At 43.9% G+C, this 71745-nt stretch overlaps 4 protein-coding genes and 1 long non-coding RNA gene across 5 annotated transcripts in view; 4 read left to right on the plus strand and 1 right to left on the minus strand.

Moving 5' to 3' along the window:
• The first annotated feature begins 2063 nt into the window (after positions 1-2063).
• On the plus strand, positions 2064-5081 carry LOC143296006 (uncharacterized). The gene is made up of 3 exons (XM_076607744.1): positions 2064-3099; positions 3420-3573; positions 4054-5081. The coding sequence occupies exons 1-3, from the start codon at positions 2696-2698 to the stop codon at positions 4609-4611; spliced, it is 1116 nt and encodes a 371-aa protein (XP_076463859.1). The 5' UTR covers positions 2064-2695; the 3' UTR covers positions 4612-5081.
• Positions 5082-9062: 3981 nt separating this feature from the next.
• LOC143296280 (uncharacterized) lies at positions 9063-14066 on the minus strand. The gene is made up of 2 exons (XM_076608126.1): positions 13905-14066; positions 9063-12071 (listed from the first exon to the last, which is right to left on the minus strand). Exons 1-2 carry the CDS (start codon positions 14005-14007, stop codon positions 10612-10614), a joined length of 1563 nt encoding a protein of 520 aa, XP_076464241.1. The 5' UTR covers positions 14008-14066; the 3' UTR covers positions 9063-10611.
• Positions 14067-16470: 2404 nt separating this feature from the next.
• On the plus strand, positions 16471-40221 carry LOC143296216 (zinc finger FYVE domain-containing protein 21-like). Its single transcript, XM_076608035.1, has 7 exons — positions 16471-16594; positions 17378-17434; positions 17809-17977; positions 21813-21894; positions 22554-22651; positions 38689-38828; positions 39748-40221. Exons 1-7 carry the CDS (start codon positions 16472-16474, stop codon positions 39781-39783), a joined length of 705 nt encoding a protein of 234 aa, XP_076464150.1. The 5' UTR covers position 16471; the 3' UTR covers positions 39784-40221.
• A 6609-nt stretch (positions 40222-46830) lies between these two features.
• On the plus strand, positions 46831-53998 carry LOC143295943 (uncharacterized). The gene is made up of 2 exons (XR_013057093.1): positions 46831-51576; positions 51621-53998. It is a non-coding gene; the product is annotated as an uncharacterized LOC143295943 (long non-coding RNA).
• A 6929-nt stretch (positions 53999-60927) lies between these two features.
• The window catches only part of LOC143295925 (retinol dehydrogenase 13-like), a 14274-nt gene continuing 3456 nt past the window's right edge, over positions 60928-71745 (plus strand). The window contains exons 1-6 of the mRNA XM_076607611.1: positions 60928-61044; positions 62178-62296; positions 62677-62832; positions 64407-64511; positions 65589-65798; positions 68674-68881. Coding sequence (XP_076463726.1) covers positions 60974-61044; positions 62178-62296; positions 62677-62832; positions 64407-64511; positions 65589-65798; positions 68674-68881 — 869 coding nt within the window. The 5' untranslated portion in view covers positions 60928-60973. The remainder of the gene's footprint in view (positions 61045-62177; positions 62297-62676; positions 62833-64406; positions 64512-65588; positions 65799-68673; positions 68882-71745) is intronic.

Genomic DNA, 71745 nt, shown 5'->3' on the forward strand with positions numbered 1-71745 from the left:
TCACTGAACGATCAGCAGTGATCAGCAGGTGACACTGCCCACCCTCCCTTAATCCCCTGTGTTGACCATCACTGCAGTGAAGATACCAACAGTGACAGTGATTACCTGAAACAAACAAGAGATTAGCAATCTCGCTTTCTGTGGGAAAGCTCTGAGCCTCCAAATATGGTTTGCTTCAAACTGGCTGGTCTTTACTTTAAACACAGTTTTATACAATCTGCTCCTCAGATCGCTGGCCGGGTTGCTGTCCATGAAGACAAAGGGCAAGTTCCATCAGTGTCACACAGACAACACAGGTGTCGTATCACATGCAGACTGTGATCAATTAAGATCTGTTTGTAGAACTTTCTGATGCTCCTATCCACTCCCTTACACACACACACACACACACACACACACACACACACACACACACACACACACACCACTTATATATACACACGCACGGGCGAGCGCGTATGCACAGACATACAAGCACACACTGAAGCGCTCGCGGGCGCACAAGTTACGCACACGCACGTAAATAAACACAAACACAAACACCCGACCATACACTCACATGTGTACGCTCACACACACACACACACACACACACACACACACACACACAGTGTACACAATAGCGGTAACTATACAATCATGGAAGAACTGTCCTACCACTGACAACCTTCACTAAACGATCAGCAGTGATCAGCAGGTAACCCTCCTTTAATCCCCTGTATTGACTATCACTGCAGTGAAGATACCAACAGTGACAGTGATTACCTGAAACAAACAAGAGATTAGCAATCTCGCTTTCTGTATTAAAGCTCTGAGCCACCAACTATAGTTTGCTTCCAACTGGCTGGTTATTTTTAGGCGTCTTTGGACACAGTTTTGATTGGACAAAAAACTTGACCAATTCCCGACAAGCTTACTGTAGCGGTCAGATGTTGCTATAAAAAGAGCCTCTTGTAAACTTTTTCACAAATTCAGTTGCGTTGTGATTGCGGTCGATCATCAGCAAACGGTAAGCAAGAATTGATTTTCATTTCATGTCTCTCAACATACAGAACGTGCATTTGTGTGTGTGTGTGTGTGTGTGTGTGTGTGTGTGTGTGTGTGTGTGTGTGTGTGTGTGTGTGTGTGTGTGTTTAGCATAGGGTGTCCTGAACTGAATGTTTTTTTCTGTTTCTACACGTTGTTCGTGTTTGAACGTGTGTTTTTCTGTTCTACGCATTGTTCGTGTCTGCACATGTGTTTTTTCTGTTCAGTTCTACGTGTTGGTTCGTGTTTGCACGTGTTTTGTTTTTTTGTTTTTTGTTTTGTTTTTTGTTTGTTTTTGACTCTATGCGTTGTTGGTGATTGCACGTGTGTTTTTCTGTCTCTACGCAATGTTCGTGTTTGCGGCACGAGTGTTCTTTTCTGTTTCCGAACGTGTATGGACAGGTGTTATGTTTTCTTTTATGTCTGTACGCGTTGTTCGTGTTTACACATGTGTTTTTTCTGTTTCCATGAGTCGCTCGTATTTGCACATGTATGGTTACATATTTTTCTACGCATTGTCTGTGTTTACACGTTTTTTTTGTTTGTTTGTGTGTGTGTGTGTGTGTGTGTGTGTGTGTGTGTGTGTGTGTGTGTGTGTGTTTGTGTTTATCGGTTTCTATGTCACGTATTTGTACATGTGTTTCTAAATGTTCCTATGCGTTGTTTTTGGGTTGCCTTTGTCATTGTATAGACCTTTGTTACTGCCATGTTCATGTTGTGCGTTTTACCACTTGTCTGTCTGACTTCCCTCATGGCTGTGATCTTTTTTTCTTTTTTCTCCTGTGCAGGCATTAGGTTTCGTGTCCTTCATTTATGGAGCTGCACATGCTTTTCACTGTTTGTGAACGTTTGTCTTCTTGCCTGTTTTTTTTCCCAACGTGTTTCTGGTGTAATGTGTATGGATTTGTCCGAACGCAGTGACGCTCCGTTGAGCAACTGAACAGTAGAAAACACACATCTATACTAGTTCACTCGTTTGCTGTAAAAAGTCATTTTATTTTGGAGTGACGTACCTTGGTTCACTGGGCTTCCGGTACATTGCAAGGGTCTGTTCATTGTTGTGAAGAGGACTGTTACTTGTGCGTCTTGTTCAATCCCCGTGTTTACCAACAGCAGAGGATAGACAGAGAAATAGTCAAGGATAGCCTCCCAGAGTCGTTCGCTCAGCAGTTTCATTTGTGGTAAGACTTAAGAGACCATTTGTGACGACTCAAACTTTCACCGTACCTCCGTCCTCGTGGGTTTTGTACTGTTGTACTTGTAGACCCATTATTTTTTTTTTTTTTTCTTGGTGGCTCACACGTGTGTTCGTTTGTGTTCACACGTGAGATTGCGTTGCAGTGTCCACATTTCTTCCCCTGTGTTCTTCCCATTTAGTTTCGTTCCAAAGAAGGAAAAAGATGTAAATTGGGGTAATCCTGCAGTTTAGAATACTAAACTCAGGGGCCGTTAAAATGAAAAAGTAGGTGTTTTAGACTGACTTCGATGCGCTGAGTCGAATGCAACCCTCAGCTAAGCTCTAAGACCACTCCTTTTGCCACGAAACTGGATCAACTGCACGGTAAGTAGTACTCCTTCTCGACCTGCACGTCATTTTGACTGCTGATCATGTGGGTGAACGCGTCATCACTCTGTGTGTTTTCATTGGAAACCGAAAGTAGGTAGTAGTATGTTTTTATTGGAAACTGAAAGTAGGAGTGATAAGAAGAAGAAAGTAGTATGTTTTCACTGGAAACGGAAAGTAGGGTACGCGTGCGACGAATTAAGTAAATCCGCGGAAAATATAAAAATGGCAGGCGGACGACCAAGAAACCCGGTAAACTTGGTTCCTGTTGATCAGGTTTTACAACCACAACAGGTTCTAGAGGAGCAGTGGACACTGCTGGAATTGATTCCAGCAGTGGATACCACTGACAAGGCCATCCAGTGGTTGGCCAGAAGAGGGATGCTCAGAAACCATTTGCTTTGCCACGTGTGTGGGAATGGTATGACGGTTTCTGGCTACAACGGACACATTGACGGCAAGCGATGGAAGTGTCCGACCCAGTGCCGAGGTGGCACAAAAAGCATCAGGTATGTTTTCTTTTCTTCGAGAAAGCAAAAATCATTTGTCCGTGTGTGATTGTGGGTGCATTATGTATGGTTGAGTTTGTTTGGGTAAGAATTGCAGCATTTGTCAGTTGCAAAAAGCCTGTGTACCTCATGCATGTGATTTACTATAGTTTTGACCCAATTCTGTAATGTACCGTGTGTGTGTGTGTGTGCTCTTTCTTGTGTGTGTGTGTGTGTGTGTGTGTGTGTGTGTGTGTGCTCTCTTTGTGTGTGTGTGTGTGTGTGTGTTCTGCCTCATATGCTAAGTTAAGCTGTAAACATTTCAATCCCTGTCATTGCAGATTTGACAGCTGGTTCCAGCGGTCACACCTCCCCCTGACAAAGTGCATCCTGCTCTTGTACTTTTGGGTAGAAGACCTCCCCCAGGACAAGATCTGCAGAGAGCTGGGGATAGGCTGCCACACGGCTATTGACTGGTGCAACTTCATCCGTGAGGTAAGCATGATATACCATATGATGTATACTTTCTTTGTGATTAGTTTCCTAAGGAATGGCATATGCTTCTTACTGAAGTTGAGTTTGTGTGTGTGTGCATGTCTGTGTGTGGTTTTTTTTTGTGTTTTTTTTTTTGTGTGTGTGTGTGTGTGTGTGTGAATTTTCAAACCCCAATTTTCAAACCGAAATGATTTAGCCTAAGCTCTAATTATCTTTATGTAGCAGCACAATGATATTTCACAAATTTTTTTTTAACAAACAGAAAATGCAACTTGGGTGTGTGTCATCCTCCCTCCTCTGATAGTTTCCATGTAACCAAATATAAATAACTATTTGTTCAAAAATGGCCAAAGTGAGAGCTGCTCCTTCTGGTATAGTTTCCTATGGATTTCATGTGATTGTTTCTGAAATTGAGTTTGTGTGTGTGTGTGTGTGTGTGTGTGCTCTTTCTTGTGTGTGTGTGTGTGTGTGTGTGTGCAGGTGTGTGATGAAGACCTGCGCCGCCACCCGCAGCAGATCGGCGGCCTCGATCCCCAGACCTGGGAGCCCGTCGTCGTCGAGATCGACGAGACGAAGTACTTCCACCGTAAGTACCACCGGGGCCAGTGGCGGGAAGGGCACTGGGTGTTTGGTGGTATAGAGCGAGACTCGGGGAAGTGCTTCATGGTTGAAGTGCAGGACAGAACCAGAGCTACGCTTGAGGCGCTGATCCAGGAGTGGATCCTCCCTGGATCCCACATAATATCGGACGGGTGGCGATCCTACCACCATGTGGAGCAGATTGGCGGAGGGGGGTTGTACACCCACGATGTGATCGTGCACGAGAACCATTTCGTCGACCCCAAAAACCCCGCCATTCATACACAGAACATAGGAAACACCTGGATGAGGGCCAAGAGGAAGCTGAAGCGACAGTTCGGTACGTCCGAGGCCCTCTTGCAATCGTACCTGTACGAGTTCGTGTGGAGGAACAAGTACAAGGATGGGCAACGTTCGTACTTCTCACGTCTGCTGACATGCATACGGGAGCAGTACTAATGTTGCCCATGTGCCTGGTACGATTGGATGAGGGTTGAGGACTACCAGCTGTCGTCAGCTTCGTCTTCTGGATTTTCCATGTTTTAATTGGATCCTTGGTTTGTTTTTTGTTTTTTTCAGAATGTGACATTGACAGCTAGTCAAATTTGAAGCAGCATTACTTAAGTTACCTTTTCCTATTAATCTGTTGCTTGTATGAATATAATAATATGGTTTAATTGTGATGTTTACTGAAATTTGAATGCATTTAATGAAACAATATATATGTATGTGCCATTGCATGATCATGAAAGCAACATTTTTGTGAATAGTATTACAAAGACACTTCTCCTTTTTGGTCTTTTGATTTGTATCACAGTTTAATGTATGTGAGTTTGCTTACAATTTATGAGTATTTGATTCATGTGTTCATACATTATTACTCAGTTTTTCCAAAATACTCGTTATGAGATATGATTTTTTTTTTTTTTTGGGGGGGGGGGGGGGGGGGGGGGCTTTGCATTGCTGGACTAAGCAGTATGACTTTCTGTTACTGTTAGTAACTGATAGATATACGCTGTACAATGTATGAAATATGACCATACAGATTTTTACTTCATCTTTTCAGTCTATCATAATCTTCATGGATTTTACTGACCTGTTTTTTTTTTCGCATGTTTTTGTATCATTATTATGTTCAGTACTGCATTTGTTGAGCCGTTAGTAGATGGTTATGTTCAATTTTTTTTAATTGGTAAAGGTGTGTGTGTGTGTGTGGAGGGGGGGGGGAGTTAAGATAAATATCATCATTTTGAGTTCATTTTCAAGTGTATTGGAATTTGAAAATCGATTAATGAATCAATATATGTCCATTGTATGATCATGAAAGCAACTTTTTGTGAACCAGTATTACTAGTGAACAAAGACACCTTTCTCCTTTTTTATCTTTGGATTTATATCATAATCAAAGTTGAATATATTGTAGTTCAATTACAATTTAAGAATGTTTGGTGCATGTGTATTGTGTGATGGCAAAAACCAATATGAAAGGGTATTACAAGTGAACCAAGCAAAACTTTTTTTAATTATTGATCTTTGTTCTTAAAGGGAATGGCTTTATTTCATTGTTGAAAGTACTGCAGTTTGCATTCAGTTTATGAAAGTTGGGTATATAAATGCATGAATCCATTGTGTGGTGGTGGCAGCCAACAGGCAAATAGCAAGTATGTAGGATTCATGGGTATGTCCATTGTGTGATGGTAACAATTACCAACAATGAGAATAAGTGACTATGTTGAAATCAAGAAAAGATTTCTTGTCAATATTGTACCTAGTAATAGAAATTACTTGGGTGATTACATGAATGGTAAAACCAGTCATTGCTGCAGAAGTGTAAATGAATAAATACATGTAACAACAGCAACCACTAGTTTGTTTTTCAATGGAGTACTTGAATGCTTGTGGCTGGTTGAGCATGATCCCTCAGTTGAAAAAGAAAATACACAAAATCAATAGTCAAAATGGCTCATATTTACCTTCAATCAAAGTGGGTTTGGCAGCTTTGCATGCTTTTGTTTTCAGGTGGCCTACGACTAAGAGCGAGCTTGCACACTCGTAACTTGCACACTTGTCTGCAACCACACAGCTGTAAGCGAGAGCTGTCATTGGTTAAAAATACTCCATGACCCTTCACCATACACGGCCTTCACCTTCCAAGGCAAAACGTAAACGACTCAGTTGAAAACACACACACACACACACAAAATCAACTCGGTGCATCAAGGTGAGCCTAAGACAGTAGTCCGAAGATCATGCAGACTGGACGTGGGCCACACACTACCCTGAAAACACCAGAACGCAACGAAAAAGCCTTAATCTTGGGTGGCAAAGGGGTTCAAAACTGAGCCTAAGACACGCTTTGCTGTCCGTAGGGGCAAATACGCCCTAACATCGGGGCCAACCTTAATGTCCCATATGGCCCTCTCTGGGGGCCGGAGGACATAAATTTAACTTCTCCTCTCTCTCGCTGTCCGTCTTAAACCCACAGATTTCTACTTTCAGTTTCTACTGAAAACACACAGAAGTTGATGACGTAAACACCACGTCACCAGCAATCAAAATGGCTCGCCGATAGTTGCTCGGGAAGTGACCGACTGAGTTTACTATTTATTATGTCTCTGTTTCATTGACAAGGAGTGGCCGTAGAGCTTAGCTGAGGGTTGCATTCGACTCAGCGCATCAAGGTCAGTCTAAAACAACCTCTATTTTTTCATTTGAACGGCCCCCCTGAGTTTAGTATTCTAAACTGCAGGATTACCCTGGACTCTGAATCCAGCGATCCGAGTTCAAATCTCGGTGGAACCTATTTATTTTTTCGCGTTGGATCTATTCATAGATCGGGTTTGTGCCCCGGTTTTTTTTCTTATTTTTCTCCCCCCCCCCCCCCCTTACCCTTCTGTTTATTTGCGTTTTAAGCTTTGTTTATTTGCGTTTGAAGCAAATTCTGTGTCGTGTATTTTTGATAGTCCTCACACTTTGCCAGAGATCTGTCCTGTCATTACCCACCTGTCTCTGAGGATTTATGTCTCGTGAACGAAAAAAGTAATGCAGCCTAATGTGCATTGCCACCCCCAACCCTCCACTCCACCCCACCTTTTTTTTTTTTTTTCAGTTTGCTTGCAAGTGTGTTTTACTATTCGTATTTGTTTTCCTCTCAAAGTGGATTTTTCTACTGACATAATTCTTCCAGGGACATCCCTTTTGTTGCCATCTGTTCTTTTACGTACACTAAGCACATGCTACACACGGGACCATGGCTAATCGTCTAATCCGAATGATTGCATCCAGACCACCACTTAAGGTCTAGTGGAGGAGGAGAAAATAATGACGAGAGTGGGATTCAATTCCATACGCTGTGCAGATTCTCTCGCTTTCTAGGCCGATGCATTACCACTGGGCCACCACTCCACTCAAATGATGGAGAACAGGAAACAATATTATAAAAAAACTGACATAGATATAGACAATAAACTTCCCTTCATGTGTGTACTGTATGACTGCAGTGTTTGGTATTTATAAAAAAAAAAAAAAAGAAAAAAAAAGATAACTCATACAAAAATTAACAGTCCAATCGAAAGCTCTTGAGTAAACGGTGCTGTGGCATTTTGTGAACGAAGCCTTCCAGTTCAGTGTGTCATGGACACACACACACCATACACCTTTACTACATACAATCTACAGAAGAAAAAACAACAACCAGGCAGACAGACACACACTGGAAGTTACTGAATGCACAACTGACACACCTTTACTACATACAATCTACAGAAGAAAAAACAACAAGCAGGCAGACAGACAGACACTGGAAGTTACTGAATGCACAACTGACACACCTTTACTACATACAATCTACAGAAGAAAAAACAACAAGCAGGCAGACAGACAGACACTGGAAGTTACTGAATGCACAACTGACACACCTTTACTACATACAATCTACAGAAGAAAAAACAACAACCAGGCAGACAGACAGACAGACACTGAAAGGTACTGAATGCACAACTGACACACCTTTACTGCATACAATCTACAGAAGAAAAAACAACAACCAGGCAGACAGACAGACACTGGAAGTTACTGAATGCACAACTGACACACCTTTACTGCATACAATCTACAGAAGAAAAAACAACAACCAGGCAGACAGACAGACACTGGAAGTTACTGAATGCACAACTGACACACCTTTACTGCATACAATCTGGCCCCAAGTATCTTTCTGAACTCATCCATATCTATACCCCGTCTCGCCAGCTCCGTTCTTCCTCTGATACTCGACTTCTCAGGATACCTCACGTCAGAAGTAAGACCTATGGACACAGATCGTTTTCTTTTCAATCGCCAAAGACGTGGAACAAGCTCCCTGATAACCTCCGTCATTCTGATTCCCTCGCATCTTTTAAATCTCGTCTCAAAACTCACCTTTTCCCTCAGCAATAAGTTCAATTGTGGCAGGTCCACAACTACATGCATGTATATGAATGTGTATTGTGTGTGCGTGTGTTTATGTAAGTTTGTGCCTGCCTCTGTGTGCGTATTTGTTAGGGTAGCTGTTAGATACACATGTATGTTAAAATGTATGTATGCAGTGTGTGTGTGCGCGTGCGTGCGTGCGTGTGTGTGTGCGCATGCGTGCGTGCGTGCGTGTGTGTGTGTGTGTGTGTGGTCACATTTTGGTGTGTGTATGTAACATAGATATAATGTTTTATGTTATCAAAAGCGTTTTTGTAAAGCACCTAGAGCAGATTTCTGGACAGTGTGCTATATAAGTATCCATTATTATTATTATTATTACAATCTACAGAAGAAAAAACAACAACCAGGCAGACAGACAGACACTGGAAGTTACTGAATGCACAACTGACACACTCTTATTAAAAAATCAAAAACAAAGAAACAAGTGCAAGATCATAAAGATATCATTTCTTTTAATAAGCACTTCACAAACTAATGAAAATTGTTAGTCTCAAATATAAAAACAACAACAACAACAAAACCCCAAAAAACACAAATAATCTGGGAAAATATGACCAATTCAGTACTAACTCTGCTGAGCACAAGGGGAAAATAGTATGAGTTTTCTATAGGAATAGATCCAGAGTCTGCAGGATGCTACTTGCTAGCTATTTCTGAACAAAAGTGATATGCAGTCAATAAAGAAAATTCCATGCTCTGTGACAACATCATATAATTCTCCTCTACTCCTCCCCAGTGGTGAAAAAGGAAACTTTCAGAGCGGTTGGTGTTTCACCAGATTTCATCAACACCACCACCACCCAACACACACACACACATTTTTATCCAGATACACTCACAACAAATTAATACTGAAAAAATATATATATAAGAAAGGAAAATGTATCATTTTACTCCATGAAATAAAACAGAGCTGTTAAACAAAACAAAAAAACTAGTTAAATAGTGTAAGATACTATTTAAGATGACACCTATCAAATGAAGTTTACACTGTAAAAATCACAAATTACACCCAGTGAAATAAAATGTACAAAATTACAAATTGAACATCTGGATTGATGAACATTAATAAACACCATATAAAGTAGTTCTTACACACATGCTTATGTAATTTATGTAAGCACATAATCATACATGTACACAGAGAGATATGTGCCCATATATGTAAAATTTCAAACCAAATTTTACGTTCTCATCACATACAAGTTTACATAGTCTATGTCTCTGTGACATAAAGTGATAAACACATTTTCTCCCTTTCTGTCTGAATCTCTTTCAAAGTCACAGGTCTCTCTCTCTCTCTCTCTCTCTCAAGGAGGGGCCAATTGGTTCACAGACATTCATCAGTCTGTGATCTACTTCAACATAACATTGCCTCACTGACTTCTCAACACTATACAGCACCACCATTAAGCATTGCACATCACTGAACAAATAAAAAGGAGTGATTTCTTTCTCTTTTTTCGGGGTGGGGGGGAGGGGGTCAACCAGAAAAGGGTAGACCTTCAGGAAAAGAACACAAAAAGCAACTGTGACTAGTATTACTAGTATGAGCTTAAAAAAAAATTGAAAAAAGAAGCTGTAAACATAGAATAAGATGCCAAGCAAAAACTGCAGATCTAGTTTCCTGGGGTCTTTTTTTCTTTCTCTGATTTTACTCAACACTGTAGACAACAGTAAACACTATGGCTGAAACAGACTGGCTTAAGAAATCTGAAATTCCTTATCAATCGGTTAACAAAAGTCAATAATATTTCCTCTATGAAAGACATGCTGTGTGCATTTTGTCACGGCAGAACAGAAATTTTGCAAAGTCCAGAACAGAAGTCAACCACCTGACACTGAAAGTGCAGTAAACAAGCAGACAACCAGGCATGTGTTCACAATTTGTCAATCAAAACAAGCAGACAGCCGGGTAGGTATTCACAATGTATCACTCACTCACAAGACTGTTGGCACTGCTGGAAAGGAAGGACCAGGCCTTTTCTATGTGTCACTGTCATGCAACTGACTGTACCTTGTGCTGGCCCCTCCTCTCCTCCACTGCGGAGATTTGCTGCGGTCCCGAGCGTACAGTGCCACAACACACAAACACAACAGAAGGCCTATGCCAGCAAAAATGATAGCAAAGCCGTAGACAGCTGCAACGTAGAACCCATAGTGGAGGGTCTTGCCGATGTTGATTTTCCACATGTCACTGAGGTAACCGTCACGCTGATTCCCGTCGTGCCCTAACCCTCCGAATAGGAACAACCATTCACTGTCTGGGGTTCTCCACGAGGCAGCGTCCAACCTCCCTCCTGCTACAGCTTTGTGCGCCACTCTTCCTATGTCTTTGAAGACGGCCGGGGCATCTCCCTTCTGGCATCCCTTCATCCACACCCACTGTCCAGTGTTGGGCAGAAAGCGCCACAAGTCTGACAGCAGTTTTGCCGAGCGAACGCTGGATGGCACTTCCGAGTCTGCCCCCTCTCCACCAAACAGCCAGAGGATGTTGTTGGTGTCCGTCCAAGTGGCCCCTCCCCGGCGGCATCCAGGGACGTTACTCGGGCTGGACTCATGCTTGTATCCATACTGTGCCGGAATTCCTGGCTGGGTGTTACCAGTGACAAACTTCCATGAATCAGTGCCAACCGAGTACTGCCACATGTCGGATGTGTAGCCAACGGCAATGTGACGGTCACGGGGATATTTGCTCAAAACGTTGCCACCAAACAGAAACAATGATGCATTTGTTTCCATGTCGGGGGAAACAGTCCACGTCATGGCTCCGTTCCTGCCTTCCGGATAGTCCGCTGTTTTGTGGTCCCTCAGAGACGCTGGAGCTTCTTTGGAGCTGTTCAGTTCTTCCCACGTGAAGTCTTCCAGGCTGAGCCGCCACATGTCACTGAAGATGTGGTTGGAGCCATTCACGCCCCCAAACACATACAGGTGAGTTCTGGTGCACCAGTGAGCAGAGTCCCCTCTGGGGCTGGGTCCCACATCACGCTCCCTGCCCTGCAGAGTCTGATTGGAGCCTCCCCCTAAGTAGCTCTGCACCAGCATGCGCCACACCCTCTTCCCCAGATCCAGCACCCACAGGTCTCCCAGCGCTTCCTCCCGGTCTGTCAGCCCACCAAACAGGACCATCACATGACCTGTGCCACACACTGATGACAGCTGCCGGGGTCGTGGAATCTGAGGAGACCGTGAGGTAGCAACCGTCAAGTTGGAGACAGTGCCGGGATGAATCTGCTGCCATGTCAAGTTGGTGACAGTGAAGCGCCAAACGTCGTTCAGCAAGGTGGGACCTCCTGAGGGGCTGGGGTCGCTGGAGATGCCCATGCCCCCAAACATCCACACTATGCTGTTGCTGTCCTGCCACACACCCATGCCGCTGCGACCCCCCGGGGCGTCCAGCGTGGACACTCTGCCCGCCAGTTTGTTGCCACTCACCCAGCCCATGTCTGCAACAGCACAAAACGTCAGCACATTTTATCAGCCCATCAGGTAAATTGATAGAAACTGGACCAATGTTTTCTAGAATATATGATCTTACATCATTTGGGTTGAAACAGACAGTTTTGGAGGCAAGGAAAGCTGGACACCATGATTCATGTAATAGCCACAGTTACATGCCCATAAATTACATTAATTTTTTTCTCTCCTTTTTTTTGTTTCATATATTCAAATATTCATTAAGTTCTTCCTTTGTTTTTGTTTTTTTTCATATTTAAATATTTATTTACTTCTTTATTTGTTTAATCATCTATCCTTTTTTCCTTTCTCTCAAGGCCTAAGCACGCTGGGTTATGCTGCTGGTCAGGCATCTGCATGGCAGATGTGTTGTAGCGTTATCTATATAGATTTGTCTAAACGCAGTGATGCCTCCTTAAGCTACTGATACTGATACTGATACAAGTGTGGTGAGCCTCATAACACAGAAGTGTGCGTCTCTTTATAGATACCTTAGTCACATCTGTTACCAGTATGCAAGCTGAAGGGTAGTGTCCAGAAGCAGTGGTACGAAGTTGAAGCTGAGTGCCTTCAAGTTCAACAGAGTACAAGTCATTGTACTCTTGTTTTCCATTTCTGTCAAGCTCAGCATGCTCTTTCAAGTCGTAACAAAATGCATTCCAAGACAAAGACAAAAAAAATTGTATATATATATATATATGTATGTATGTATGTATATATGTATGTATGTATATATTTTAAGAGAGAGACCAGACAAGACAAGCCAAGCCAAGACAACTTACAAGACAAGACAAAATTCTTTATTTTGAGGATAATAGATAAGCATTGGTGTGCTTTTTTTACATCCAGTCCCCACCCTGAATAGGGTCTACACTACACAATACTAAATAAAAAATAAAGCATGATGCTAGTAGAAATACATAACAGAGGGGAAAAAATTAAACGATTATATGAATTGATTAAAAAATCTATAAAAAATAAAAAATTAAACACACACACACACACACACATATGCACAAGCATGCTGTTAGTAAAATGCATAGGGAAAAAAATGAACAAAATGAAAGAAACAAACACACACAACACTCACCACACCACAGACCAGAATGGGGAACGGAGGGTGAGGATCAATGTTCTCAGTCAACCATACACAAGTGACAAACATTATAAGAAATCTGAGACAGAGACACAGAGAGAGGGACACCACACCCACACACACACACACACACACATACATACACACAGATATGTATACATGCATACAGTTTTGGTGATGAGAATCTTACAACTGAAATTCATACCATTCAAATTTCAATTCAAAGCAAAGTACAGAAAGAAATGATGATACACAGTTCAAAGTCAAACATATAAGTTATAAGTGATACTACTATTCACAAAGTACAGAAAGAAACGATGATACAGTTCAAAGTCAAAACATATAAGTTATAAGTGATACTACAATTCAAAGCACTTATCAGACCAGTATTGGTATTTAATCATATTACAGTCTCTGAGGGGTGTATACTTTATTCAGCCTCCCATTGTTCTCTCTGCACACTGTCCCCAAATATTTATTTCATTCCTCTTTGTACATCTTTGCAGAGTTATTTTGTAATGACAGGGGTTGTTCATTGTCACTGTCATGCGCACACACACACACACACACTCTCTCTCTCTCTCTCACACACACACACACACACACACACACACACTTTTATATGGCATGATGTTATCAGATGATATAATACATCAAAAAGTAGTTACAAAGTGTTTTTAAAAATTTGCTGTGTAGACATTCGACCAAACAAACAAAAATCACCGACCTTGGGCTTGCACAACGAATGAGCTGAAAAAACAAAGTACTGGGAGCAGCCGTACATGTATAAGAACGGGCAGGCCGAACCGATAATAAAAATTCTCCGTCATGATTCTTTTGTGTGCTTCTCTTCGACCATAACAAAAGCACCGTTTACGTCTGGTACAAAACCGGCTATGTGTATGGCAGGGTGCCCAGAACGAGACAACAACAGTGAAAGTATTTATGTACACAGCGATTAGGAAAGCGCAGCATGTCGTGAATTTTTCCAAACTTTCCTCTTTTCTTTGAACTGAGTTAGGGAATGACAAGCATGTAACAGAATAATTATGTCACGTATACTTGCGTTCATAAAATTGTGTCAAGGTGCTTGGGAGGTGTGCTTGTATATAATTATTGTGGCAAAACACTGTATGAGGTATAGCATTTTCCAGCCGGACTAATGGAACACTGTGTCCCAGCTCATCTCCCACTCAGTCTGAGTCTGTGGACTGAGGTCTTGCTATAGCTGTACATGGTCCTGGGGCGCTAGTGCTACAACCTGGTTGTACACTGCCGTATCTGCAAATAGACGTGCTTTGGGGATGCCAGCTACACACACACACACACACACACACACACACACACACACACACACACACACACACACACACACACACACACACACACACACACACACACACACCGCCGAGGCACAAACGCGCACACGCACGCAGTTGAAGTACATGCACACTTACGCCACTCTGGTCCACTCTCAACAGCGACGTCAAACGGCAAGACTGTCCATGATGTACAAACTGCAGCATGACAAAGTCAACATGCCCTCCCTGAAGCAGAAGCTGCGACACCGATTGACGGACGAACCGAGCCCACCCAGAACAGCTTTTCCCATACTTACTGTTAGTTTGACATTCATGACAGCCTGGACAGTGCTTGACTTAATGGTGATATCTCATTCTGCAGTGCGTCTGTGTCAGGAGATACTCAAGGTAAGCCTCTGATCAAAAGTGCATGCTTGCAAGTTGATGTGCATTCCGTTGGACTGACAGGTAAAATATGTCACAGGCAGTATTTTCTTTTCTTTCTTTTTAAAAAGAAATTTTCACCGGATTATGCTTCTGGTTGTGATTCCATTGTAAAATTCGTTTACTGCATGTCGAGAGCTTTCCAACGAGATGCTACATGACTATATTCGGGTGATTCGGAAAAACAAGGTGGAAACCGGGTATGTGATGACGTCACAAAATGAGTTTAAGTACCCGAGGGACATTCCTATCGTTCTACTTTTTTGATATGTTAGAGAGGAACCGTGTTCTGACTTATTCCACCCAAAATAATTTCTGTTGCAATTTGTTCCTTTCTTCACATTTTTTTTAGCGTCTACAGACTCGGCTAGTAGGACACTGACAGACACGCAGGATTCCCCCCAAGAAAACATTGGGACGGGACTGGATTGCTGCTGCCCCTGACAGCTGTGGAGGCCAATACACTATACTGGCACCTTTCTGTCTAGGGTGTCACACTGGCTGCCATGCCAAATGGCTAACAACTTACTTTTTTTTCCCCTGTGAACCACCACCAAAGCAAGAAAGAGATAGAAAAAGAGGGATGGGGGTGGAAAGAAAAAAAGGAAAATAGATGAGTTAAGTAAGATTGTTTATTCTCAGTCAGTAGTGTAGGGATCAAGGATCAAAGTCAGTAGCGGTAAATCATGGGACAAAGAAAAGTGAAGGAAAATAGATGAGTTAAGTAAGATTGTTTGTTCTTAGTCAGTAGTGTAGGGATCAAGGATCAAAGTCAGTAGCGGTAAATCATGGGACTGGACGGGCCGGAGCCGCTGTGTCGGTCAGGGTTTATCCCCGAGGAACGCCTCGCTAGCCGGAGTGGTCTGGCCTAGATACTGAGTGCGAAATAAGGTCCGTTCTCAGATTTTTTTGGTTTTTGTTTTTGTTTTCGAACTGCCAGGAACAGAAGGAAGTATTTGTATTTGTGTGTGTGTGTGTGTGTGTGTGTGTGTGTGTGTGTGTGTGTGTGTGTGTGTGTGTGTGTGTTCATTGACTTTTCCCCCTCTCAGTCGATCATCCGATTTACTGTTCCCGTGGCTGCAGAGTCAAGGCCTGATTAACACGTCGGGACGATGCGTGAATCAGGCATCTGATCCCAACTTTTTTTCTTTTTTTTTTCTTCTTCATTTTTTTTTTTTTTTTTTTTTTTTGGTGTTAAGCCGGCGGCAGATGTGATGTAGCTTATATGAAGCTAGCTGTCTCAGTACACATACATCACCATTCTCCTACCCCACACCACCACCCTCCTCTTCTTTTATCTTCTTAATTGACAAAGGCTCAGGATATCATTTGAGGTACTTTTTTTTCGCCATTTATAGCTCCACACCTTTTTATCTGTTTTAGTAAATGGTGCACGTTGAGGTGGTGAGGTCATTAAAAAAAATTTTGGGTGTCGTCCGGGAAGTTGAGAGCTTCCTGAATTGTGCGGCCGCTGTACGTATAGGCTCTCGCATATTTTGACGGAAACACCCGACCTTTTTTTTTTTAACGTCAAACCACAACAGGAAATATGGCGTCAACAGGGGAAAAGAAACTGGTGCGGTCAAAAAGTGGCCTCAGAATGGTCACTGTTGATGAAAAAATACAAAGTCCTTTCACCATGGCAGAGCCAGAATGGACACCAGATGTTTCTGTAAGTTTTTGCACAACCAAGCATCATCGTTTTCTCTGATTTCGACCCTTTGCTTTCTGGCATCCAGCTTTCGTTTCAGGAGGCGTTGCCACTTTCCAGCGGTCTGGAAGTGGCGCAGTTCAGTCTAGCCTGGACAGTCTTGAGTGCTCGACTGCATTAAAACTTCAGACGGTGTCCTAAAGGAGAGTTGGCTCTGAATTTTACATCTGTCACTGCCGGTTTCAGCAATTTAAGAAAAGTTTCAAAGTTTGTTTCACTTTGCTGTATTTAGTATGAATCTGGTTCGTAAGATCTGATACGACGGCTGGAGCAGCGCTCCAGAAGTCATTGCTGTTTCTGTATTTGTTGCTTAAATTTTTGGGGAAAAACCGCCACAAGGATCTTGTGTGGCGGAACAAGAAGGATTAGATACTGTCACTGTTAAAGAAGAAAAAAAATCAAGATTTTGGCACCCAGGAAAACAACGTTCATATATCCTTCTTCAGCTCTTGGTCGTCATGATGATGATGGACTGCCATCTGTGAATGTCGATGCCTCTGGATTATGGACTAAGTCTAAATGCAGATATCTTTTGCACTGATATGATTGTATGTAATTAAATAAACTGTAATAGTATGAAGGAAACTTGCTGTGGTGCATAATTGGTTGAGTAGATCAATTCAACAGGCTGCAACATATATGCGTGTTCAAAACAAAGTTGACTTTGAAGTGTCAATCTATTCAAGTCTTGATTTCATTATTATCCAGCGATATTAACTTTAATCTGTATTGTTTTTCTTCCAGTGCAAAGTCTGCCAGAATGTAGAGTGCCAAGCCAAGTTTGATCTTTTCAACAGAAAGGTAAGTATTTTCTTGTGCTTTGACCACTTTCAATAACACAGCTGATGATACTAATCTTATCAGTATTAGCTTAGCTTGTCAAGGGACAGATGTTAGAATAGTCAGCAATGGTGTTCAGGTTTTTTTTTCCCCTTCCTTCAGTCAGTTCTGTAAGACTAGACAGCAAGAATAGATTACACAGAATTATGCTTAATCAGTTAATGTTTTTCTTCCTTTATAAACCTAACGTATGATTATATTATGTTGACCAATAAATTTATAGGTTTTGACAGTAATACTCAGCACCTGAGACAGCAACAACAACAACAAATTGTTGTGTAGCGTGTTATATAGCATTCGGCGATCACATTGTGGGTGTTTGCTGGTGGCTGTAGCACCACTGTCGCAGGTGTGGCAAGTGTTTCTGCAACAAGTGCACCTCGTGCCAGGTGACACTGCCCCGCATGTGCTTTGTGGACCCTGTGCGCCACTGCGACTTTTGCCTCAACATCACCAAGAAGGAGAACGAGTTCTTCGACAGACACCTCAAAGTGCTCTTAAATGGTGAGAAAGAGAGAGAATGCAGCATTAGTTAATGTGTGTCACTGTGTGGGTGTTTGTGTGCGTGTGTCTTCAACCTCTGCAACATCAAGAAAGAGAATAAGTTTTTTGACAGACACCTCAAAGTGCTCTTAAATGGTGAGAAAGAGAGAATGCAGCTTAAGTTAATGAGGGTGTTTGTGTGTCTTCAACCTCTGCAACATCAGGAAAGAGAACAAGTTTTTTGACAGACACCTCAAAGTGCTCTTAAATGGTGAGAGAGAGAGAATGCAGCATTAGTTAATGTGTGTGGGTGTTTGTGTGCATGTGTCTTCAACCTCTGCAACATCAAGAAAGAGAATAAGTTTTTTGACAGACACCTCAAAGTGCTCTTAAATGGTGAGAAAGAGAGAGGGGGGACAGCTTAAGTTTGTGTGTGTGTGTGTGTGCGTGTTCGTGTACATGTCTTCTGCCTCAACATCACCAAGAAGAAGAATGAGTATTTGACAGACACCCCAAGAGAGAGAGAGAGAGAGAGCAGCTTAAATGTGTGTGTGTGTGTGTGTGTGTGTGTGTTCTGCTTCAAAAACATCAAGAAGAATGAGTATTTGACAGACACCCCAAGAGAGAGAGAGAGAGAGAGAGAGCAGCTTAAATGTGTGTGTGTGTGTGTGTGTGTGTGTGTGTGTGTGTGTTCTGCTTCAAAAACATCAAAGAGAATGAGTTATTTGACAGATACTTCAAAGTGCTCATAAATGGTGAGAGAGAGATAGCAGCTTAATTTTGTGCAGATGTGGAAATGTCTCATTTATTTTGTGTGTCATTCCGTTAATGGTTTGGTTGTGTATAATGATTATACAATGTTTAAAAGAAAAATTGATCATGAAATTTTGATAATGATGAAAGTAATAATAATGCTAATGTTGTAGTACTAATAATGATGATAATGACAAAGATTTGTCAAGTACTGGCTTGTGGTTTCCTGTAATTGGGACTTCTATTACAAATAAATTCTAATACAAATGTGGAATGCTCAAGTGATGCCCATGTAGGGCAAGTCTTGTCCACTTCCTCTGTAATACTTGCTGCTTGCGTCTGCCGCCTGTCAGGCTCATGTGCTTTTTGGACACTCGGCTAGGTTTTATTTTTTGTTGGAAGTTTCAAGGCATTTAAAGGCTCTTAAATTAGATTAATTTATGTGGGACAGTGTATGCATTCTTTAAATTTTAATGTTTTTTATGTGTCTGAGGTGTCTGGGGGGTTTTCTGTCCATCGTAACGATAACATACAGACACAGTGTGTGTGTGTGTGTGTGTGTGTGTGTGTGTGTGTGTGTGCGGGAGAGAGGGTAGTGGAGTCCAGAGGAGGGTCAGGCAAGTGTTTTGTGTATCTTCTGTCTCGGCCTTTTTTTCTGGATGTGTGTTTTTCGCTTTTTTTTTTTTTTTTTTTCTTTCATCTTCTTTTTTTTTTTTTTTTTTTTTTTCCAATGGAGAAAGTCTCACGTTGAGCACTTAAAAAAAGAGCGAGATAAACTATGTGCTTCATGGACTTGCATGCAATTGAGGCCACCCACCCCCCAAAAAAAAGAAGAAAAAAAAGAAAAGATTAGTCTGTCATTTAACCAGCCAACAATCCACTGTGGATCCATGTGATAAAACTTGCACATTCAGCCAGTTGCAACGTGCAACAGTTTGAGGTCAAGATCAAAATCTGAGCTGAACAATTTTCATTGGCCAGTCGACACTTGTATTGTGGCTTCAGTTCCTTTGAATCAGTCTTGTGAGTCAGCGTACTTTTCAACACTACCTATAGATGTCTGTCTTACATATGCTTCTGGGCAAAGCCATCTACAACTAAGAATAACTGGGTAAATTACTAATGCAGATCGTCAGATTGATGGGAAAAGCCTGAAGCCATGAGACATGACTTCTGGCAAATGACAGTGATGGGCCAAAAAGCAAAGGTCATTTGCCAGTCAGCTGTCAAAGTACATGCACTGAGCGACGAGATGTTTTGTTTGTTTTGTTTTTGGCTTGTTTTGTTGTTTTTTGTTGTTGATCTTTTTGTGGGAGGGGGTGTGTGCTCTGTGTGTGTGGGTGGGGGGGAGGGAGGAGGGAGGGTTGTGTGTGTGTTTTGTTGTTGTTTTATTCACTGTGCACACATGGTGTGTCTGCAGAAAGGCCAGCTGCACACATTAGAGGAAATTATGCATCAATTTTGTGGGCTCTCCTCTGGTCTGAAGCGCAGACAGGGAGAGTGTGTACATGTGTCTTTGTGTTTGCATGCATTATACAAGGGTGTGTCTTGACATGTCGATGGTTATTTGGAATGTGATAGATGTACTGTGTAGTCCTGGGCTGATGATGTTGACAAGTGTGATGGTGTAGGGATGCCTGTTAGTACTGTGCTGATGATGTTGACATGAAGTGTGATGGTGTGGGGATGCCTGTTAGTACTGTGCTGATGATGTTGACATGAAGTGTGATGGTGTGGGGATGCCTGTTAGTACTGTGCTGATGATGTTGACATGAAGTGTGATGGTGTAGGGATGCCTGTTAGTACTGTGCTGATGATGTTGACATGAAGTGTGATGGTGTGGGGATGCCTGTTAGTACTGTGCTGATGATGGTGACATGAAGTGTGATGGTGTTGACAAGTGTGATGGTGTGGGGATGTGTGTTGGTACTGTGCTGATGATGTTGACATGAAGTGTGATGGTGTTGACAAGTGTGATGGTGTGGGGATGCCTGTTAGTACTGTGCTGATGATGTTGACATGAAGTGTGATGGTGTGGGGATGCCTGTTAGTACTGTGCTGATGATGTTGACATGAAGTGTGATGGTGTAGGGATGCCTGTTAGTACTGTGCTGATGATGTTGACATGAAGTGTGATGGTGTGGGGATGCCTGTTAGTACTGTGCTGATGATGTTGACAAGAAGTGTGATGGTGTGGGGATGCCTGTTAGTACTGTGCTGATGATGTTGACAAGAAGTGTGATGTGGTGTTATTGTTGTGGTGATGGTGTTGACAAGAAGTGTTGTGTTATTATTGTTGTGGTGATGGTGGTGACAAGAAGTGTGGTGTTGTTATTGTTGTGGTGATGGTGTTGACAAGAAGTGTGGTGTTGTTATTGTTGTGATGGTGTTGGCAAGAAGTGTGGTGTTGTTATTGTTGTGGTGATGGTGGTGACAAGAAGTGCGGTGTTGTAATTGCTGTGGTGATGGTGGTGACAAGAAGTGTGGTGTGGTGTTGTTATTGTTGTGGTGATGGTGTTGACAAGAAGTGTGGTGTTGTTATTGTTGTGGTGATGGTGGTGACAAGAAGTGCGGTGTTGTTATTGTTGTGGTGATGGTGGTGACAAGAAGTGTGGTGTGGTGTTGTTATTGTTGTGGTGATGGTGGTGACAAGAAGTGTGGTGTGGTGTTGTTATTGTTGTGGTGATGGTGTTGACAAGAGGTGTGGTGTGGTGTTGTTATTGTTGTGGTGATGGTGTTGACAAGAAGTGTGGTGTTGTGTTGTTATTGTTGTGGTGATGGTGGTGACAAGAGGTGTGGTGTGGTGTTGTTATTGTTGTGGTGATGGTGGTGACAAGAAGTGTGGTGTTGTTATTGTTGTGGTGATGGTGGTGACAAGAAGTGTGGTGTGGTGTTGTTATTGTTGTGGTGATGGTGTTGACAAGAAGTGTGGTGTTGTTATTGTTGTGGTGATGGTGTTGACAAGAAGTGTGGTGTTGTTATTGTTGTGGTGATGGTGTTGACAAGCAGTGTGGTGTTGTTATTGTTGTGATGGTGTTGGCAAGAAGTGTGGTGTTGTTATTGTTGTTTGGATGGTGTTGACAAGAAGTGTGGTGTTGTGCAGGCAGTGTGTTCAGCATCCTGGACAACAACAGCAACCCAGAGGAGGAGGAGGTGTTCACCTGCCGCCTCTCACAGGACCACAGGTAGGTGGGAGGGAAGTTAGGCACACGCATACGCATGCGCGCAAGCACAGACATGCATGCACGCTCGCACATAACGCACGCACAATCATATACGCATACAGACATGCATGCATGCCAGCATGCGTACGAGTGCACACACACAGACACATATACACTTGTACACATGCCCAGTTACATACACATACACATAAGAGGCACGTGCACATTTGCATGCACACAAAGATGTTCATGCTCTTACTCATTCCCTCTCTCCCTTTCTCTCTCTCTCTCTCTCTCACACACACACACACACACACACACACACACACACACACTCTCTTAATGATCTACAGATTTGTTTCCTTAAGACTGATCCATGCATTGTTTTGAAAGAATTATGGGAACCACAAATGAAAATTTTTTTTAAGGAAGTTGTGCAGGAATTCATTGTACACTGACTTGTTGAAATCATCATAAAGTTGTTTCTGATGTCATTTTTTAGAATAAAAATAGAAACTGGTTTATAATGCAGATTGATTTCTTGTTCGTTTGTTTTGCATCTCATCTTTGAAGATTGATTTTCATCTGAACATTTTGTGTTCAAAACTTATTTCTCAGTCCAGTATTGCCTTTTTTTTAGAGATTGGCTCGATTCTTGTGTGTGTGTATGTGTTTTACAGAAAGCTGGAATTTCTGGGTGAACAGTCCAAAAGAGAATCGATTCCTGTGGACAAGATTGAGAGCGTGCAGATCATGGCATCGGAATCAGATCAGCAAGGTGAGCAGTCTGAGTCATCATGTTTTTGTTGGTGGGGAAACTGGGCAGTGGATGCGGGAAATGGCAGCAGTGGGGTTTACATGTTGTTGTCGTTACAAGTTTCATCTGGCAGGTACCTGCAGGATGTGGTCTGCATTGGAAAGAGTGTAGCTGTCTCTCTGTACAGTCTACGGTACTGTGGTATGCGTTCAAAAATGTAATTTACAGGTTAGTCAGTGCGAGTGTTGAGATGCCTCTGGAAGATCCTTAGCATCACATACAGGGACCACATCACAAACGATGAAGTGTGTAGAAGAGTCAAGCACATCACATACAGGGACCACATCACAAACGATGAAGTGTGTAGAAGAGTCAAGCACATCACATACAGGGACCACATCACAAACGATGAAGTGTGTAGAAGAGTCAAGCACATCACATACAGGGACCACATCACAAACGATGAAGTGTGTAGAAGAGTCAAGCACATCACATACAGGGACCACATCACAAACGATGAAGTGTGTAGAAGAGTCAAGCACATCACATACAGGGACCACATCACAAATGATGAAGTGTGTAGAAGAGTCAAGCACATCACATACAGGCACCACATCACAAACGATGAAGTGTGTAGAAGAGTCAAGCACATCACATACAGGGACCACATCACAAACGATGAAGTGTGTAGAAGAGTCAAGCACATCACATACAGGGACCACATCACAAACGATGAAGTGTGTAGAAGAGTCAAGCACATCACATACAGGCACCACATCACAAACGATGAAGTGTGTAGAAGAGTCAAGCACATCACATACAGGGACCACATCACAAACGATGAAGTGTGTAGAAGAGTCAAGCACATCACATACAGGGACCACATCACAAACGATGAAGTGTGTAGAAGAGTCAAGCACATCACATACAGGGACCACATCACAAACGATGAAGTGTGTAGAAGAGTCAAGCACATCACATACAGGGACCACATCACAAACGATGAAGTGTGTAGAAGAGTCAAGCACATCACATACAGGGACCACATCACAAACGATGAAGTGTGTAGAAGAGTCAAGCACATCACATACAGGCACCACATCACAAACGATGAAGTGTGTAGAAGAGTCAAGCACATCACATACAGGGACCACATCACAAACGATGAAGTGTGTAGAAGAGTCAAGCACATCACATACAGGGACCACATCACAAACGATGAAGTGTGTAGAAGAGTCAAGCACATCACATACAGGGACCACATCACAAACGATGAAGTGTGTAGAAGAGTCAAGCACATCACATACAGGGACCACATCACAAACGATGAAGTGTGTAGAAGAGTCAAGCACATCACATACAGGGACCACATCACAAACGATGAAGTGTGTAGAAGAGTCAAGCACATCACATACAGGGACCACATCACAAACGATGAAGTGTGTAGAAGAGTCAAGCACATCACATACAGGGACCACATCACAAACGATAAAGTGTGTAGAAGAGTCAAGCACATCACATACAGGGACCACATCACAAACGATGAAGTGTGTAGAAGAGTCAAGCACATCACATACAGGGACCACATCACAAACGATGAAGTGTGTAGAAGAGTCAAGCACATCACATACAGGGACCACATCACAAACGATGAAGTGTGTAGAAGAGTCAAGCACATCACATACAGGGACCACATCACAAACGATGAAGTGTGTAGAAGAGTCAAGCACATCACATACAGGGACCACATCACAAACGATGAAGTGTGTAGAAGAGTCAAGCACATCACATACAGGGACCACATCACAAACGAAGTGTGTAGAAGAGTCAAGCACATCACATACAGGGACCACATCACAAACGATGAAGTGTGTAGAAGAGTCAAGCACATCACATACAGGGACCACATCACAAACGATGAAGTGTGTAGAAGAGTCAAGCAAGCTGTTGGGCCACATGATGATCTACTGACCACTGTCAAGAAAAGGAAATTGAAGTGGTATGGCCACGTCTGACGTTCATCAGGACTGGCCAAGACCTTCCTGCAGGGAACAGTGCAGGGAGCAAGGAGGAGAGACAGGCAGAAGAAGAGATGTCAGGCCAGCATCTCACAGTGGACAGGTCTAACCCTGAGGGAGACAGGAGGAGAGACAGGCAGAAGAAGAGATGTCAGGCCAGCATCTCACAGTGGACAGGTCTAACCCTGAGGGAGACAGGAGGAGAGACAGGCAGAAGAAGAGATGTCAGGCCAGCATCTCACAGTGGACAGGTCTAACCCTGAGGGAGACAGGAGAGACAGGCAGAAGAAGAGATGTCAGGCCAACATCTCACAGTGGACAGGTCTAACCCTGAGGGAGACAGGAGGAGAGACAGGCAGAAGAAGAGATGTCAGGCCAGCATCTCACAGTGGACAGGTCTAACCCTGAGTGAGCAAGGAGGAGAGACAGGCAGAAGAAGAGATGTCAGGCCAGCATCTCACAGTGGACAGGTCTAACCCTGAGGGAGACAGGAGGAGAGACAGGCAGAAGAAGAGATGTCAGGCCAGCATCTCACAGTGGACAGGTCTAACCCTGAGGGAGACAGGAGGAGAGACAGGCAGAAGAAGAGATGTCAGGCCAGCATCTCACAGTGGACAGGTCTAACCCTGAGGGAGACAGGAGAGACAGGCAGAAGAAGAGATGTCAGGCCAGCATCTCACAGTGGACAGGTCTAACCCTGAGGGAGACAGGAGAGACAGGCAGAAGAAGAGATGTCAGGCCAGCATCTCACAGTGGACAGGTCTAACCCTGAGTGAGACAGGAGGAGAGACAGGCAGAAGAAGAGATGTCAGGCCAACATCTCACAGTGGACAGGTCTAACCCTGAGTGAGACAGGAGAGACAGGCAGAAGAAGAGATGTCAGGCCAGCATCTCACAGTGGACAGGTCTAACCCTGAGTGAGACAGGAGGAGAGACAGGCAGAAGAAGAGATGTCAGGCCAGCATCTCACAGTGGACAGGTCTAACCCTGAGGGAGACAGGAGGAGAGACAGGCAGAAGAAGAGATGTCAGGCCAGCATCTCACAGTGGACAGGTCTAACCCTGAGGGAGACAGGAGGAGAGACAGGCAGAAGAAGAGATGTCAGGCCAGCATCTCACAGTGGACAGGTCTAACCCTGAGGGAGACAGGAGGAGAGACAGGCAGAAGAAGAGATGTCAGGCCAGCATCTCACAGTGGACAGGTCTAACCCTGAGGGAGACAGGAGGAGAGACAGGCAGAAGAGATGTCAGGCCAACATCTCACAGTGGACAGGTCTAACCCTGAGGGAGACAGGAGGAGAGACAGGCAGAAGAAGAGATGTCAGGCCAGCATCTCACAGTGGACAGGTCTAACCCTGAGTGAGACAGGAGAGACAGGCAGAAGCAGAGATGTCAGGCCAGCATCTCACAGTGGACAGGTGTAACCCTGAGGGAGACAGGAGAGACAGGCAGAAGAAGAGATTTCAGGCCAGCATCTCACAGTGGACAGGTCTAACCCTGAGTGAGACAGGAGGAGAGACAGGCAGAAGAGATGTCAGGCCAGCATCTCACAGTGGACAGGTCTAACCCTGAGTGAGACAGGAGGAGAGACAGGCAGAAGAAGAGATGTCAGGCCAGCATCTCACAGTGGACAGGTCTAACCCTGAGTGAGACAGGAGGAGAGACAGGCAGAAGAAGAGATGTCAGGCCATCTCACAGTGGACAGGTCTAACCCTGAGGGAGACAGGAGAGACAGACAGCGGCAAGGGATGGAGGAGGCTGGTGACCAGATGTGTGGTGCACTCACAGTCTGTGAGACTATGGGATAGACAGTCAGGACAGACAGCGGTGAGGGATGGAGGAGGCTGGTGGCCAGATGTGTGATGCACTCACTGTGAGACTATGGGATAGACAGTCAGGACAGACAGCGGTGAGGGATGGAGGAGGCTGGTGACCAGATGTGTGGTGCACTCACTGTGAGACTATGGGATAGACAGTCAGGACAGACAGCGGTGAGGGATGGAGGAGGCTGGTGGCCAGATGTGTGGTGCACTCACTGTGAGACTGTGGGATAGACAGTCAGGACAGACAGCGGTGAGGGATGGAGGAGGCTGGTGACCAGATGTGTAGTGCACTCACAGTCTGTGAGACTATGGGATAGACAGTCAGGACAGACAGCGGTGAGGGATGGAGGAGGCTGGTGACCAGATGTGTGATGCACTCACTGTGAGACTATGGGATAGACAGTCAGGACAGACAGCGGTGAGGGATGGAGGAGGCTGGTGGCCAGATGTGTGGTGCACTCACTGTGAGACTATGGGATAGACAGTCAGGACAGACAGCGGTGAGGGATGGAGGAGGCTGGTGGCCAGATGTGTGGTGCACTCACTGTGAGACTATGGGATAGACAGCATTGATTTATTGATAGATAGCTTCTTCCTTTTCTTGTTTCTTCATTTTTTTCCTATGCAAAACACTGTTATTTTATCAAAAGGTAGCTTTGAAGTAACAGATAAATTGGTTGTATGCTTTCTTAATCATTTTTGTTTATATTCTTACTGTTGAATTTTTTTTTCTTTTTTCCACCAAAATCAATTTTGATTTCTGCATCTGTTTTTCAAACTTGTCTTTCTCAAATATTTCAGGGGGTTTTTTACTTCTTTTTTTAAAATTTTTTTTTAAAGAGGTGTGTTTCAGTATTTGAAACCTTTTCACTTTTTGTGTGTGTGTTTTTGTAAATCATTCTTCAACATGCTTTCTTCATTGGTGTTTTTGTTGTTGTTTTTCCCAGCACCTACTACAGTGAACATGTCTGTTAAATGAAAGAAAGTTAAATGTCAGAGTCAAAATTACTTTTTAGAAGGTATTAAGGTATTCTAAAAACCAGCACACATTGTGATGCTTTGGCAGGGTCTTGCTTGGTCCTGTTGACATGATTATGAAGATGCTGAAGGCTGATAGAGTGGCAGTGATATAATGCATGAGGGACTGATATAGAGTGACAGTGATATAATGCTGAGGGACTGATATAGAGTGACAGTGATATAATGCTGAGGGACTGATATAGAGTGACAGTGATATAATGCTGAGGGACTGATATAGAGTGGCAGTGATATAATACATGAGGGACAGATATAGAGTGACAGTGATATAATGCTGAGGGACTGATATAGAGTGACAGTGATATAATGCATGAGGGACTGATATAGAGTGGCAGTGATATAATGCTGAGGGACTGATATAGAGTGACAGTGATATAATGCATGATGGACTGATATAGAGTGACAGTGATATAATGCATGATGGACTGATATAGAGTGACAGTGATATAATGCTGAGGGACTGATATAGAGTGGCAGTGATATAATGCATGATGGACTGATATAGAGTGGCAGTGATATAATGCTGAGGGACTGATGAGTGGCAGTGATATAATACTGAGGGACTGATATAGAGTGGCAGTGATATAATACATGAGGGACAGATATAGAGTGACAGTGATATAATGCTGAGGGACTGATATAGAGTGACAGTGATATAATGCATGATGGACTGATATAGAGTGGCAGTGATATAATGCATGATGGACTGATATAGAGTGACAGTGATATAATGCTGAGGGACTGATATAGAGTGACAGTGATATAATGCTGAGGGACTGATATAGAGTGACAGTGATATAATGCTGAGGGACTGATATAGAGTGGCAGTGATATAATGCTGAGGGACTGATATAGAGTGGCAGTGATATAATGCATGATGGACTGATATAGAGTGGCAGTGATATAATGCTGAGGGACTGATATAGAGTGACAGTGATATAATGCTGAGGGACTGATATAGAGTGACAGTGATATAATGCTGAGGGACTGATATAGAGTGACAGTGATATAATGCTGAGGGACTGATATAGAGTGACAGTGATATAATGCTGAGGGACTGATATCAGACCTTGTATGTTCTGGCAGCGCTGGATCCAGGTTTGTTCTATGTACAAGAATCTGTTGCTTTCACTGGAGAAGTTCGTTTCCTGTCAAATAGCTTTGTAGCTTTCATAAGTTATAGTTTCTCAATTTTTTATTATCCTTTATGAATATTTGTAATTATTTGTTGATAGTTTGTTTTTAATCAGCATTAGCTTTTTGTATATATGTGTGTTTTGGAAGACTTTTGGAAGAATCTTTTCTTTTTCTTTGTGTGTTTTTTGTGTTGTTTTTTTCTTTCAGTTTATGCTTTAAATGTTTTGGACAGTTGTGTGACACCATATTTCATTTGTAGTATTTCAGTTACACATTATTCAGTTCATTCATTGCACATCCACACACCGACATGCACGCTTATATGCACTCACATACACACGCACGCACGCACACACACACACACACACACACACATACACACACATACAAAGTGGATTTTTCTGCAAAATTTTGCAAGGGACATCTGTATTGTTGCCGTGCGTTCATTTAACGTGCGCTGCTGCACACAAGACGTCGTTTTATTGTCTCATGTGAATGACTAGCGTCCAGACCACCACTCAGGCTCTTGTGGAGAGGGAGAAGACACTGGCAAGTATGGATTCGAACCTTTGTGCTTAGATTCCCTCATTTCCAAGGCGGATGTGTTACAACTAGTACTTGGCCACCACTCAGGGGGGTGAGGGGTGATTGTTGTGGGGAAGGGGGTTTGAGGTGGGAGGGGAAACATACTGGGAGCCAGAAAAAAATGGTCAGTTTATCAGGTTCCAGGGGCCTCCTGTCTGCTGCCCTGCCCGTATCTCCTGAAGAATACTGCTGCTACTACTAAGAATGATAATGATGTATTATACAGTGCTGAATAGATCTGGACCTCATTATTCCTTCAAAACGCTGCATGGGTCAATCTCAAGGAAATAGATTTGCAGATCATGAAGAGCATGAGTGTTTTACTGTGTGTGTGAGAGAGAGAGTGTGTGTGCATGCGCGCAAACAAGCACATGTGCCAAGACAAATCAAAGGGTTTACTCACTAACACGTCACATGCGTGCACATCTGTGATGCAGAGGAAAGACAGACAAAAGATGTAAATACATGTAAGTGGAAAGCTAGAGACAGCAGAGGGAAGACAGACAGATGTAAATACATGTAAGTGGAAAGCTAGAGACAGCAGAGGGAAGACAGACAGATGTAAATACATGTAAGTGGAAAGCTAGAGACAGCAGAGGAAAGACAGACAGATGTAAATACATGTAAGTGGAAAGCTAGAGACAGCAGAGGGAAGACAGACAGATGTAAATACATGTAAGTGGAAAGCTAGAGACAGCAGAGGAAAGACAGACAGATGTAAATACATGTAAGTGCAAAGCTAGAGACAGCAGAGGAAAGACAGACAGATGTAAATACATGTAAGTGGAAAGCTAGAGACAGCAGAGGAAAGACAGACAGATGTAAATACATGTAAGTGCAAAGCTAGAGACAGCAGAGGAAAGACAGACAGATGTAAAGAGGGAGTGTGGGGGTGGGGGTGGAGGTCTGTTTTGGAAAGAGGGAGGTTTTAAGGCCAGTCTTGAAAGAGCTGAGGGCAGTTTTGACAGAGTGAAAGAGGGAGGTAATTCTGTATGTAAGGTCCAGAGACAGATAACAACAAAAAACCAGAAACAAAAAAGCAGCAGCTGTTTTTACAGTGTTTTAACAGCTGTTTTTACAGCAGCTGTTTTTACAGCCAAATTGCCTTACTTTTTAAAAGACCCACTCATTATGTCACTCAAGTTAAACCACTCACCTGCATTGGGTTTGAATGAAACCAGCCTATGCAGGCATTGTGTGTGTGCGCGCACGCACGCACACACACACACACACACACACACACACACACACACACACACACACATACATACATACATGCTTGCATGCACACAGGCATACACACTCACACTTGTACATACCTCTTCTTCCCTCCCCCCATCCCACACATACGTACACATGCACACACATGCAGACACACACACACACGTATGTACATGCGTGCATGTTCTGCTTTTCAGTAATTGAGAGATTTTTTATTGTTGTTCATTGGCTGGTGGAATGTATTCTCTTCCCATATTTTGTTTGTTCTTGTGAGATATTTGTTTTGAATATCTGAACAGTTAGTTGTCTGTTATGTCTTATATTACTCAAGTGTGTAGTATATGTGTGTTTTAAGATATCTGACCAGTTCTCTTGTGTCTGTATTCCTAAAGTCTGATATAATAACTTAATATAATGTACCAGCCGCCATTGCGAATTGGTTAGCGTCGCGGACGGACGGCTGGGAGGATGCGGGTTGGAATCCCAGCAGAGGTGGGTTTTTTGGCTGCGGCCGGCCCCTACCCAGAGTTGAGTGTGCTATGGGCTTAAATGGGGAGACTGGGACCACACAGTCAAGTGTCTTGCACTTCAAGGATGCGTCTTTGGGTGTGTTGCTCTAATGACCTGACCAACACTGCAGGTGTCTGTATCTCTCGGGCCTGGTTAACGCCGGGATATCATTATAACAGGAAGCATAGAGTACAGCCTTGTCACGCAGTCCCAAACCAAAATGGACCTCCATAGCAACATCGTCATCATCATCGTCATCCTCCTCCTTCTTCGCCTTCATCAGCATCAATATAAACATTATAGTCCCAAAGCCTGTGACCTTTCATGTCCTGCTCTCATGGTGACCTCAGTTTCGATACCCCTCCATTTGAAGTCCTGTCAATGTCTTCGGTGTCAGCAGATTCATAGGGGGCTGTTGTTGGAGGGACATGGTAGTGTCTCCACTCTGGGAGAGATGCTCACTCAGTCTGGCTCCATGACTAAGCCATTATTGTCGTTAGTAGGGAGCTTAGTAGGTGGTGTCCTAAGTACGTTAAATCAGAACAGGCACCACTGAACACCATTGAAGTGACTCAGCAACAGTGCAGGGTCTCCTCTGATGTGTGGTCTCCTGGCGACCTAACATCGATAGTTCCCTGCGGACTGCTGATGGTGGGACTGTGACAGACGAACCCGGGTGTGGCTGTGTGTAGGGGACTGGGAATGAGCGGTGTGGGAGCAATGCCACTGAAATGCTGCAGTTGATGGGACAGCAAAAAAACACACCAAAAAACCCCCTAATATAATGTACTGGTACACTTTTTTTTCCTTTAGTGTTTCAGTAGGCTGAAGCATCTTTTCGTTTCTTTTCCTTTCTTTTATATTGGCTGTGAAGACATTCTCACTACAGCATCAACTTGAAAGACATGGATAAAATGTATGTGGAAAAATGAGGAGAAAGCGGAGTCTTAACAGGGTTGGTAAAACATATTTTTGTGTACAACTTTGTTGGTGTATTTTGTTCAGTGAACTAGAGGGATTTGGGTGTTGTTTCTGATGTTACATTATTTAAACAGCTTTGTGTAGATTTTTCCTGTGTGTGTTTGTACTGTTTGGCCACATGGTTTAGTCCGTCTATGTGTCTCCGTATTTGTGGAGTTCATAGATGAGCACTGAGCTTGTATCAGTTGAGAGTGATGTAAGCTAACAGTTGGGCCAACAGCAGAGTGAGAGGTGTGTGACCAATGGTTCCCCCACTGCAGTGGGGAATTGTCTCCAAGTGAATGTTTTGTGAATGACTGGGACTGGAAGGCAAGACTGCACTGGCTCTTTTGCTGGAGCCCTGGGGGCTAGTTGACCAACTGTCCTAAAGCCTCCTTGAGACAAAACAAGTGGGCTGGTAACTTGGGCAAGACATTCTCATTCACGCCCAGTTTGTTTGTAACTTGGGCAAGACATTCTCCTTCACGCCCAGTTTGCTTGTAACTTGGGCAAGACATTCTCATTCACGCCCAGTTTGTTGGTAACTTGGGCAAGACATTCTCATTCACGCCCAGTTTGTTGTAACTTGGGCAAGACATTCTCATTCATGCCCAGTTTGTTGGTAACTTGGGCAAGACATTCTCATTCACGCCCAGTTTGTTTGTAACTTGTGCAAGACATTCTCATTCACGCCCAGTTTGTTGGTAACTTGGGCAAGACATTCTCATTCACGCCCAGTTTGTTGGTAACTTGGGCAAGACATTCTCATTCACACCCAGCTTGTTTGTAACTTGGGCAAGACATTCTCATTCACACCCAGTTTGTTGTAACTTGGGCAAGACATTCTCATTCACGCCCAGTTTGTTTGTAACTTGGGCAAGACATTCTCATTCACGCCCAGTTTGTTTGTAACTTGGGCAAGACATTCTCACTCACGCCCAGTTTGTTTGTAACTTGGGCAAGACATTCTCATTCACGCCCAGTTTGTCAGGACAGCAGTTGCCTCCTCTGCTGTTCTGATAGCCGTAGTATGACACAGTTGACAATCAGAGAAAGATTTGACATTGGATTTGACAATACACTTTTTCCCAGAGGTGGCAGCAGTCTGATTTCCACCACACAGAGAAATCTGCTGTGGCTGAGGGACGATACAGCACAACACAGGGCAGGACAATACAATACAATACAATACAATACAATACAGTACAATACATTACAATACAATACAATACAGTACAATACAATACAATACAGTACAATACAATACAATACAAGACAGCAGATCACAGTGTGTTACACTACCATGCATTGCAATACAATGCAGCACAATTACAGCACACTTACCATGTGCACAGATCCCCATGTTTGTGTTAATGCACCAGCCCACATCAGTGCATATACACGTGCTCACACACACACACACACACACACACACACACACGCACGCACAGAGCCCATGTGAGTACACACACACACACACACACACACACACACACACACACACACACACACAGGTTGTTTTTTAGTTTCTGAAAAACTGAATGATAAAACTAAGGTGTCATGAGTGTATGCAGTAAAATTGTGGGAGTGAAACAAGCTAGTATGCAAGAGCTGTATGAAAGTCGAGTGGTTAAAAAAAGCATGCAGATAGCAACTGACGACACCCATATTTTAGCAAAGTATTATGAGCTGTTGCCATCAGGACGACGCTACAGAACTTTTAAGTTGAAACCCAGAGCTCTGAAGACTTTTATTCCACGTTCAATCCACCTTTTAAATTCTTGAGAACTGTGTGTGTGTGTGTGTGTGTGTGTGTGCGCGCACGCACTCTCATATGAGACGTGTGAAAGTCCGTGCATGATAGGTTGTACCTTGTTCTAGTTGTGGGGTGTGTGTGTGTGTGTGTGTGTGTGTGTGTGTGTGTGTGTGTGTGTTTACTGAGCTTAAAACGTGACAATTGGTTATAATGAATGTGCAATATGTAGGAAGAATAATGTGCAATATGCAGGATGAATGTACAGTGGAATATGTCTAATGTTAACGTCCATATTCTGAATGTATTTCTGTTTAATAGTTGCGATGTAATGGTTAATTGCAATGTTTTTAAAAGCGAATGTGTGAAATGCTTTTATTTGAGAACATATGTTTATTACTCTTGTTTAATCAAGTTATCAGCGTGTGTGTGTGTGGGGGGTGGGGGGGTGGGGGGGGCTGGGGGGGTGCAGGTGTGTGCTGATTGTCTGATTGTGGTTTTCCGCAATTCATCTTTATTCTTATCTTATCTATTACAATCAATGTGCAGTATAGTAGGCTATGTTTATAATTATATTCAAATAATGTTTCTAAATTCTTTCTGTTTTTACATTAAGAATACTAGTTATTACCTGAAGTGTGTGGATGTATGTATGAAACGATGTATGTGATATTTTTTTACATTTGTATCTTCGTAATATTTGTAGGGGCTGTTGTTGCCTTTTACAGTTATGGTCCCCATGTTGTTTACTTGTCTATGTTGTGATAATGCACCTGACCAAATTTCTCCAGTTGGAGATAATAAAGTTATTCTTATCTTATCTTATCTTATCTTATCTTATCTTATCTTACTGCCTGCCAGTCATGTTACCCATTGTGTGCTGTACTGCCTGCCTGTCATGTTACCCATTGTGTGCTGTACTGCCTGTCATGTTACCCATTGTGTGCTGTACTGCCTGTCATGTTACCCATTGTGTGCTGTACTGCCTGCCTGTCATGTTACCCATTGTGTGCAGTACTGCCTGTCATGTTACCCATTGTGTGCAGTACTGCCTGTCATGTTACCCATTGTGTGCTGTACTGCCTGTCATGTTACCCATTGTGTGCTGTACTGCCTGCCTGTCATGTTACCCATTGTGTGCTGTACTGCCTGTCATGTTACCCATTGTGTGCAGTACTGCCTGTCATGTTACCCATTGTGTGCAGTACTGCCTGTCATGTTACCCATTGTGTGCTGTACTGCCTGCCTGTCATGTTACCCATTGTGTGCTGTACTGCCTGTCATGTTACCCATTGTGTGCTGTACTGCCTGTCATGTTACCCATTGTGTGCTGTACTGCCTGTCATGTTACCCATTGTGTGCAGTACTGCCTGTCATGTTACCCATTGTGTGCTGTACTGCCTGCCTGTCATGTTACCCATTGTGTGCAGTACTGCCTGTCATGTTACCCATTGTGTGCAGTACTGCCTGTCATGTTACCCATTGTGTGCAGTACTGCCTGTCATGTTACCCATTGTGTGCTGTACTGCCTGTCATGTTACCCATTGTGTGCAGTACTGCCTGTCATGTTACCCATTGTGTGCTGTACTGCCTGCCTGTCATGTTACCCATTGTGTGCAGTACTGCCTGTCATGTTACCCATTGTGTGCTGTACTGCCTGTCATGTTACCCATTGTGTGCTGTACTGCCTGTCATGTTACCCATTGTGTGCTGTACTGCCTGCCTGTCATGTTACCCATTGTGTGCTGTACTGCCTGTCATGTTACCCATTGTGTGCTGTACTGCCTGTCATGTTACCCATTGTGTGCTGTACTGCCTGTCATGTTACCCATTGTGTGCAGTACTGCCTGCCTGTCATGTTACCCATTGTGTGCAGTACTGCCTGTCATGTTACCCATTGTGTGCAGTACTGCCTGTCATGTTACCCATTGTGTGCTGTACTGCCTGCCTGTCATGTTACCCATTGTGTGCAGTACTGCCTGTCATGTTACCCATTGTGTGCTGTACTGCCTGCCTGTCATGTTACCCATTGTGTGCAGTACTGCCTGTCATGTTACCCATTGTGTGCAGTACTGCCTGTCATGTTACCCATTGTGTGCAGTACTGCCTGTCATGTTACCCATTGTGTGCAGTACTGCCTGTCATGTTACCCATTGTGTGCTGTACTGCCTGCCTGTCATGTTACCCATTGTGTGCTGTACTGCCTGCCTGTCATGTTACCCATTGTGTGCTGTACTGCCTGTCATGTTACCCATTGTGTGCAGTACTGCCTGTCATGTTACCCATTGTGTGCTGTACTGCCTGCCTGTCATGTTACCCATTGTGTGCAGTACTGCCTGTCATGTTACCCATTGTGTGCAGTACTGCCTGCCTGTCATGTTACCCATTGTGTGCAGTACTGCCTGCCTGTCATGTTACCCATTGTGTGCAGTACTGCCTGTCATGTTACCCATTGTGTGCTGTACTGCCTGTCATGTTACCCATTGTGTGCTGTACTGCCTGTCATGTTACCATTGTGTGCAGTACTGCCTGCCTGTCATGTTACCCATTGTGTGCAGTACTGCCTGTCATGTTACCCATTGTGTGCTGTACTGCCTGTCATGTTACCCATTGTGTGCAGTACTGCCTGTCATGTTACCCATTGTGTGCTGTACTGCCTGTCATGTTACCCATTGTGTGCTGTACTGCCTGTCATGTTACCCATTGTGTGCTGTACTGCCTGTCATGTTACCCATTGTGTGCTGTACTGCCTGTGATGTTACCATTGTGTGCAGTACTGCCTGCCTGTCATGTTACCCATTGTGTGCTGTACTGCCTGTCATGTTACCCATTGTGTGCTGTACTGCCTGTCATGTTACCCATTGTGTGCTGTACTGCCTGCCTGTCATGTTACCCATTGTGTGCAGTACTGCCTGCCTGTCATGTTACCCATTGTGTGCAGTACTGCCTGTCATGTTACCCATTGTGTGCTGTACTGCCTGCCTGTCATGTTACCCATTGTGTGCTGTACTGCCTGCCTGTCATGTTACCCATTGTGTGCTGTACTGCCTGTCATGTTACCCATTGTGTGCTGTACTGCCTGTCATGTTACCCATTGTGTGCTGTACTGCCTGTCATGTTACCCATTGTGTGCTGTACTGCCTGTCATGTTACCCATTGTGTGCTGTACTGCCTGTCATGTTACCCATTGTGTGCTGTACTGCCTGTCATGTTACCCATTGTGTGCTGTACTGCCTGCCTGTCATGTTACCCATTGTGTGCTGTACTGCCTGTCATGTTACCCATTGTGTGCTGTACTGCCTGCCTGTCATGTTACCCATTGTGTGCAGTACTGCCTGTCATGTTACCCATTGTGTGCTGTACTGCCTGTCATGTTACCCATTGTGTGCTGTACTGCCTGCCTGTCATGTTACCCATTGTGTGCAGTACTGCCTGTCATGTTACCCATTGTGTGCAGTACTGCCTGTCATGTTACCCATTGTGTGCAGTACTGCCTGCCTGTCATGTTACCCATTGTGTGCTGTACTGCCTGTCATGTTACCCATTGTGTGCTGTACTGCCTCAGCCCCCAGTGCTTCATGCATTGCTGTGGTTGAGGAGGTGGAGGAGGAATGTGGCAGAATGGTCATGATGCTCACCTGCCAGTGTCTGTGAGGGTCTGGGGTTGAATCCAGGTCTTGCCCCTTTTTCCTGAGTTTGACTGGACAATCACAGTTTCAAACTGAGCATCTTCAGTCTTTTTGATGAGACAATAAACCAAGGTCCCGTGTGCAGCATGTGCTTGGTACTTTGAAAAAGAACCCATGGCAACATTAAGCGTTGTCCTCTTACAAATTTTCTGTAAAATCAAACTGAGCACCTTAGTCATTCCAGTGAGACGATAAACCGAGGTCCCGTATGCATCATGCACTTGGTACATTGATAAAGAACACATGGAAACATAAGTGTTGACCTCTGGCGAAATTTGTTCCACAGGAATCTACTCTGATAGGTACACAAATTATTTGACAAGACAAGACAAGACAAAACCTTTGTTATCGAGGGTTATACTAACAGATAAACAAGTGACATGCTTTTTTTAGATCCAGCCCTGGCACACAAGACCTGACCAAGCACATTGGGTAAAGCTTGCTGGTCAAGCATCAGATGTGGTGTAGCGTATCTGGCTTTGTGAAGAAGGCAGCGGTGCCTCCTGGAGAAAGTGAAGCTGATGACTGCTGTGTGCTGCATGGCAGGGAACCGCCTTGTGATGACTGTGCTGTGTGCTGCATGGCAGGGAACCGCCTTGTGATGACTGTGCTGTGTGGTGCCTGGCAGGGAACCGCCTTGTGATGACTGTGCTGTGTGGTGCGTGGCAGGGAACCGCCTTGTGATGACTGTGCTGTGTGCTGCGTGGCAGGGAACCGCCTTGTGATGACTGTGCTGTGTGGTGCATGACAGGGAACCGCCTTGTGATGACTGTGCTGTGTGGTGCGTGGCAGGGAACCGCCTTGTGATGACTGTGCTGTGTGCTGTATGGCAGGGAACCGCCTTGTGATGACTGTGCTGTGTGCTGTATGGCAGGGAACCGCCTTGTGATGACTGTGCTGTGTGCTGTATGGCAGGGAACCGCCTTGTGATGACTGTGCTGTGTGGTGCGTGGCAGGGAACCGCCTTGTGATGACTGTGCTGTGTGCTGCATGGCAGGGAACCGCCTTGTGATGACTGTGCTGTGTGGTGCATGGCAGGGAACCGCCTTGTGATGACTGTGCTGTGTGCTGCATGGCAGGGAACCGCCTTGTGATGACTGTGCTGTGTGGTACATGGCAGGGAACCGCCTTGTGATGACTGTGCTGTGTGGTGCATGGCAGGGAACCGCCTTGTGATGACTGTGCTGTGTGCTGCATGGCAGGGAACCGCCTTGTGATGACTGTGCTGTGTGGTGCATGGCAGGGAACCGCCTTGTGATGACTGTGCTGTGTGCTGCATGGCAGGGAACCGCCTTGTGATGACTGTGCTGTGTGGTGCATGGCAGGGAACCGCCTTGGCACGGGGATCGCTATCCGCTACACGGTGGGAACGGGCCCCTGCATGGAGGTGGAGATGGTGAAGATGACGGTGGAGGAGGGTGCCGGGAAGAAGAATGGCATGGCCTGGATCGCTGCCATGCAGAAGGTGAGTGGGGCGGACCCCCCCTGTCTTGGTGCTTTTCTCTCTTTCAATTATTTAACTAAGAAAGTTACGCTGTGCAGGTCTTTGAAAGGAATCTCTCTTTCAAGTATTTAACTAAGAAACTAACGCTGTGCAGGTCTTTGAAACGAATCTCTTTCAAGTATTTAACTAAGAAAGTTACGCTGTGCAGGTCTTTGAAACGAATCACTTTTCAAGTATTTCAGCTAAGAAAGTTACGCTGTGCAGGTCTTTGAAAGGAATCTCTCTTTCAAGTATTTAACTAAGAAAGTTATGCTGTGCAGGTCTTTGAAAGGAATCTCTCTTTCAAGTATTTAACTAAGAAACTTACGCTGTGCAGGTCTTTGAAAGGAATCTCTCTTTCAAGTATTTAACTAAGAAAGTTATGCTGTGCAGGTCTTTGAAAGGAATCTCTCTTTCAAGTATTTAACTAAGAAAGTTACGCTGTGCAGGTCTTTGAAAGGAATCTCTCTTTCAAGTATTTAACTAAGAAACTTACGCTGTGCAGGTCTTTGAAAGGAATCTCTCTTTCAAGTATTTAACTAAGAAACTTACGCTGTGCAGGTCTTTGAAAGGAATCTCTCTTTCAAGTATTTAACTAAGAAAGTTACGCTGTGCAGGTCTTTGAAAGGAATCTCTTTCAAGTATTTAACTAAGAAACTTATGCTGTGCAGGTCTTTGAAAGGAATCTCTTTCAAGTATTTAACTAAGAAAGTTACGCTGTGCAGGTCTTTGAAAGGAATCTCTTTCAAGTATTTAACTAAGAAAGTTACGCTGTGCAGGTCTTTGAAACGAATCTCTTTCTTTCTCTGCCTCTTTCTCATCTTTTTTTTTTTTTTTTTTTTTTTTTTACGGTTTTTTTTTTCTTTTGTTTAAAACTTTTTCTTGTATCAATGTGTTGCAGGCCTTCAAGATGATTTACGAGTCCAAGAATCCTTGAAAGCAGACTATTTCAATCTTTGAAAACTGCAAGAACCCTCCACCTCACCTCCCACTCTACAGCCCTTACAGCTGTTAAATCAACCATCTTTTCTGGGGCAGTTTTCTTTTTAATCAGTTTTTTCAGATTATTTCTCTTTCATGTCGATTAACTAATTTGAAACTGAATTTAAACCCTTAAGTTTGTTATCTCATTATCTTTTGGGGCCGTGGTTATGATAACACAGCTGCCATCTTTAAGTAAACATTGAGTTGCAGGCTACGGATTTAAACTGTCTCATTCATTTTGGGCCTCATTCAAATGTTTGAGTGTTTATTGAAGATTGCTAGTCACTGCTGTACAAATGTAAAGAAAAGAAAAGAACTAATTTTGAAAACCCAGAACCAGAACAGAATGGCATCACTGATAGTTTTCTGATGGGGAGCAGCAAAAGTGGGATGAAACATCAGGATTATGTGTTGGGTGGGAAGGGGGAGGGGGTGAGGGGTGGGTTAAAAAAATCATCCTGGGTTGATTATTTCTGTTTCTGTTGCCTTTTCTTGTGCTTTTTTTCTTTAAAAAAAAAAAAAAAAAAAAAAAAAAATTATATATATATATATATATATATATATATAGTTAAAAGAAATTGAAACTCTTCCGCAAAATTTTACAAATCTTGTAATGTGTCAAGATCTGCATTTCATAACCATGGTCTGCTGAACAATTACTCAAAAGCAGCTGGAATCAGTTGTGATTTTTATTTTATTTTATTTTTTTTTATGTACATTTCTAATATTCAGAGATTTGCTGTTGTTGAAGCGAAATGTCATGTTGGATGCTTTTGTTATGCGTTGTATGAAAAAAAAGGTTAGGGTAATTTATTTTATTCTATTTTATTTTATTTTAGTATTGATGTAAAGGTGCTGATTGATAATCAGTGTGGGTTTCTATTTTTTGTTTATTTATTTGCTTATTAATTAGTTAATGTATTTTATTTGTTGTTAGTGTGGTTTATTTGCTTGTTGAGTTTTTCTTTGTGGCTTGCCTTGTGTAGCTTGGTGATGGTGGTGACAGGGATCCTTGCTTTGCACCTACCTTCATTCACAGACTGAACTGAGTGCTTCCCCCCCCCCCCCCCCCCCCCCCGTGGGGATGCCGGGGGTATTTCTATATAAATAGCATCCCCGCCTTCTGGAAAGTGTGTGCTCTCTTTGTTTCTGCCGTTTTTCTGTCCTCACTGTTGTCTCCTTTTTCTGTCTTCCCAGTCCATTCCTCTTTCTGCCTTCCCAGTCCATTCCTCTTTCTGCCTTCCCAGTCCATTCCTCTTTCTGTCTTCCCAGTCCATTCCTCTTTTTCTGTCTTCCCAGTCCATTCCTCTTTCTGTCTTCCCAGTCCATTCCCAGTCCATTCCTCTTCTTCTGTCTTCCCAGTCCATTCCTCTTTCTGTCTTCCCAGTCCATTCCTCTTTCTGTCTTCCCAGTCCATTCCTCTTTCTGCCTTCCCAGTCCATTCCCAGTCCATTCCTCTTTCTGTCTTCCCAGTCCATTCCTCTTTCTGCCTTCCCAGTCCATTCCTCTTCTTCTGTCTTCCCAGTCCATTCCTCTTTCTGTCTTCCCAGTCCATTCCCAGTCCATTCCTCTTCTTCTGTCTTCCCAGTCCATTCCTCTTTCTGTCTTCCCAGTCCATTCCTCTTTCTGCCTTCCCAGTCCATTCCTCTTTCTGTCTTCCCAGTCCATTCCTCTTTTTCTGTCTTCCCAGTCCATTCCTCTTTCTGTCTTCCCAGTCCATTCCTCTTTCTGCCTTCCCAGTCCATTCCTCTTTTTCTGTCTTCCCAGTCCATTCCTCTTTCTGTCTTTCCAGTCCATTCCTCTTTCTGCCTTCCCAGTCCATTCCTCTTTCTGTCTTCCCAGTCCATTCCTCTTTTTCTGTCTTCCCAGTCCATTCCTCTTTCTGTCTTCCCAGTCCATTCCTCTTTCTGCCTTCCCAGTCCATTCCCAGTCCATTCCTCTTTCTGTCTTCCCAGTCCATTCCTCTTTTTCTGTCTTCCCAGTCCATTCCTCTTTCTGCCTTCCCAGTCCATTCCTCTTTTTCTGTCTTCCCAGTCCATTCCTCTTTCTGTCTTCCCAGTCCATTCCTCTTCTTCTGTCTTCCCAGTCCATTCCTCTTTCTGTCTTCCCAGTCCATTCCTCTTCTTCTGTCTTCCCAGTCCATTCCTCTTTCTGCCTTCCCAGTCCATTCCTCTTTTTCTGTCTTCCCAGTCCATTCCTCTTTCTGTCTTCCCAGTCCATTCCTCTTTCTGTCTTCCCAGTCCATTCCTCTTCTTCTGTCTTCCCAGTCCATTCCTCTTTCTGCCTTCCCAGTCCATTCCTTTTTCTGCCTTCCCAGTCCATTCCTCTTTTTCTGTCTTCCCAGTCCATTCCTCTTCCTGTCTTCCCAGTCCATTCCTCTTTCTGTCTTCCCAGTCCATTCCTCTTTCTGTCTTCCCAGTCCATTCCTCTTTCTGCCTTCCCAGTCCATTCCTCTTTCTGCCTTCCCAGTCCATTCCTTTTTCTGTCTTCCCAGTCCATTCCTCTTTCTTTTTTCAAGCAAGCCTGGACAGAGTTTTCTCTTTTGCACAGTCTGTGATGTACTGTCTGTGCTGTTTTGCTCTGGCCATTACGTAGTGAGATGTAAACACTGGGATGGGCACTAGCTGCCCATTCTGCAGTGTTACTTGCCTATATAGCCTAGTTTATGTATTTTTTGTTTGCCTTTGAAGTATTGTTTTTTTCTCTCCTTATTTTACGATTTTTTGTAATCTGGGGATGATAAATTAAGCGGAATGGCAGGCGTCCTCAGCATGGCCTGGTCTTATTTGCCGTATGGAGCTAAATGGTTTGGATACTGTGTCATGAACTGTGTTTTGTGGGTTTGTCTGAGTGGGTTTTTTTTTGTAAATGTGACAGTTTTGTGTTGATGCGTTTGAACATTTATATGGTTTGACAGTCCTGATAAGGCACTGAGCAGTGGGCTGGACTGTAAGCAACAAGAACAAGAACTGTGGGTGCTTTACAAACTGGTAGTCATTTACACAGCAGGCTGCCAACCTAGGTAGAGCAGATTGAAACCTGCCATCAGGCACTCATCATTCAGTTCCTGTATCATACAGTCAGCTTTCAGTCACACACACTCTGACACAATCACACACACATAGGACATTTTATCTGAATGCTATGATATTGTTCTCGCTTGTTCTGTTCCTTTTTGTTTTCTTCATTTTATTTTGTTTTCTTTTTTTAATTTCATTTCGGGGTTGGGGGGGGGGGGGGAGGTGGATTGTGTTTTTGTGTGTGTTTTTTGTCAGTGATAAAATGGCTACTATGTTTAAATTTACACAGAAATACAGAAAACTATTTTCTTGTCTCCTTGATGGAGACCATGATGAGGGCATGAGAGATGATGTGACGTGAAGGTGAAGAGGGGGAAGAAGACCAAGACGTTCAAGGCATGTAACTTAAAACAGCAGCTGCAATGGAAAAAGAGAAACAGAGATGGTGTCTGTCTGCATGTATGTGATAGAAGTGTGTATGCGTGTGTGAAATGCAGAGAGAGGCTACATCTGCATATGACATGAACGAGAGTGTGCATGTGTATATGAGAGAGAGAGAGAGAGAAGCAGAGAGTACATCTGCATGTGACAGAAACAAGAGAGAGTGAGTGTGTGTGTGAAGCTGAGAGAGTGGACACCTGCACATGTGATAGAAGTGTATGTATGTTGCATGTGTGTGTGTGTGAAGCTGAGAGAGTGGACACCTGCACATGTGATAGAAGTGTATGTATGTTGCATGTGTGTGTGAGTGAGAAGCAAGAGAGTAGGCCTGCCCTTGTGACACAAGTGTGTGCCTCTGTGTGTGTGTGTGTGTGTGTGTGTGTGTGAGGCCTGCCCTTGTGACACAAGTGTGTGCCTCTGTGTGTGTGTGTGTGTGTGTGTGTGTGTGAGGCCTGCCCTTGTGACACAAGTGTGTGCCTCTGTGTGTGTGTGTGTGTGTGTGTGTGAGGCCTGCCCTTGTGACACAAGTGTGTGCCTCTGTGTGTGTGTGTGTGTGTGTGTGAGGCCTGCCCTTGTGACACAAGTGTGTGCCTCTGTGTGTGTGTGTGTGTGTGTGTGTGTGAGGCCTGCCCTTGTGACACAAGTGTGTGCCTCTGTGTGTGTGTGCGTGTGTGTGTGTGTGTGAGGCCTGCCCTTGTGACACAAGTGTGTGCCTCTGTGTGTGTGTGTGTGTGTGTGTGTGTGAGGCCTGCCCTTGTGACACAAGTGTGTGCCTCTGTGTGTGTGTGCGTGTGCGTGTGTGTGTGTGTGAGGCCTGCCCTTGTGACACAAGTGTGTGCCTCTGTGTGTGTGTGTGTGTGTGTGTGTGTGTGTGTGTGTGAGGCCTGCCCTTGTGACACAAGTGTGTGCCTCTGTGTGTGTGTGTGTGTGTGTGTGTGCATACACATGCAAATGAGAGAGCTGAAATGTAAGTGAGCGTTTGGACTCATGAATATAAAGACTAATGTATATATAAAGACTTATGTAAACTGGATTGTGTTGTATATGTACATTTAATGTAAAAAGCATGGCAGGTTGTTACTAATATTATTGATATTTTAAGCACTGTATTGATATAGGTGTCATTATTTGTGAACTGCTTATAGTGCACAGTGGAACCTACCACACCATATGTATTGTTTCATGATTTTGTTATCTTGATGCTTTTTTGCTGTTTGTCATATATGCATAGTTTTTTTCTTTTCAAACAGAAATGTGTACCCACCTTTATGTATTGTTAGTAATAGTAGTTATAGTGGATAGTTGTTTTTTTGTTGTTGTTGTAGTAGTATATACTTTAAAACTTTCCGATGACTCAAATCGAAACCAAAATTTGCACCCACTAACAAGCACCCAATCAGGTACTTACACAGAACTGGATAGATTATAGTACATGCATCATTGTACAGTGTGCTCACAAACACACACACACACACAACACACACACACACACACACGCATACACACACACACATACACACACACACACATACACACACACACACACACATACACACACACACACATACACACACACACACACACACACACATACACACACACACACACACACACACACATACACATACACACAACACACACATACACATACACTCAACACAACACACACACACACACACATACACATACACACAACACACACATACACATACACTCAACACAACACACACACACACACACACACAACACACACACACAACCCACAGGGAAACAAAGCATTGGTCACTGTGTTTACTGGTCCAGAGAAGGCAACCATAGACTTGTGGACTAAAAGAAAGGCATGCAATATTACAGCATCTTAACATGCAATCTTTCATGCATCTCCCCACCATTCTCTCTATGGTGCGCTGTTGGGCACCTGATCAATGAAACATCACTTGTTTGATTTGGATCCTATAAACTGACTGAATCAGATGGTACACCTGGTGGTTTTTACCAGCAAGCATGGCAAAGTGCTTCCTGTTGTCGCAGAATGATGGCTGGATTTTGTCATCGGTCCCGTCCACTTTGCCTGTGGACAGAGGAACTGGACAGAACAAGCATAGTTGTGGCTTTGTGTGGGGGATTTGGGGATGAATGTTGTTGGGGTAATGCCTCAATAAGAGGTGGGCAGGAAGTAGTGCATGATCCTGAAAAGCAAGAAAGCTCCGTATGGTTTTGGTGGGGGGCTGAAAACAGGTTCACTTTGTAATAATGATTCACACGCACTACACTTTTTAACAAATACTGCACATTTATCCCCCACATACTCAACAAAAACAGGTCCACTTCTTTGTAATAATGATTCACATGCACTACACTTTTTAACAAATACTCCACAGTTATGCCCCACATACTCAACAAAAACAGGTCCACTTCTTTGTAATAATGATTCACATGCACTACACTTTTTAACAAATACTCCACAGTTATGTCCCACATACTCAACAAAAACAGGTCCACTTCTTTGTAATAATGATTCACATGCACTACACTTTTTAACAGATACTCCACAGTTATGTCCCACATACTCAACAGCAGAATTTCTGCAACAGTTCAGTTATGGAACCATGTGTTTGGAGATTTAAGTTCTGTTGTACTGATGTCTACTGCAGTTTATTGTGCCAGTCGAAAAAAGTAACAAATACTAAGAATGAACATGGTACCAATAGAAACCAGCAAAGGTCACACACACACGCACGCACGCAGGCAGGCACGCACACCCATACACACCCATCTAATAACACTTCTAGTGAATAGAAGTTAAGTCGAAGATCTCACATAAACAAACACAGAAAATTCTATCAACTCAGCAGACAAGAGCAATATGTTATTTATCATATTATGAAGTTGGACATGGGAACCTCCTGTATTATTATGGTATGGTCATTGCGTGCCTTACTCACCATAGCACATAATGTTCCCCATAGGGCAGGAGGATTTGGTGAGTAATTTCAGAAATGTTTCCTTAGTAATGCTTGCCTATCCATCACCCTGAAAAGAATTTCAGATCGTGAATGATTGTCTGTCTTCCATCTCAGAGAAGAATTGAGGTATGTGTATTTTGTTTTGGTTTCTATTTTTTTTCTGATGTATGCAGTATGTGAAGCCAGTAGACAGATGTTTTTGTTGTGTTTGTTGTTAAAATCTTGACAGTCTTTGTATTGTGTACCCCCTCATAACACCCAGCTTGACAGAATAATATGTTGGTCAGGTCTTGTGAAACGTAGAAGCACATTGTAAATGATCTTGACCATGTATGGTATTTAATGAATTAAGCAGTTCCGCGGTTAGTGTTGTGAGCTGCGGTTGTTCGGTTTCCCTGATTTTTTCTTGGTGGCTATTCCTCTTGTCTGCTTTTTTGGGTTGGTTTTTTTTGTGTGTATGAGGGCTGATGTTTGTTGTTTATGCTTCCAAACAAGCTCGTGAGGGTGTTTTTTTGTTGTTTTTTTTTTTGTTTTTTGTTTGTTTTTTGTTTTTTGGGGGGGGGTTGTTTTTTGTTGTTTTTTTTTTTTTTTGTTTAATCTTACCTTTCTCTTTACTCTCATTTACATGGAGAAGACAGTGATTGCTTGAATGCTGGAATGGTCATTTCTTTCATTGCCACAAGTGGTATTTCCCATGGAAAGGGCTGTATATTCCAGTTGAAAAAAAAAGAAAAGAAAACAGCCCAAGCCATGGAAGAATAATAGAAAATCCATGCACGTAATATTTCGGCCAAAAAGATGTGAAGAGTCACAGGCCAGCAGACGCCGATATCACAAGGTAGGAAACGAAACTCGTGTGACATGTCCTTTGGTGACATGACAGTCATTCTGATCAAAGTTGTTAAAAGTTCACAACCATTTCGTATTGACTTTTTACTTGAAAATATATTAATGATAATATTAATGATAATTCAAGTATTTATGTGGCAGTGAATCTTGTGCAGAGACAAATCAATGTGCTGTCAAACCAGTCATTGACGCACGTGGAGAACTCTATTCAGAGATGAAAGACAAAAAGTAGGAATACATATAACCAGAAAGCAGGATGATATCTACCAGAGATTCTACTTCGTGGATCAAATGTTTTGGACTGGGAGTGCCTCCATGTTATGTGAGGTGTAGACTGTTGTTGTGCTGTGTTTTATAATGTATCCTCTTTGATTTTTAGCAGAATCAGCAGATTGTTTTTATGTCTGCATTGTGATGGTGAGATATGAAATGATTTCTTCTTTGTGGCTGGTGAAAAGAAAAAGTACATGTGTTATGCGTATCAAATATGGAGAAAAAAGGTTTGCATCTGTGGGAGTTTGAAATCAGAGAAGGGGAGAGGATCGTGCTTTGTACTGTGGTTTTGCCAGACAGAAAAACAGACTATATTTGTCTGGATGATACCTTTTCACTGGAGGAATTGTGCCATATAACATGCAAGAGAGGACACTCTGTGTCATTAGTTTCTTCAGGGAGTTTGGGGGCATGGGGAAATAGAATCTAAGTATCAAACCATGTTGTGTTTTTCAGCTTTTGGATTTGTGAGAAAAAAACAACCAAAAACAGTAGTCAGGAAATATTTTTTGTCCTTTTTATTATCATGTCAGAATACTAACACTGGTGTTAATAAATGACTCACTGATAAACTGTGATAACCTACATGTCCACTGTAATCAAATTCTTGCCCAGATAATCAAAACAGCTGTTGCCACCTCTGCTGTACCAGTGGTCATAGTCGGACACAGCTGACTATGATGCTTACATGTATGTAGAATTTACAGATTACACTGTGTAGTCTACCCATTTGAATGAAAAGTAAGATAGTGAAATACTGCAAAGAAAGTGAAATATGTGTGGAATATGACTTAAATTGCAATAGAAAAAACTTAGTTTACCTGTGAAGGATGTTTTGTTTTAAGGAAAAAAAAGGGGATTCAGATGGGTACACAAGCTCCATGAATATGAAATGTTGCACTATTTATTCCGAGTAATCCTTTGTGTCTGATACGTAGGAATGTGGCAAGAAAAATCTGTTTTTCCTGAAATTGTACACGGGGGATGTGGATTCTTGGGGAGACTATGGGCACAGTGGTAACTGAAAGTCAGTTGTCAAGGCAATCAAGCTTGTATCCAGAATGAATTTTTCCTTTATTTTGCTATACAATATAGGTGTGTTCAATAAAAACTGCAGCAATCAATGAAGATTTAGAAATATTAGTGTTCGATACAGAAAAAAAAAGCTTCAAAATGCGAATTGATAAGGTATATTAAATCCTGAACCCCTCAAAATATCAAATTGTTAAGAGCTCAGCACTCATTTCATTGATTTAATTCTGGCGAAAATCCACCTCTAGTTGTGTGCATGATATTGCTTCTTCCTTTATGTCTGTGTCCCATGGTTTAAAGACTGGTGTCTGGTTAGCATTGATTGTGTTGTATGTTTGGGATACCTGTTGCTTTGCTTACATGTTTGTTCTTTTTGATCTGTTGTTTTGATTTGTCAGCATGCAAGTCAGAATATGACACTAGATATTTCATGTTGCTGGTACTCAGTGCTTTTGGGAGACCTGCTGAAAAGGTGTGGAAATGTAGATCTGCTTTTTGTTGGATGGCTAAAGTCTGGGGGGGTTTCCCATGTGGGGATGCCGAGGGGGCTTTGGGGGATGGGGGGTCTTTCACTATAAATAGCAACCCCGCCTTCTGGAAATAGTGTGCTGGAGAGTTCCTCTTTTCTATCGCTGCCTTCATTTCTGGCTTTGTACTTTTTTTCTGTTTCTTTTTTATTTTATTTATTTATAATCCTCTGGCGGAAAATTGAGGGATTGGTTGATGTTGAAGGCATGTCATTGGTTTATGTGCATGAATGTGACGGTAAATGTGCTGAGTTTCCTTTTCCTGGGTTTTTTTTTCCTGTTTTTTTCTCAGGTTCTATGGGATCAATATTTTATTCTGTGTTTTTTCAGCCCTGCTGTGGCCTGGTGCTGTCAGCAACAAAGATAGATGAAGAAGCTAAACAAGTCTGGCCTAGGATTGGCACAGGCTTAGCGTTTTGGTGACATTCAGGCACAATGTGTTGTCTTCAGACCAGCAGACAGGTTGTTGAGGGTTGAGGGTCTTTTATGTTGTTGCTGGTTTATTTAAGTGGCTGCTTTTTAAAGTCAGGTTGCTTGTCAGTGATAAGTATGCAAGTGAGTGGAACTTTTAGATTAATAGTTGTTCCCACCCTTCCCTTCAAACCAACCCAACTTTCTCTCTCTCTCTCTCTCTTATTAAATGAGGAGCACTTTTTGTTTTGTTGTTGTGTTGTAAAACCACTGTATTCAGTTTCAAACAGAGACTGAGAGAGCATATTGCGAATTCTGTCTGAGTTATTAAATTAGGAACAGTTTTTGTTGTTGTTGTTGTGTTGTAAAACCACTATGTTTAGTTACAGAGACTGAGAGAGCGTATTGCAAATTCTGTCTGAGTTGTTAAATGAGGAGCACTTTTTTTTTTTTTTTTTTTTTTTTTTTGTAAAACCACTATACAAACAGAGAGTGTATTGCAGTTTCTGTGCTGATTGGGTGTGTTCATTATTTGTAATATGCTTTGAGACAGATACATGATTTTTACCTTCACAAGGGGGAAGAAGTGAAGCCAGGAATGGTGCTATGATTACACGTTTCCGCTGTTGTTAATTATAATCTCTTGTGAAGACCGGTTTTGTTTTTGTTTTGGGCTCCATCCCCCACCCCCCACCCCCCTGCTCTGCTTCCCTGCTTCTCTCTTTGCTGCCTGGTTCACCTCACACCCCTTTTCTGGCAGTTCTGAATCGAGTTGATTGAAGTGAATCCACCTGTTGGTTCATTAACGTAGGTAGTGTATTAATCCCTTGACTGATGTTTTGATTGAAGTGAATCCACCTGTTGGTTCATTAATGTAGGTAGTGTATTAATCCCTTGACTGATGTTTTGATTGAAGTGAATCCACCTGTTGGTTCATTAACGTAGGTAGTGTATTAATCCCTTGACTGATGTTTTGATTGAAGTGAATCCACCTGTTGGTTCATTAATGTAGGTAGTGTATTAATCCCTTGACTGATGTTTTGATTGAAGTGAATCCACCTGTTGGTTCATTAACGTAGGTAGTGTATTAATCCCTTGACTGATGCTGACAGGTATGCTGGTCAGTGAAGGGCTGTCACCTCACTGAGATGAGACACAGCTAATTGGGGTCAGAGCGTCGGTTACCGCTCTACTGTCGCTTCATGCGCCATAAACAAGCCAGTCGTACTGAGCTGCCCCTTCCCACTCTCTCTCTCTCTCTCACACACACACACACACACACACACATGCACACACACACACACACACACACACACACACACACACACGCTGTTCTCTGTCGTCGTCCACTCCTGTCCACTGTATCCCCCTGACTGCTGACCCTTGCTGCAATGAGATCAGTAATAATAATAATCCTAATAAAATGCAGGCTCCTATCGCGCAGTAATCCCCATCTCAGCCGGGGCTCACCACACTTTACAATATTCAAATTTAAGCCTAAGTGAGATAAAATATGTACAAAGTCAGTACAGTCTCACATGACACTGGCAGTGTGGCATGAGTAGAAGTGCAGCTGCCACTCTTTTTTTGGTGTGGACTTAGCAGTGGTGTTACTGATTTGGTTTGATAAAAGTCATGCAGTCCCAGTAGGAGTTGGTTGTGGTTGGTGCAAAAAAAAAAAGGGGGTGGGAGACATGATGAGAACACAGGATGTGTCTGTGGTGGTGGTAAACGTATTGAGCATTCACACAAGGTTGTGTAAGCACATATGTGTATACACATATACAAACTTGTACACACAAATCAAGTTACGCTGGCTGCTGATAGCCAGACATGCATGTATGTTGTGTTCGTACAAACATGACTTGACATACAAGCATAATATACATAAATTCTTGAAGAGCAGGCATGCTCTCTCTCTCTCTCTCTCTCACACACACACACATGATACTTTTATATTATACTTCCAGGCATGGAGCCAGCAATGTGTTGTCTTGTTGGCAGCTACCACGTTTTCCAGATTTACTCTCTTTTTTATGATTTTTTATTCCTGTCAGATGGACATGCACCTCATGTGGAATGACTGAATGAGTGATGTTTTAAACTGTGTGTTCGTGTGGGTCTGGAAACAGCAGCAGCCTGGTCATTATTCCAAACGACGCGTCTGATTTCCACTTCTGAACAGTCAGATAGCAAGCTGTATGCCTCTGATTTCCACTTCTGAACAGTCAGATAGCAAGCTGTATGCCTCTGATTTCCACTTCTGAACAGTCAGATAGCAAGCTGTATGTCTCTGATTTCCACTTCTGAACAGTCAGATAGCAAGCTGTATGCCTCTGATTTCCACTTCTGAACAGTCAGATAGCAAGCTGTATGCCTCTGACTTCCACTTCTGAACAGTCAGATAGCAAGCTGTATGCCTCTGATTTCCACTTCTGAACATCAGATAGCAAGCTGTATGTCTCTGATTTCCACTTCTGAACATCAGATAGCAAGCTGTATGTCTCTGATTTCCACTTCTGAACAGTCAGATAGCAAGCTGTATGCCTCTGATTTCCACTTCTGAACAGTCAGATAGCAAGCTGTATGCCTCTGATTTCCACTTCTGAACAGTCAGATAGCAAGCTGTATGCCTCTGATTTCCACTTCTGAACACTCAGATAGCAAGCTGTATGCCACTGATTTCCACTTCTGAACAATCAGATAGCAAGCTGTATGCCTCTGATTTCCACTTCTGAACAGTCAGATAGCAAGCTGTATGTCTCTGATTTCCACTTCTGAACAGTCAGATAGCAAGCTGTATGCCTCTGATTTCCACTTCTGAACAGTCAGATAGCAAGCTGTATGTCTCTGATTTCCACTTCTGAACAGTCAGATAGCAAGCTGTATGCCTCTGATTTCCACTTCTGAACAGTCAGATAGCAAGCTGTATGCCTCTGATTTCCACTTCTGAACAATCAGCAAGCTGTATGCCCAGTCTCCTCCCCCGCGCCCCCTTTTTCTTTTTCTTTAAGTTTCCCAGAATAAATAACATGCCCTGAAAAGTTGTGTGTGTTTTTACTTCCTGTAATTTTATCAAATTTTCTGTACAATTAAGGTACAGGCTCACAGTGAGTTCTTGTGCTCCAGGGGGAGAAGATTTGAACCAATGCACTCAGACTCTATCACTTGTAAGGCGGACGTGTTACCACTAGACCACCACCCTACCCCTCTCCACTTTCATCTTCAAGACCAGCCGTGCATGTTACCTTGAAGGGGGAGACCGACTGGTGAATGTCAGAGGTGATTCCGGAGGTTAGAGCCAAGCAGTGGTGTGATGGTCAGTGTGACAGGAACCAAGGGATTTCTTCACACTTCCTCCTCTTGCTATCTCCCCTCTGTCACAGTGAAGAGGCTGCCATACTGTGTGTGTGTGTGTGTGTACTGGTCTTCCAAAAAACTGTCAGTATTTTTTATTTTCAAAACTTAACATGGTTTCAGTTTACTTTTCTACTTGTTGCAACAGGGTCTGTTGTTTTATCAGCATTGTCTTGCCTCCCCATTCCCTCTTACCTGCCCCCCCCCCCCCCCCCCCCATTTTTTTTCCTCTACAATGTAAACAATGACACACAAAGGGAGAGCACTGTCCTGGTGGTAGTTCATGTAAAGCTTCAATGGCATTGTCACCAGAACGCAGTAACTCGATTTGCTCATTGGATGTAGTGTAGCAGCATGTCTGTACCCCCACATTTTGTTTTAACCCCAGGGTTAAAAAACATTAGGCTAGCCTAGATTACCAGCTGAGTCTGTGTCAAGACCACCCACTGTAAACTTGAACTCGCAAGAACTGACTCTTTGCTGTAGGGATTTTAACCCCTCCCAACTTCCCTACTGAGTAATGGCTTGAAATGCCCCCAGGGGTAAATTTGGCCTGTTCAGAATCAGTACATGGTTATACAAGTTGAACACCTCACCCACAGCCCCACCCTCCCCCATTTTGCTTCCAATAAGTTATAATGGAGAGGAAGTGTGTGGGGGACGGGGGGGGTCAGTAACGGTTATCCCAGAATGACCTCTTTACTATTTCAATAGCTTGATTAAACATAACGGTTATCCCACAATGACCTCTTTACTATTTCAATAGCTTGATTAAACATAACGGTTATCCCACAATGACCTCTTTACTATTTCAATAGCTTGATTAAACATAACGGTTATCCCACAATGACCTCTTTACTATTTCAATAGCTTGATCAAACTTATTGACAGTGGGTAGACTACTACAAGAAGGGAAGGCGCCACAAATCTGGACTCTTGCGGGTAATGCAAGGCCAGTCCAGAATGACCCTTGAGTGAAAACTGAAAAGGGGGGGGGGGGTTGTTTGAGGCTGTTACACCAGGTTTTTGTTGTTTTTGTTTTTGTTTTGATCTTTTCTGTTTGTTTGTTTTTGTTATCTTTGTTGTTGTTATTTGTGTGTGCGCTGGGTTGTTGATGACGCCTTACTTTGTGTACTGTACAGGAATGTGTATCATAGATTATGTACATACAGACAGGTGTGTGGCACTGGTGATATGTAACAATTGATATACTGTCTTGTCGTATTGGCCAATATTATTATCATATGAAAGCAGGCAATAATTTCCGTCAATAAAGAAACAGGGAGATGTGAGTGTGGTGTGGAGGTTGTGTTGTTTTATGAGGTGTGGATTTTGTTTTTTCAAATTGATAAATCTGTTTTTTTCTCAGTATCTGTCTGTCTCTTTCATTCACTTTGTCTCCTGTGGCTCTCTCTTCCTTCTTGTATTACTCTCTCCCCCCTTTTTTTTTTTTTAATATATAAAAGAATGTGTGTGTGTGTGTGTGTGTGTGTGTCTTCAGTGACAGATTACTAGCATTCTCATGATCTTCCCTGGTTGGGTACCTCCTGTAACACAGATAATGTCCTGTGATATACATTATTATCTATATCATGTGGGTGTCCCAAAAGGGATTTAAAACAGAAATCAGTAGTGTCCCAAAAGAGATTTAAAACTGAAATCAGTAGTGTCCCAAAAGGGATTTAAAACAGAAATCAGTAGTGTCCCAAAAGGGATTTAAAACTGAAATCAGTAGTGCCCCATAAAGGGATTTAAAACTGAAATCAGTAGTGTCCCAAAAGGGATTTAAAACTGAAATCAGTAGTGTCCCAAAAGAGATTTAAAACTGAAATCAGTAGTGTCCCAAAAGAGATTTAAAACTGAAATCAGTAGTGTCCCAAAAGAGATTTAAAACTGAAATCAGTAGTGTCCCAAAAGAGATTTAAAACTGAAATCAGTAGTGTCCCAAAAGAGATTCAAAACTGAAATCAGCCACACAAATCAAAACTCCCATCAAGGGAATGATGCGATCTGTGAAGTGAGTGGTCATCAAACGAGTTGGACACAAGTACACTGGTTGTCACAAGCAGCACGCACACTCTATCCACCATTGTCCCAAACACTAAGCACACACTCTCCAGCCATTGTCCCAAACAGCAAGCACACACTCTCCAGCCATTGTCCCAAACAGCAAGCACACACTCTCCAGCCATTGTCACACACACCAAGCACACACTCTCCAGCCATTGTCACACACACCAAGCACACACTCTCCAGCCATTGTCACACACACCAAGCACACACTCTCCAGCCATTGTCACACACACCAAGCACACACTCTCCAGCCATTGTCCCAAACACCAAGCACACATTCTCCAGCCATTGTCACATACACCAAGCACACACTCTCCAGCCATTGTCACACACACCAAGCACACACTCTCCAGCCATTGTCACACACACCAAGCACACACTCTCCAGCCATTGTCACACACACCAAGCACACATTCTCCAGCCATTGTCCCAAACACCAAGCACACACTCTCCAGCCATTGTCACACACACCAAGCACACACTCTCCAGCCATTGTCACACACACCAAGCACACACTCTCCAGCCACTGTCACACACACCAAGCACACACTCTCCAGCCATTGTCACACACACCAAGCACACACTCTCAAGCCATTGTCACACACACCAAGCACACACTCTCCAGCCATTGTCACACACACCAAGCACACACTCTCCAGCCATTGTCACACACACCAAGCACACACTCTCCAGCCATTGTCACACACACCAAGCACACACTCTCCAGCCATGTATCTCAGGTGGTGCCGTGTGGCCCTCTCACAGGGCAGCACCATAATGTTCTGGAGAGCCTTCATTTACTCCAGTGTATCTTTTGAGAGGAATCAGCTCCTCATCTCTGTCTCTCTGTCTCCAGCCCTGTCTTAACTGGCTGTCTTCCATCTGTCATCGACCTCTTCAGCACATTCATGCTACTAGAGGCTTATTTGTGAATGTTCTAGAAATCAGCATTGCCCTCCTCTTCACTGTGCTGGCTTCCAATTGAACAATGAATTAAATACAACTGCTCCTGTCTCTCTGTGTCTGCATCAAAGTTATCAATTTAAAGACTTGACTCCACCGCTGCGTTTGTGGTGTGTGTGTGTGTGTGTGTGTGTGTGCGTGCGCATGCATGCCGCGTTTGCACAGTGCGTGTGTGTGAGAGAGTGAGTAGTGTGTCACAGTGTGTGTGTGTGGTGTCCTGTGTGTGCTGGAATGTGTCAGTATGACACAGTGTCTGTGTGTGTGTGTGCGTGTGCGCGCGCGCGCGCACGCGCGCGCCCTTTCACCAGTATGGACTGATGTAATGTATCATATTATATCGATTAGAGTGTACAAAAAAAAAAAAAAAAAAAAAAAAAAAAAAAAAAAAAAGACTCTCCCAAACTTATCTGTGTCAGGCAGTTCGATCGAAAAGCACTTAAGATTGTGCACAAACCGACAAGGCTCGGTCATGCTCACTGTTCAGTTAGTGCTAATCATCATTCACACCGTGACATACCACTGATTCACCCCAAATTATTCCCGGCTAATGTGTGCTAATTATTGTAAGCTAGTGAATCACGTGAATGACACTGAATGACGATTGTATGAAGTTGTAACCATATGACTGGGTCATCGTCACGGTCAGACGACTGAGGACCACTGTCCGGGATCAACTGAACAACTATTACTGACGCTGACACCACGTACGTTTATTCATTAATAATCTGTTCATCTATGATGGTGATATTGGACTGCCGTGAAAATAAATGGTGTTATTACCTTTTTTTCATTTTCTATCATCATGATTATTATCATTATTACTTAGAAATGATCTTTTTCTGAAAATGAGTGGCAGGGGAAGAACTATATTCAATTGAAAGGTTGGAGGGCAGAGAGGGGGAGGGGGGGGGGGACTGAGGCAGGATGACAGAGTGCAGTGAGATAGAGAACAGACTGTGGAAAAGATCGATCGACCAGTCCCAAATGTAAAATGGAGAGGGTGAGTGTCAGTGATGGAGAAAGAAAAACATGATAACATCGGAAGGATGTGTGTGTGAAAGGGGGGGGCGGGGGGGGGGGGGGGGGGGGGGGGAGGGGCTGGCCCTCGGAAGAAGGCCCATACCAGCTGATTGTGTGTGTGTGTGTGTGTGTGTTACCCTCGTAGGGCCTTCCGAACCCCATGGTGCGGGCGTGGAGAGAGGGAGAGAGCGCATCGCGCAGTTTTCCCTTCGTGTACCTCTCTCTCTCTCTCTTTGCTGCACTTATTACCAACATCACGCTGCACAACACGGGACAGCGAAACAACGCATACACTCGTCTGCCTGTGTGCGCAGAAACCATGGGAACCACTGGTATGCAAACAACTGGCTGTGCAGGTAGTGAGGAGAACCAATGTGCCACACGTCGTGTGTTCTGACTCCATCTATTTTTAGCTCAGCTGATTGGTTCAAGGGTGAGTTGTGAGGCTGTGACGTCATATATCCATGGGGTCATGGGGTCAAAGGTTCAGCATGATGAGGCGTGGCCACAGCGCTGCAAACCACTGATCTAAATAGGTCTAATTTTAGATGCGTGGTTGCAAACAAGCAATGGGCGCTCTCTCCGACGCTTTAACATGCTTCCCACGACCTGAGTCCGATATTCATTCACACCTGGGCCGGAGTGAGGAACCTCAGTCAGAGAAAAGAACGTGCCTTTCCGAAGTGCCACAGCCTTTGAGATCTGTTACCGGTCAGTGACCACAACCACACGCACAACACCTTAACGAAACGAGGCCTCGAACTTTGATCACTCAACTGAGTCAGGAGTCCGGAGTCCAACGCCTCATCAACTCTTCCACGGTGTCAATAGGTCGTTAAACTCCAACAGAACTTCCACGACGCCTCTATATTTGACCTCGTTTCAAAGTGGTCGGTGGATCCCATGATAACAGTGGGTGTGCGCGCGCGGAGTTGTTGAGACACGAGCAGTGACAGGAGCTAAAAAAACGTTCGACTGGAATAATTATTACCACGTTTGCGCTATCTGGAGAACGTTGAGAACGTCTGTTTGGGACAGACAACAACTCGGCGACCCTGCTTTGGTACGTATGTTTGATCTGTTTCTGTGAACCTTGTTTCGTTTAGTTTTATTTTAAATAATTGGAACAAAATTGTGAAGAGAGTTGTGAAACACCGACCTTGACTTTTGATGAATGAAAGCTAACAGTTTCCACCAATCAAAAAGCCTCTCGTACGAAGGTAGGTGTGGCTGGGGCGCAGATATTGTCATTATTTTTACGTAATAATTCGTGACCACAATATATATAGTGTGTGTGTGTGTGTGTGTGTGTGTGTACATGTGTGTGTGTGTGGTCAGAGGTGGGAGGGAGAAGGACGGAGCACTTTTTTTTTCCATTCATATGTATTCATTGTTGTTTTTAATTTCTTTATACTGTTTGCTTACACAGTGATCATGGTAGCATGCAGTTTTTTCTCTCTGTTTCCTCACTAATTAAAGGTTATTTGCTTTGAAATGCACACACTCACTACTATATGCAGCCAGTCAAGTTAGAACAAACAATCGCATGTCGTGCACAATAATAGTCAAGCCTGACAAAATGACTGTTGACACCTCAATCAGTGTGGGTGACCGGCCGTTTTGTACCATGATACAATTACCATCATCTTCATGTTGTGGATTAGAATATATATATATATATATATATGTGTGTGTGTGTGTGTGTGTGTGTGTGTGTGTAACACAACAAAAAACATTTAATATCGTACGACGACAACAGCGACAACACCAAAAGATATGTGAAGGGTGCACTAATAAATCACTTCAAAATGGGCACACACACACACACACACACACACACACACACACACACACACACACACACACACGAACCGTCATGAACTGACATCTGTTACACTGAAGCTTGACTGTGGCCTGAAGAGTAATGGTAACAGATGTTGAGGATCAGTGCACATTCAGTGTAAAAACTCTCGTCATTTCGCCTGTGGATTCTTCCTGCAACAAGGTCGAGACAATATCCTACATTTCAACATTCTCTAAATGTAAATGACAAGTTCAGAATTACAAACATGACACCACTGTGTGTGACACTCAGTTTGCACTTCATGTGTTGGTGTGTACGTGAGGAGAGGAAGCAACCGGGCGAAGTGTGTGTGTGTGTGTGTGTGTGTGTGTGTGTGTGCGCACGATTCAGTTGAACACACAGAACGTGTACCGTCATCGCTCCTGTGAATCGCACGACTGAGGTACAGCTCAAACGGTGGGTACATCAGTACTGACCGTCTTTCGTGTCAGCGGGTACACCAACAAGGCAAGGCAAGAAGTTTATTTCGTGTGCCGCTTTGGGGCATTGAAACACCGCATACCTATAATGGTGTCTCTGTCTCTGTGTGTCCCAGAGAGGACGTTTGCCAAAGACATATATATATATATATGTGTGTGTGTGTGTGTGTGTGTCTCTGTCTCTCTCTATATGTCTGTCTCTCTCTCCCTCCCCCTCCCTCTCTCTCGGTTCATTGACAGATGTATTCCACAAACAAGACTCGAGGCGAACTTTCTCAAAGTAAAGCAGAGTCACAGTGAGATATGTTTCGTCGACGAAAACTTGAAAACTTGCCGCCACGTCTCAGTAAAGAAGGCCATACAGGGCGACAAAAGAGGAGCTACCATTGTCTTCAACCACCTGTTATTTGAAGCCGGGAAGAAGTACTCTGTTGACAGTGGTGATAAACTGGCAGAGGAGCTACCACTGTCTTTCACCACCTGTTAATTGAAGGGCAGAAATAGTAGTAATTATGATAATAATGCTATTTATATAGCGCTGAATCTTGTGCAGAGCAAATCTAAGCGCTTTCACACCAGTCATTCTCACGCATGCATAACTCTAAAACTGGAGAAACTAAAGACAAGGAAGAGGCAGGGGAGGGAGGCTATTTTGGGAAGAGGTGGGTTTTAAGGCCAGACTTGAAAGAGCTGAGTGTGGAGATTTGAGGAAGTTCATTCCAATTGCAAGGTCCAAAGAAAGAGAAAGAACGGCGGTCAACAGTCGAGTGTTTAAATCTTGGTATGTGTAAACTGAGTGGATCCGAAGCCGATCTTAGTGAGCGAGATGGAGTGTAGAGGTGAAGGCAGCCACAGAGATAGGAAGGGGCAGATTTGTGAATACATTTATAACATAGAGTGCTGATCTTGTACTTTATTCGGTGTGAGACAGGGACCCAGTGGAGATGTTGCAAAAGAGAAGTGATGTGCTCAGATCTTTTCTTTCTGAGGACGAGTCGGGCAGTAGTGTTTTGTATGCGCTGAAGGGGCTGAATAGATGAAGCAGGCAAACCAGACAATAGAGAGTTACAGTAGTCAAGGCGAGAGAGAATGAGAGAAACGACAAGTCTAGATGTTGCGTCAGTTGACAGATATTTCCGGATGGAACTGATGCGGCGCCGCAATTGACAGTAGCAGGATTGACATGTCTGACTGATAAATTTTTGCATGGACAGTGTGTTGTCAAGGACAACGCCGAGGTTCCCGACTGAGCTGGAAAGAGGGATGGATGTACTGCCAGTTTGATTGTGTCAGTTGTGACGGAAGAGAGTTTTTGTTTAGTTCCTATGATCATTGCTTCAGTTTTGTCCGCGTCTCTCTCTCTCTCTCTCTCTCTCTCTCTCTCTCTCTCTCTCTCTCTCTCTGTGTGTGTGTGTGTGTGTGTGTTATACAAATGCAGCCATTCTGTTTCTCCCTCAACTCTGTGAAGAGTCATTTAGGCGCTGCACCTTTATTTATATATTTATATATTCATTCATTTATCTATTTATTTGTCTTTTTTTTTATATATATCTATCTATCTATGTAACTCTCTCTCTCTATCTATCTATTTATCCATCTATCTACCTGTCTGTCTGTCCATTTATTTTCCATCTTATCAAGAACACTTCCTTTCCCTTCATTACCCACCCATGTGCGGCCCCTATACTTACTGCTGACCCCTAACCTTGCACGGATTCCGCCATCTCTTGTTTGACTGTCATTTCGTTTTGGTTTTTTGTTTTTTTTAAATATATGTTTATTACACTGACACTGGTAAAGGACTACCCTTCCCAGCTGTTTGTCAGTATCACCCTTTTTTTTTTTCAGACACCGGCACAGAAGCCCCCCCCCCCACGCCCCCCACCCCCACGCCCCCCACCCCCTCCTCCCAGTTCCAGACAGGAGTAATGGATCTGTCTGCTTTCCTCATGCCGGCTGGCATCGCTGGAGCCACTGTCGGCGGTGCCGTTCTGCTCAAGTGAGTCCCCCTCCCCCCCCCTTCCCCCCGACGACAATAGTGGAACAGAATAATCGTGCTGGTTGTTCATACGTTTGTTGTTTTGTTTTTGTTGTTGTTGTTTTGATGATTTATATAGAGTTTTCGTGTTCTGGTAATTCTCGAAAAACTGGCGAGCGAGTGTTTTACTTGTTTGGTCTGAAATTACAGTAAATTGTTGTGAGTAGTCTGACTGAAAATAGACGATGTTTTGGGGTTGCTAGAATGTTATTATTATTATTATTATTATTATTATTATTTTTTTTTTTAGTGTTCTAATGATTCTCAAAAAACAGTGTTTACTTATTTGCTCTGAAATTTAAGTAAACAGTTATAAATAGTTGGCTGAAAACATGATAAGCGATGATGGGTTATTAAAATGTATCTTATTTATTTATTTATTATTGTTATTAATTTTTTTATTAATATTATTATTATTATTACTACTACCTTTTTATTTACCTTTTTTTTTTACATTATAATTATTATTTATTTATTTATTTATTTGTGTAAGCTTATCTATTATTTATTCACCTTTATTTTTTTTCCCTCAAGGCCTGACTAAGCGCGTTGGGTTACGCTGCTGGTCAGGCATCTGCTTGGCAGATGTGGTGTAGCGTATATGGATTTGTCCGAACGCAGTGACGCCTCCTTGAGCAACTGAAACTGAAACTATTAAAATGTTACATATTTTTTGTAGTGGTTTCTTGTTCTAATGATTCTCGAAAAACTGTATTTACTTATTTGCTCCGAAATTTTATTAAACAGTTGGCTGAAAATATGATAAGTGATGTTGGGTTGTTAAAATGTTAATCATTTATTTTATAGTGTTTCCGTGTTCTATTGATTCTCGAAAAACTGCGAGCGAGCGTTTACTTATTTGCTCTGAAACTTAAGAAAACAGTTGTCAACAGTTTGGCTCAAAAGAGAAGATGCTTTGGGGTTGAAAATAGACGATGTTTTGTGATGTTTGGGGGTTGAAAATAGACGATGTTTTGGGGTTGAAAATAGACGATGTTTTGTGATGTTTGGGGGTTGAAAATAGACGATGTTTTGGGGTTGTTACTTGTAAAATGTTAATGTATTGATTTTTCTTTCAATGTTGGGGTGTACAGGAAGTACATGGAGGGAGGGCAGTACCATGGCAAGGAGAGGATCCCTGGCAAAACGGTCATCATCACTGGTGCCAACACAGGCATCGGCAAGGCAACAGCAAAAGAACTGGCCTGCAGGGGTCAGTAACATCAGTGAAACAAGCATACAAACAAACAACAACATCAAAATCCACACACACAGAGTTCCAATCCAACTTGGTTTTTTTTTTGCGTCAGATTTTTAAAAAAAAAAAAAATTTGGTCGTGTCTTTTTCTGTTTGTTTGCTTTTTGCTGTTTGGTGTTGAAATATTTGGTTGGTCGTGCGGGGGCGGGACGGGGTTGGGGGGAGGGGGGGAATGCAACATGCAGCTATTATTTGTTAATTTTATTTCATTTTATTCTCTTTTTTAATATTATTATTGTGGCTAACACTGCACGCAGAATTGCGCACACGTGACGTCATCAAACCAAAGAGGCCTTCAGGCCGCCAGTGACGTCATGCATGTTATTGTTGTGCAGGTGCCCGCGTCATCCTGGCGTGCCGTGACCAGCAGAAGGCGCAGAGAGCGAGGGATGAGATCGTCCGTGACTCGGACAATCAGAACGTGTCCGTCAGACATCTGGACCTGGCCTCCATGGAGTCCATACGGACCTTCGCTGCACAGATGAACGACGGTACAGGAACACTTGAGTGTAATAGTGTACTGGCTGCTTAATGTTGATGTTGTTCTTGATGATGATGATGATGACAAAGACAGTAACAACAACAACAATAGTAGTGATAATTATCAGGCCTCCATCAATCCATACAGACCTTTGCTGCACAAGTGAACGATGGTACAGGAACACGTAAGCGTAATAGTGTACAGGCTGCTTAATGTTGATGTTGTTGATGATGATAACAAGAACAACAACAATAGTAGTAATAATTATCTGACCTCCATGGAATCGATACAGACCATCGCTGCACAAATGAATGACGGTACAGGAACACTTACAGGAACACTTACAGTGTGTAGTATACTGGCTGCTTGATGATGATGATGACAAAGACAGTAACAACAACAACAACAACAAAAGTAGTAATAATTATCTGACCTCCTTGGAATCTAAACGGATCTTACTGCACAAATGAATGACGCTACATGGACACATCAGTGTAGTATACTGGTTGCTGATTGTCGTTGCTGATGATGATGGTGGCAAAGACAGTAACAACAATATAATGATGATGATGATGATTATGATGGGAATTTATGGTTTGCTCTACCTCCTTAGCACAGGTTTCAAGACCTTAGGACAATTCACGTTAATGTGGGTGATTGGGGGGGGGGGGTATACAAAAATGAACAACCCAGGGCGCTGTAATCAAGACTTACACACACACACACACACACACACATGCATGCATGCATACGCACACACATACACAGAACCACACACACAACCACACACACATATACTCTCTCTCTCTCTCGCACACACACGCACGCATACGCGTGCGCGCACACACACACACACACAACCACACACACAACCACACACACATATATACTCTCTCTCTCTCTCTCTCACTCACGCACACACACACACACACACACACACACACACACTCGCATCGGCACAGCACCGCACGCCAACACCTAGACATCAATGAAAACAGATTTGTACACATGTATTTGAGGCCAGATTTGATTTAATATTTTTATTAGGTGTGTTTTTTTCTTGTTTGTGTCTGCGTATGATAGGCCTGTGTTTGGGAAGGATCTTGACAATGCGATAATTGGCTGTACTATAGTGTGATGATTGTGATGACAGAAACGATGACAATGATAACAGTGACAGTAACGACGACAGTGATCATAATCATTATTATTACTGTTCTAATGTTTCTGCCTTGTGATACAGTGAAGGATTGAATTGAACAGCAACAACCACAATAATATTAATGATAATGATGATGATGATGATGATGATGATATAATAATAATAATAACAACAACAATAATAATGATAATGATGATGATGATGATGATGATAAACATTTTCTGAATCGAACAGTAGCAACTGTAGTATTAACTTTTTTTTAAATGATAATAATGATGACAATGATAATGATGACAAAATTTTCTTAATCGAACAGTAGCAACTACAGTTGTAGTAATAGTAGTAGTAGTAATAATAATAATGATGATGATGATGATGATGATGGTGACCATGACGATGATATTTTCTGCGTTGTGAAACAGAGGAGGACCGAATCGACATTCTGATCAACAACGCTGGAATCATGTTCTGTCCCAAAATGCTGACTGAAGATGGGTTTGAAATGCAGCTGGGAGTCAACCATTTGGGTCAGTGAGAGGGGCTTCCGTGTGTGTGTGTGTGTGTGTGTGTTTATCTGTGTGTGTGTGTGTGTGTGTGTGTGTGTGTTTATCTGTGTGTGTGTGTGTGTGTGTGTGTGTGTTTATCTGTGTGTGTGTGTTTATCTGTGTGTGTGTGTGTGTTTATCTGTGTGTGTGTGTGTGTGTGTGTGTTTATCTGTGTGTGTGTGTTTATCTGTGTGTGTGTGTGTGTGTGTGTGTTTATCTGTGTGTGTGTGTGTGTGTTTATCTGTGTGTGTGTGTATGTGTGTGTGTGTGTGTGTTTTTCTCTCTTTTTTTCCTGTCTTTTTTTAGTTTAATATCTTTTCACTGTTAAGTGATATTAGTGTGTGTGTGAGCATGCGTGCGTGTGTGCGTGCGTGCGTGTGTTTGTGTGTGTGTGTGCGTGAGTGGGTGTTTCTCTGTATGTGTTCTTTTTATTATTATTATTTCATGGAATGCACTGAAGGACAGAATTTGCTTTCTTTGAGTGTTCCACGCTGTTTTAGATGGATTTTTTTTTCAGTGTTTGTAAAGTCAAAAATACTTAAGTGTGTGTGTTTGTGTATGTGTGTGTGTGTGCATGCGTTTGTGTGTGTGCGTGTGTTGCGTACGTGTGTGTGTGGGTGTGTGTGTGCGTGTAAGAGTGTGCACACGTGCGTGTGTGTCTGATCGCAATAATACAAGATATTACAATTGCTAAATACCTCATGTAGCCTACACATGATACTATCATAAAAAAACAGCCAACACCAACAAAAAGAATTTTGTCGAAAACTGACAGTTATCAAGTTCTTGCCTTCTCTGCGCAACGACGGGCGGACGACAGTGATTTATTTTCTTGCCAGTGAGAGAGAGAGAGTGTGTGTGTGTGTGCGCGCGCGTGTGGGCGCTTGTGTGCATGTGTGCGCGCGCGTGTGTGGGTGTGTTGATTTTTTTTTTCCAATGGAAAGCACTGAAGGATAGAACTTGTTGTCTTAGAGTCCTTCACACCGTTTAAGTTTTAGTTGTTTTTTTTCTAATCTAAAGTGAATATTTAGTGTGTGTGTCAATTTTTTCCCCCGGCAGGTCACTTTCTGTTGACCATGCTGCTGCTGGACAAGGTCAAGGCCTCAGCCCCAAGCCGGATCATCAACTTGTCCAGCAAGGCCCACGAGATGGGCCGCATCGACTTTGAGGACCTCAACAGCGAGAAGTCCTACAGTGCTTACAGGGCTTACAGTCAGGCCAAACTGGCCAACGTGCTGTTCACCCGTGCATTGGCTGAAAGACTTCGGGGTGAGTTTGCGCGTGAACTCACAATTCAGAACTCATGTAGTCCTAATTGTCGTATGAATATGTATGAATGATAGTCAGTCGTGTTCGACAATGACCTCCAGAACAGCAGAGAAGTTAACTGCTGTCATAATTATCTGGGCTAGAATTTGACTATACACTTGATTGATCTACACTCCATCTCGCTCTCTATGATCGTTCAGGCATACCCAGATTCAAACACTTGACTGTTGGCCGCTGTTCTTTCTCTGTCTCTGTATCTTGCAACTGGAATGAACTTCCTCTTTCGCTTCGTCAGGTCTCTGCACTCAGCTCTTTCAAGTCTGGCCTTAAGACCCACCTCTTCACAAGATAGCTTCCCTCCCCTGCCTCTTCCTTGTCTTCAGTTTCTCCAGTTTTAGAGTTATGCATGCGTGTGAATGAGTGTTGCGAAAGCACTTTGATTTGTCTCTGCACAAGATTCAGTGCTGTATAAATACCATGATTATTATTATTATTATTATTATTATTATTATAGTGGAGAGTGTCTTGCCCAAGTTTCATCCCTACTCTCTTGGCCAAGAAGGTTTTAGGACAGTAGGAATTATGGTCACTAAAAACTAAACACAACAAACATATAAAAAGCAAAAGCGATAAGTTGTGAGCGCATGCAGGATATTCCACAAGACATAGTTATGGATTGCCAACTTTCCAGTTCTGGCTGAGAACTCAGAGTTTGGATTATTGTGTTGCCAGTGCCATCTGGCCAATGATTCGGAGATTGGGAATTAACTGTCACAAGTAGGCGAGATCTCAAGTCAGAGTATGCACTACACTTGTCCACGAAATGCAGTTCATTCTTTATAACACAACATACTTTACATAGCCGGTCTTTTGCTAGTAAGTTGTAGTGACGTCCTCGCTCAGTTTCAAGTTCATGTGCACTCGACAGAATGCTCTGCTATGTTTCATATTTTTGCAGCTGATCAGGTAATTTGTAATGTATCAGTGTTCAAAATGTTAAAATAAAAAGAGAGCCTTGAAATGGTCCAGAATTTAACATTGTTATCTTGTAGATTATTCATGACCAGAATATTTTAACCGCTTAATGTTTAGCATGCCTCGGTTTTCCCATGCATGGGAGAATCCAATTGGAACCAGTATCTTTAGCCAGGGAACTTTTTCCAATGACTTTATTGATAACATATCATCATATGCCTGCCTTAAATAGCTATCTTCTTTTGATTCTCTGATGTGCACCCAGAATGATATAACCTGACACTCTGTGCTCAGAGAAATAGGGTATCTGTCTGACTCTGCCAGGACTGGTAACTTAACTGATCTTTTGTGTATGCCCAATTAGCTCCTACAGAAGTTGACATGTGCATTTTCTGACGGGCATTTTGTTGAGAGAAAGGCATTGAATTGGTTAAACAACATAGAGGGGCATGGAGTTTGTCGCAGTTTGACTGAAATGGAAACCCTACTTCAGCGCCGTACCTGAGAATTGGTGGCAATAGTGTCAAACAGTTCGTTCATTCTTTTGTTTGACGTCTGACCACAACTGCAATTTTAGATGAAATATCCATCATCCTACCCCCGCCCCCCCCCCCCCCCCCCGCGCCCCTACCCTTGCTTTGAATCATCACTGTTTTCCCTGTTCCTCTCCTCATTTTGCATAAAAAGAATAAAAACAAAATAAAACAACTAACTAGTGAACCAGTAAAATTACAACAAAGAGCCAGTGGAGCTCCTAATTAAACTCTGAACTATTTCCAACACAAGTTCATTGACATGTGATACGTTTCAAATGGAAGCAGATGGAACTGCAGACTTTGTAAATGAAAGAGGTAAATATGTTTTTAACCGTTGACATCCATATATTATGATATACACGGGGGTGATTTCATCACAGTACAGTACAGTGCAGTTCATTACAACATAATACAACACATCCCACCCCACCCCACCCCACCCCACCCCAACACAACACAACAACACCACACCACACCACACCACACCACACCACAACAGCACGGCACGGCACGGCATGGCATGGCACGGCACGGCACGGCACAGCATTGCACCGCACCGCACCGCAGCACAGTACAAGCACTGTGCAGGCACAGGCAGTGACAGTGAACGCCGTACACCCTGGAGCGGTACACAAGCCACCCCACCCCAACACAAGCCACCCCACCCCAACACAAGCCACCCCAACACAAGCCAACCCACCCCAATACAAGCCACCCCACCCCAACACAACCCACCCCAACACAAGCCACCCCAACACAAGCCAACCCACCCCAATACAAGCCAACCCACTCCAATACAAGCCAACCCACCCCAATACAAGCCAACCCACCCCACCCCAAAGCAACCCACCCCACCCCAACACAAGCCACCCCAGCACAACCCACCCCACCCCAACACAACCCACCCCAACACAACCCACCCCAACACAAGCCACCCCACCCCAACACAACCCACCCCAACACAACCCACCCGAACACAAGCCAACCCACTCCAATACAAGCCAACCCACCCCAATACAAGCCAACCCACCCCAATACAAGCCAACCCACCCCACCCCAAAGCAACCCACCCCAACCCACCCCACCCCAACACAAGCCACCCCAGCACAACCCACCCCACCCCAACACAACCCACCCCAACACAACCCACCCCACCCAACACAACCCACCCCACCCAACACAACCAACCCCACCCCACAACCCACCCCACCCCACCCCACAACACAACCCACCCCACCCAACACAACCAACCCCAGCCCACAACACAACCCACCCCAACACAACCCACCCCAACACAACACAACCACCCCACCCCACTCCACCCCACCCCACCCCACCCAACCCCAAACCCCAACACTGTACAGACACAGGAGTGACGGTGAACGCCGTACATCCCGGAGCGGTGGACACGGAGCTGCCTCGTCACCTGGCCCTCGGCCGGTCCACCCTGGCCAGGACCCTCCTGAGGCCTTTCACCTGGGTGCTCCTCAAGACGCCTGTCCAGGGGGCACAGACCTCCCTGCACTGCGCCCTGTCCGCCCAGCTGGAGGGTGTCACTGGCAAGTACTTCAGGTGAGCTGGCCTTGTTGCCCAGACAAGTCACTGGCAGGTACTTCAGGTGAGCTGGCCTTGTTGCCCAGACAGGTTACTGGCAGGTACTTCAGGTGAGCTGGCCTTGTTGTCCAGACAGGTTACTGGCAGGTACTTCAGGTGAGCTGGCCTTGTTGTCCAGACAAGACAGGTTACTGGCAGGTACTTCAGGTGAGCTGGCCTTGTTGCCCAGACAGGTTACTGGCAGGTACTTCAGGTGAGCTGGCCTTGTTGCCCAGACAAGTCACTGGCAGGTACTTCAGGTGAGCTGGCCTTGTTGCCCAGACAGGTTACTGGCAGGTACTTCAGGTGAGCTGGCCTTGTTGCCCAGACAAGTCATGGCAGGTACTTCAGGTGAGCTGGCCTTGTTGTCCAGACAGGTTACTGGCAGGTACTTCAGGTGAGCTGGCCTTGTTGTCCAGACAAGACAGGTTACTGGCAGGTACTTCAGGTGAGCTGGCCTTGTTGTCCAGACAGGTTACTGGCAGGTACTTCAGGTGAGCTAGCCTTGTTGCCCAGACAGGTTACTGGCAGGTACTTCAGGTGAGCTGGCCTTGTTGTCCAGACAAGACAGGTTACTGGCAGGTACTTCAGGTGAGCTGGCCTTGTTGTCCAGACAGGTTACTGGCAGGTACTTCAGGTGAGCTGGCCTTGTTGCCCAGACAGGTTACTGGCAGGTACTTCAGGTGAGCTGGCCTTGTTGTCCAGACAAGACAGGTTACTGGCAGGTACTTCAGGTGAGCTGGCCTTGTTGCCCAGACAAGACAAGTCACTGGCAGGTACTTCAGGTGAGCTGGCCTTGTTGCCCAGACAAGTCACTGGCAGGTACTTCAGGTGAGCTGGCCTTGTTGCCCAGACAGGTTACTGGCAGGTACTTCAGGTGAGCTGGCCTTGTTGTCCAGACAAGTTACTGGCAGGTACTTCAGGTGAGCTGGCCTTGTTGTCCAGACAGGTTACTGGCAGGTACTTCAGGTGAGCTGGCCTTGTTGTCCAGACAAGACAGGTTACTGGCAGGTACTTCAGGTGAGCTGGCCTTGTTGCCCAGACAAGTCACTGGCAGGTACTTCAGGTGAGCTGGCCTTGTTGTCCAGACAAGACAGGTTACTGGCAGGTACTTCAGGTGAGCTGGCCTTGTTGCCCAGACAGGTTACTGGCAGGTACTTCAGGTGAGCTGGCCTTGTTGTCCAGACAGGTTACTGGCAGGTACTTCAGGTGAGCTGGCCTTGTTGCCCAGACAGGTTACTGGCAGGTACTTCAGGTGAGCTGGCCTTGTTGTCCAGACAGGTTACTGGCAGGTACTTCAGGTGAGCTGGCCTTGTTGTCCAGACAAGTCACTGGCAGGTACTTCAGGTGAGCTGGCCTTGTTGTCCAGACAAGTCACTGGCAGGTACTTCAGGTGAGCTGGCCTTGTTGTCCAGACAAGTCACTGGCAGGTACTTCAGGTGAGCTGGCCTTGTTGTCCAGACAAGTCACTGGCAGGTACTTCAGGTGAGCTGGCCTTGTTGTCCAGACAGGTTACTGGCAGGTACTTCAGGTGAGCTGGCCTTGTTGTCCAGACAAGACAGGTTACTGGCAGGTACTTCAGGTGAGCTGGCCTTGTTGCCCAGACAGGTTACTGGCAGGTACTTCAGGTGAGCTGGCCTTGTTGCCCAGACAGGTTACTGGCAGGTACTTCAGGTGAGCTGGCCTTGTTGCCCAGACAAGACAAGTCACTGGCAGGTACTTCAGGTGAGCTGGCCTTGTTGCCCAGACAGGTTACTGGCAGGTACTTCAGGTGAGCTGGCCTTGTTGTCCAGACAGGTTACTGGCAGGTACTTCAGGTGAGCTGGCCTTGTTGCCCAGACAGGTTACTGGCAGGTACTTCAGGTGAGCTGGCCTTGTTGTCCAGACAAGACAGGTTACTGGCAGGTACTTCAGGTGAGCTGGCCTTGTTGCCCAGACAGGTTACTGGCAGGTACTTCAGGTGAGCTGGCCTTGTTGCCCAGACAAGTCACTGGCAGGTACTTCAGGTGAGCTGGCCTTGTTGTCCAGACAAGACAGGTTACTGGCAGGTACTTCAGGTGAGCTGGCCTTGTTGCCCAGACAAGACAAGTCACTGGCAGGTACTTCAGGTGAGCTGGCCTTGTTGCCCAGACAAGTTACTGGCAGGTACTTCAGGTGAGCTGGCCTTGTTGTCCAGACAGGTTACTGGCAGGTACTTCAGGTGAGCTGGCCTTGTTGTCCAGACAAGTTACTGGCAGGTACTTCAGGTGAGCTGGCCTTGTTGCCCAGACAAGTTACTGGCAGGTACTTCAGGTGAGCTGGCCTTGTTGCCCAGACAGGTTACTGGCAGGTACTTCAGGTGAGCTGGCCTTGTTGTCCAGACAAGTTACTGGCAGGTACTTCAGGTGAGCTGGCCTTGTTGTCCAGACAGGTTACTGGCAGGTACTTCAGGTGAGCTGGCCTTGTTGTCCAGACAAGACAGGTTACTGGCAGGTACTTCAGGTGAGCTGGCCTTGTTGCCCAGACAAGTCACTGGCAGGTACTTCAGGTGAGCTGGCCTTGTTGCCCAGACAAGACAGGTTACTGGCAGGTACTTCAGGTGAGCTGGCCTTGTTGCCCAGACAGGTTACTGGCAGGTACTTCAGGTGAGCTGGCCTTGTTGCCCAGACAAGACAGGTTACTGGCAGGTACTTCAGGTGAGCTGGCCTTGTTGCCCAGACAGGTTACTGGCAGGTACTTCAGGTGAGCTGGCCTTGTTGCCCAGACAAGTCATGGCAGGTACTTCAGGTGAGCTGGCCTTGTTGCCCAGACAGGTTACTGGCAGGTACTTCAGGTGAGCTGGCCTTGTTGTCCAGACAGGTTAC

The sequence above is a fragment of the Babylonia areolata genome, chromosome 21 (assembly GCF_041734735.1).
Source record: "Babylonia areolata isolate BAREFJ2019XMU chromosome 21, ASM4173473v1, whole genome shotgun sequence".
In the NCBI taxonomy this organism is placed as follows: Eukaryota; Metazoa; Mollusca; class Gastropoda; order Neogastropoda; family Buccinidae; genus Babylonia; species Babylonia areolata.

Coding starts and splice junctions, on each gene's coding strand:
- LOC143296216 (XM_076608035.1), top strand. CDS start 16,472: ATGGCGTCAACAGGGGAAAAGAAACTGGTGCGGTCAAAAAGTGGCCTC. Junction 16,595..17,377: donor AATGGACACCAGATGTTTCT/GTAAGTTTTTGC, acceptor TTTTTCTTCCAG/TGCAAAGTCTGCCAGAATGT. Junction 17,978..21,812: donor CCTCAAAGTGCTCTTAAATG/GTGAGAAAGAGA, acceptor GGTGTTGTGCAG/GCAGTGTGTTCAGCATCCTG.
- LOC143296006 (XM_076607744.1), top strand. CDS start 2,696: ATGTTTTTATTGGAAACTGAAAGTAGGAGTGATAAGAAGAAGAAAGTA. Junction 3,100..3,419: donor GGTGGCACAAAAAGCATCAG/GTATGTTTTCTT, acceptor CTGTCATTGCAG/ATTTGACAGCTGGTTCCAGC. Junction 3,574..4,053: donor GGTGCAACTTCATCCGTGAG/GTAAGCATGATA, acceptor GTGTGTGTGCAG/GTGTGTGATGAAGACCTGCG.
- LOC143296280 (XM_076608126.1), bottom strand. CDS start 14,007: ATGACGGAGAATTTTTATTATCGGTTCGGCCTGCCCGTTCTTATACAT. Junction 12,072..13,904: donor ATTCGTTGTGCAAGCCCAAG/GTCGGTGATTTT, acceptor GTGCTGTTGCAG/ACATGGGCTGGGTGAGTGGC.